Genomic DNA, 72089 nt, shown 5'->3' on the forward strand with positions numbered 1-72089 from the left:
CGTTTCTTCCGGGTGCTTCAATCGTTTTGTCAAGCAATGTAGGCCTATATATATAAATGTCGAATGTGTGTGTGTGTGTGTGTGTGTGTGTGTGTGCTTGTATATATTTTGCTTATGATTGCAAAGAGTTTGTAAATAGTATCTGAAAGAGAAGTCCAATGAAGTCGTCGTGTACATTTATTATTTTAGGACTTCCTTATCAAAACTCATTAACATATATAATGGCGTTTATGGCAGCTAAAAGTCTACACATTGTTTACCACTAAACACTCAATAATATACCACTATACGTACTTCACAAATGTCGCTCGTGACACTTATCTCATATAAGGTGGTGGTGATGGTGGTTCGTTCGTTCGTAATCAGTTTACACTCCAGGGTCGGTTTCTCCCTCGGACTCAGCGATTATAAGATAAAGTTACCACCTCTACCGCCTCAAGGGCAGTGTCCTGGAGCTTCAGACTCTGGGTCGGGGATACAACTGGGGAGGATGATCAGTACCTCTCCCAGGCGACCTCACCTGCTATGCTGAACAGGGGCCTTGAGGGGGGATGGGAAGTTAGGAAGGGATAGACAAGGAAGAGGGAAGGAAGCGGCCGTGGCCTTAAGTTAGGTACCATCCCGGCATTTGCCTGGAGGAGAAGTGGGAAACCATGGAAAACCACTTCCAGGATGGCTGAGGAGGGAATCGAACCCTCCTCTACTCAGTGACCTCCCGAGGCTGAGTGGACCCCGTTACAGCCCTCGTACCACTTTTCAAATTTTGTGGCAGAGCCGGGAATCGACCCCGGGCCTCCGGGGGTGGCAGCTAATCACACTAACCACTACAGCACAGAGGTGGGGTGATGGTGGTGATTTTTTTTTGTTTGCAAGTTGCTTTACGTCCCACCGACACAGCCAAGTCTTATGGGGACGATGATTATTGTTGAGGAAATTAACTTGCCAACCATCCTCTACTAACGCTAATCAGAGGGATAAATGGAAGAGCTCCCACGCTCCGAAAAATGAAGGTATCGGCAAAAGAAAAAGAAGGGCCTTGCAAATCTAGGAACGCCCGGATCGGAAGTAAACAAGATTAGACCAAGGAAGGTCGGATAGAAAAGATGGATGTGAGGGCACAAGTAAGTGGAAGTAATAACAGACTCAGCTAGGTAATCCGTGGTCACTCTCCCTTTTAGTCGCCTCTTACGACATGCCCCGTTATACTTCCTCTTAAAACAATTATCTCCACCATCATATTACGACAGGCAGGGGATACCGTGGATATATTATACGGCCCCAACCAATAGGGGCTACATCTTATGCTTCTATGATCCATTCAAAGCCGATTCACACTTATCAAGAAGTACATTCTGCGCTGTAAGAACTTGGCAGAATATTTTGCCCAATTACCTTCTATGCGCCTGTGCATTAGTATGGCCTTCACTGACTGAGCATTTGAACTAAGAACCGGGTCTGCAGTGTTCTTCCTGCTGGCGACACGACAGTCAATGCAGCGTGTCTGGAGAGCTCAGCGGTGCTGATGTAACATTTTAAAAAGTAGCATGTCCAACCCTTGTCCCGTTTCTCTACGGGGTCCGGTATGAAGTGAGATGAATCTTCGTAGCCATGTTTTCCGACTGGACGGCCTTCCTGACGTCAACATAATCAGATGAGTTAATGAAATGAAATTATAGTAAGAAGGGGGAGGGGTGAATGTCGGTGCCAGCACATAGCCTACTCCTGTCGAATAGCACCAAGGGGTAAGGCTCAAGACTTTACGTCACCATCCGATGGACGAATCACCATCAACGACGTCATTATGCCGTCACTCCATACCGCGGAGAGGTTTGGAATTTAATCCACCGGGCGAGTTGGCCTTGCGATTAGGGGCGAGCAGCCATAAGCTCGCATCCGGGATATAGTGGATTCGAAACCCACTGTAGGCATCCCTGAAGGTGATTTTCCGCGGATTCTCATTTTTCACCAGGTAAATGCTGGGGCTGTACCTTAATTAAGGAGGTATATTCTGCGCCGTAAGAACTTGGTAGAATATTTTGCCCAATTACCTTCTGTGCGCCTGTGCATTAGTATGGCCTTCCCTATCCCATCGTTGCCATGAGATCTATCTGTGTCGGTGCGACGTAAAACAAATTGCAATATTATTATTATTATTATTATTATTATTATTATTATTATTATTATTGTACCGGGCGGTACACCTCCACGCCGCTTATTTAAACTTTGCGCCAGTTGAAACTCCCCTACTGGGAGAAGTCTGAACTTTGTCTTATGTATTAATTTTCAAGTTACCCTGAAGATGCCACTACTTGGAAATTTTGAAGTTTCTGAACTGTGTTGTTTTCGATGTATTTTTGTTTTGCTTGTAGTAAGAAGTGTGAACATTCTCTTCTAGAGGACACTACTGAAGAACTACAACGGTGCACCCTAGTGCGAAGTGAAAGAACTGTTTTTGTTGAGAAAATTTAATTTCAAAAGTTTGTTCTTTGCATAATTTCTTTCAGTCATTGTTTAAGTTGGCAATATTAACCCTTTCTTTCCCCTTGTTTTGAATTTAGCCAATCCCGAATTTCTCGAATTAATTTTCAACCAATAATATGTTTCTTCTTCGTATTGTGTAGGGGGTTTCTTGATGAACCAATAAAATCCTTGTGGGAGGGTGTTCTCATTCCAAAAACGCCTCGAACTTTCCGCGAGAGTATATAAACTGCTGATTTTCGGGTCTCGGTGCCACTTCTGTTCCATCTTTTAGTGTGTAAAGTACATAGCAGGGGGCGGGAAGCGCCTCTTTCTTCGGCAGCGGTCAACAACAAGGTAATGGACGATTAATAACTTCTTTCTTTGCTAGCTCAGCAGTTTAACTCTCGGGGCGGGTCCGAAGTTTTTTCATAATGTAACCTTCCTTAAAATGTAAAGACCCTTGGTATCTATTCTATCTTTAAACTGCATATCGGGATAGAGAGTGCTTAACCCTCTCGAGCTCCCACTCATATTGTTTTGAGGTGAACTTATTTTTTCTCAACCTATTCTTCTTTAACGTTATGTAAATTGTTCCTTTCTAAAGTCACCTCTTTAGTATGGGATTAGCCCCTGCATTAATGGCCTAGTGCCAAGTAGGTTTTAAACAACTGTATTAGGAGTGCAGGTCGCCTCCTCTCAAGTGGTTATTTTAGAGGTCATGTAATTAACCTTTTTTTCTTACTTAATAGACCTCAGTAGGTTGGGTATTTTACCCCTGTATCTATGTCCTTAGAGGACAACTTGAAGGTGGAGTTTGGTATGGCCTTTAATAGGCTTAATGTTGAGAGCGAGTGGCTCTTTCTCGAAAATTGAGTGTTGTATGCCTCGAGGAGGCCTTTCTGTGTAATTTAGAGCAAGTGCTCCTGGGCATGAATGGGGTTTTCTGCCCCTCTGTTGAAACTTGTTTCGGGGTAAAGTTGGGCTAATTGCCCAAGAATTGTGAGTTAGGGGCTCGAAGCCCAAATCTTGTGAATACTGTAATCGTAATTTGTTACCTTGCTACTCTGTACCTGCCATTCGTGTTATTTCTGAATTTTGAAAAGAGAATATAACCTTGTTAAATTTTACACCAACTTTAATTTCGTAGTTTGAGACCCGTTCACCCCCGCACCTTCTTTCACGTCTACCTACCGCAAAAACTTGGTAACAAGTGGTAACAGAGCGTGGTTGAATGGGTCTCAATTTAGCCCCTTTTGACGGCTAAATATTGCTTTGATTCAAACTCTAACAATTTTCTCAGTTGCTGGAATTTTTGATCTTTCCTGTTTCAAAATTGTTCTGTCATCATGCCCGGCCCTCGCGATGTTCTCCATCTTAACTATTTGCGCAAGGAGGAGTTGATCTATGAGTTAACTATCAGAAATGTGCAATCTGGAGGCACGGTTGCGATAGACACCAACAAGCTTAGAGAGTCCCTTGATTTGCCCATTTCCATCCCCAATTTGGGAGAGAAAGAAATTGACGACTCTCTTTCCACGATCACCGAGAATACTACTGGGCTAGCATCGGTAGTTAGTTTTTTTGACGAAAATGATCCTTCTCCTAATCAAATTAAGCGTGTGCAAGCCAGGCTATATCATTTTTCAAATAGAGTTAACGATCTGTTGTCTCTGAAGTTGAATGACGTTCAGAGGAAGGAAGCTAGTACGTTGCTTGAAAGTATTTCTGAATTATCTAGCAAGGTCACTCAATTGTTAACTGGGGAAGTTCCTCCCAAAATTGATCAACCCACCACGATGAATGTAGGTAGCGAGGAAGAGCCTCGTAAGGGAGAAGTCAATAGGATAACCGTTGCTGCTCAAACTATCTCTGCCCCATTGGACAACGAGTCTGAACGCCGTGCATCGTTGAATAATATACGTTCTGAATTAACTTCCTTGCCACTGAAACCTTTACCTACTATGTCACCCGGGTTTAGCAGCTTGCCTCATCCATTGGCAATGTTGCTCAGAGGTATCTCTAAGTTTTCCGTTAATACCACCAGTGACGTAATTTCATTTTTAAGATTTTTAGTTGAATTTCAGGATCATGCCCTTGTGTTTTCTCTTTCCCCATGTCAGATTTTGCAAATCATCTACCCCTACGCAATTGGTATTCTCTCAGACAAAATAGTAAGAGCCATTGCCGAGCAATCATCTATTGAGGATTTCCACGCCCACTTGCTAGCTAAATTCATCCCGGCTAGGGCCAGGTCCTCCCTTATTCAGAAGTACTATTATCGTGTACAGCGTTTGGATGAAAACTTAGCAGACTTCATCCAAGATATTAAATTCTATACTAGGGTGTTTGCCCTTCATTTTCCTGAAGATCAGATTGTACAGGCTATTGTAGAAGGAATTTCACCATCCTATAGGTCATATTTGTGTTTCGCGGCGTGTCCGCAAACCTTCTCTGAACTTGAAGCATTGGCCGTCTCAGCGGAAGGAGTTAGATACGCCGATTCTTTGCGTGTCGCGAAAGAACCCCCTCCTTCGTTTAGTAATTCTCGGCCTCTACCTCGCCGACCAGTCACACCCCGTAAATGTTATGCTTGCGGGTCGCCTGACCATCTTCGCAACAAGTGTCCATTGATCAAATCTAGTAGGGCAAATAATGGAGCTGGCCCATCACAAGGCTGTTTTAAATGTGGGGCTTTCTCACATATTGCCAAGAACTGCCCAATTTCAAATAGCACCCCCTCCTGCTCAACTTCTGGTGCAACTTCCACCAATGTCACTAATAATAAGTGACTAGCGGCTTCGGCTGAGTCGACTAATCCATCTTTCCGAGGCTCAGCCCCTGGTAAACAGATCGAAACTTCAGGGAACGTTCCATTTGCAAATCCATCTTTTGAATGCCCCAAAGAGTGTCTTAGGATTGCGGCGGATACCCCCGCACCTGTTCCTTTTCTTAAAATTGAGTTAAATAATGAGCCTATAACAGCCCTATTAGATTCAGGCAGTGTTTGTTCTATTATTTCGGACCAATGGTATTCAAAATTGAAATCTGTTTGTAAACTACCTGACTATGGCTCATCTACTGTTCAATATGTTTCGGCTAATTCATCTCCATTAGAAATTCTAGGTTCTTTACAGGTCAAAATTCGTATTTTTAAATTTACATGGAAAATCAAATTGTTTGTGGCTAAGCACTTGTCTTGTCCCATCATATTGGGAGCGGACTTCATTTCTCACACTGGTCTTGTGCTCGATCTTCAGTGTAAGTCGTGCACGTTCAAATTTGCTTCCAATTGTAAAATCCCCTTATTAAAATGTAATTCTGCGTCATGTTCATCTATTTCGCCTACCCAGGGTGAGATGTTGTCAGACCTTAGACATCTACCTGAGGAGCAGGCTGATAGTATTCGTAAATTATGTCAGTCATTTCCAGAGGTGTTCTCTGATACTCTTGGTGTTACTGACCTTATTGAATACAAAATTGAGGTCACGGATTCAATTCCTGTCCGTTTTCCACCTTATAGGCTATCTCCACCAAAAATGAAGGCTCTGAAAGAAATCATCGACCAGATGTTGAAGGATGGTATTATTAGGCCCTCTAAGTCGGCGTATTCGTCACCTATTTTTCTAGTCCCGAAACCCCAAGGGGGCTTCAGGCCTGTCATTGATTATATGGCTCTCAATCGGAAGGTGGTGTTACAATCTGTGCCCCTTCCCGACCTTCATTCTTGGTTTTCATGGTTCCGTAAGGCCAAGTTCTTCACCATCTTGGATCTGAATCAAGCCTACAAATTCCCCTTGCGGAAGAGTCTAAACATCTTACAGCGTTTGCCACGGACTGGAATTTATACGAATAAAACCGCGTGCCTTTCAGGCTCCCCACGGGAGCAGCTGTACTCACTAGGCTGCTAGATAGGGTCTTCTCCGACATCAAATTTGAGTACTAGTATCACTACTTGGATGATGTCGTCGTATTTCCGGAGACCTTTGAAGAACATTTAGATCATCTTCGAAAAGTTCTCAATCGCCTTCGTAAGGCTGGGTTAACTGTCAAGTTGTCCAAGGTGGCCTTTGCTAAGCCCTCTATGTCATTCCTAGGGCATATTGTGTCACCGATGGTGTTGCAGTCGATCATTCGAGAACACAGGCCATCCGTGATTTTAAACCCCCTAAGGACATCAAAGGTATCGCCAGGTTCATTGGTATGGTGAATTTCTTCAGGAAGTTTATTCCTAACTTCGCTAATAGAGCGGCGCCCTTGAACCTTCTTCGTAGGAAAGGCATCAAATTCGAGTGGGGACCTTCTCAACAAGCCGCTTTTGAAGATCTTAAATTAGCTCTCTGTAATGCCCCTGTCCTTGCTATGCCTGATTTCTCAAAGAAATTTATCGTCCAAACTGACGCGTCGTCGTCAGCAGTAGCGGCAGTCCTTCTTCAAGAAACTGAACTAGGGAGGCGACCCATCGCCTATGCATCTAGGACTCTATCGGCTCAAGAAGCCAAGTATTCCATCTATGAGCTCGAAGGTTTGGCAGTCTTATTTGCCTTAGAAAAGTTCCGTCTCTATCTGGAACATGTCAAATTCGACCTGGAGACAGATAATCAAGCCTTAAGCTGGGTCTTAGGTAGGCCGCGTCGTACTGGTCGTATAGCCCGTTGGGCCATCCGTATTTCTGCCTTCCAATTCGATGTCAGGCATATCCGAGGTACCGAAAATGTTGTCGCTGATGGACTCAGCCGTATGTTTTCCAACGACGTCGAGACCCATGAACGGGTCGACAGTTCATCACCTCCCGAGTCCATACTATCTGATGTTAATGCCATCTTAACAGATGCTCCCATGCTCTTTAGGGATATCGAGAAATACCAACGTGAAGATCCGACGCTGGCTCCGATAATGGAAACCCTTTCTTCTGGGGAACATGTCGTCCCTTACGTTCTGAGGAATGGTGTTTTATGTTGCCCTTCAAGGCATGATAAGATGATGAAAGTTGTCGTTCCAGCTGTTCTTGTACCTATGATCTTCAAGTATTATCATGAGACCCCATTAGGAGGGCATCTAGGCATCTTTAAAACTCGTGAGAAGATTCGTGAAATGTTCATCTGGAAGGGTATGGACGGTGAAATCCGTGAACTAGTAAAGGCTTGTAAATCCTGTTTGCGTAGTAAACCTACCATGTCCACCAAGGTAGGCCTTTTGTCTTCTCATCAAGCGTCGCGCCCCATGGAACGCCTGTATATTGATTATGTAGGACCCTTCCCCCAGTCGAAGGGAAATGCTAACAAGTTCATCTTTGTATGCGTAGATGGTTTTACAAGATTTTCCTGGTTATTTCCGACTAAGCTGGCTACCGCTCAGTCCACCATTACTTGCCTAAATTCTATTTTTGCTTCTTTTGGTCCGTGCCAATATATTGTGTCTGATAATGCTAAGGCGTTCACATCAAATCTTTTTCGTAAATTCTGTTTTGACTTGTCCATCTCTCATGTAACTACTTCTGCTTATTATCCTCAACCATCTCTGGCTGAACGGGTTAACCGTAATCTCAGGTCCGCGCTTATTGCCTATCATCATGAAGATCATTCCAGATGGGATACGTCCCTGCATTGGTTAGCTTTTGCTTTGAATTCGGCGGTTCATGAATCACATAAATTTACTCCAGCCTCTTTGATGTTCAAGTTTGTTCCCAACACGCCGCTCTCTAACCTCTGGTCTCTGAGTGACATTCTACCTGAGACAATAGATCCGGATAATATCAAAGATCTTTGGAAGAAAGCTAAAGCCAATCTTAAGGTGTCTCATGAAAAGGTTAGGGAAAGATATGATCGTGGACGGAGACCCACCAATTTGAAGGTAGGCGACCAAGTGATGGTCAAGAATTTTGTTCCCGCCGGCAAGCTTGCTCCCAGATTTCATGGGCCGTGTGTCATTCTTGATTTCCTTACGCCGGTTACGTTGTTATTAAGCAATCCAGCCACCGAGAGGATATTTAGGGTTCACCTGTCCCTGGTGAAACCGGTGTAATTTCTGTGTTAACTTGCTTCATATTATTTTGAAAGGAATATGAAGGTTATATTTTTTTTTTGAGTTTTCACTTTTAAGGCATTCTGCCCCTTCTATAATATTTTGTTTTATATGTAAGCATTTTTGTAAAACCTGTCCCGAACCGTTAAACTGCCATTCTGTCCTTACCACGGCCATTACCACGCTCCCGTCTCCTGCTCCACACACACTGTGGCTTGCTTATATAAAATGCCATGGATATCTGCACGCCGCTGGCCCCTCAACCTCTCCACAAAGCCTGTGCCCTCAAAAAAGATGATGGTCCAACAAAATTCTGCCGCCTACCTTTAATGTTTCAGTGCCCCCGCAGCCGCGCGGCGCCGTACCGCTGCTGGAATAGAGGAAGGGCCCCCTCTCCTCCAGCGAGGTCGACTAGTGTACGGCGAACCGGAGCCCTCCTCCCGGCCAAGGCTGATGTGCGGCGCACGACCTGCTACTTGCCCGCAGCCTGTATATGTTCACCGCGGGCGCGGCGTGCTTCAACACCACTGCTCCCCTCATAGTGCGGGCGAGCGGTATCTCAGGGTACTTGAGGGGTCCGAGCGGCCGCCTTTGGACGCAAGCCGCAACGGCCGGTCTGGCCATCCAACTTAATCAACATCGAAATATTTAATCAACTACATGGACCTTTACTATCAGCAATTACTACACTTGGGAATTCAACAGCAATATTTGGTGGACTTTGAAAATTTTTCTTCACTTTCAAGTATTAAAAGTTTTTCTTCTGAATTCAACTTCTACAAACATAAAGACATTACTTCAGTAGTTACTACGAGAATTTTTGAAACTGGATCAAATCAAATTTTTACTATTTTGATAAATGCTTCTGCAATTAATCTCCATAGCAACATCATAACTTGGACCTTGTTTTCAAACAAAAGTGTATGTTCTTCCGTGTTACCCCCTTGGAGGAACTTTGGGGGGGGGTAGGTCTGTACCGGGCGGTACACCTCCACGCCGCTTATTTAAACTTTGCGCCAGTTGAAACTCCCCTACTGGGAGAAGTCTGAACTTTGTCTTATGTATTAATTTTCAAGTTACCCTGAAGATGCCACTACTTGGAAATTTTGAAGTTTCTGAACTGTGTTGTTTTCGATGTATTTTTGTTTTGCTTGTAGTAAGAAGTGTGAACATTCTCTTCTAGAGGACACTACTGAAGAACTACAACGGTGCACCCTAGTGCGAAGTGAAAGAACTGTTTTTGTTGAGAAAATTTAATTTCAAAAGTTTGTTCTTTGCATAATTTCTTTCAGTCATTGTTTAAGTTGGCAATATTAACCCTTTCTTTCCCCTTGTTTTGAATTTAGCCAATCCCGAATTTCTCGAATTAATTTTCAACCAATAATATGTTTCTTCTTCGTATTGTGTAGGGGGTTTCTTGATGAACCAATAAAATCCTTGTGGGAGGGTGTTCTCATTCCAAAAACGCCTCGAACTTTCCGCGAGAGTATATAAACTGCTGATTTTCGGGTCTCGGTGCCACTTCTGTTCCATCTTTTAGTGTGTAAAGTACATAGCAGGGGGCGGGAAGCGCCTCTTTCTTCGGCAGCGGTCAACAACAAGGTAATGGACGATTAATAACTTCTTTCTTTGCTAGCTCAGCAGTTTAACTCTCGGGGCGGGTCCGAAGTTTTTTCATAATGTAACCTTCCTTAAAATGTAAAGACCCTTGGTATCTATTCTATCTTTAAACTGCATATCGGGATAGAGAGTGCTTAACCCTCTCGAGCTCCCACTCATATTGTTTTGAGGTGAACTTATTTTTTCTCAACCTATTCTTCTTTAACGTTATGTAAATTGTTCCTTTCTAAAGTCACCTCTTTAGTATGGGATTAGCCCCTGCATTAATGGCCTAGTGTCAAGTAGGTTTTAAACAAATGTATTAGGAGTGCAGGTCGCCTCCTCTCAAGTGGTTATTTTAGAGGTCATGTAATTAACCTTTTTTTCTTACTTAATAGACCTCAGTAGGTTGGGTATTTTACCCCTGTATCTATGTCCTTAGAGGACAACTTGAAGGTGGAGTTTGGCATGGCCTTTAATAGGCTTAATGTTGAGAGCGAGTGGCTCTTTCTCGAAAATTGAGTGTTGTATGCCTCGAGGAGGCCTTTCTGTGTAATTTAGAGCAAGTGCTCCTGGGCATGAATGGGGTTTTCTGCCCCTCTGTTGAAACTTGTTTCGGGGTAAAGTTGGGCTAATTGCCCAAGAATTGTGAGTTAGGGGCTCGAAGCCCAAATCTTGTGAATACTGTAATCGTAATTTGTTACCTTGCTACTCTGTACCTGCCATTCGTGTTATTTCTGAATTTTGAAAAGAGAATATAACCTTGTTAAATTTTACATCAACTTTAATTTCGTAGTTTGAGACCCGTTCACCCCCGCACCTTCTTTCACCTCTACCTACCGCAAAAACTTGGTAACAATTATTATTATTATTATTATTATTATTATTATTATTATTATTATTATTATTATTATTATTATTATTATTATTATTATTGTACCTGAGGTACACCTTCTCCGTGCATTTGAACTGAGCTCCTTTTAGAAGGTCACCTGTGTTATCAATCTGAAACTATGTATTAGAAGAAGTTTGGTCCTTTAATCTTCAGATGTCTCTACTAACGACTTTTGTGTCCCCTCTGGCGGGAGGACGGACAATTAATTTTTTCAGGGAATTTAATATTGTAATAATTTGTGAACCTGAAGTGTTTGTAGATTCTTTTTGTGTGTTAAGGTTGCTAGGACTTGTATCACTTCCTTCTTCCTTAAATTATTATTCAATCAGAATTTTTTATGAATATATTGTAGCCAAATAGAATTGCAGGTGTGTACAGGTATTCTGCCTAGATAGTTCTGGAACTTTCCCCTCTGCTATTAAGCTGGGCGCTTTTGGGGCATTACATCTTCTTCATCGCTCCAGTCTGGAGTGCCCGTCGTCGGTAGGCCCACCAGCTCAAGGTAATGGCAGACATCTTTTAAATATGTGATAGCTCCAGAATATTTAACTTGAGGGGAAAAGGTTTCAAAATTCTTTCTTAATGTAAGTTTCTAAAGTTTAATGCCACCGTTTAAATGTAAATTTTCAGGCAAGTCTAAGGACTCTATTCAAATCCCTGCTGGGAAATATGTAACTTAGGGAATAAGGAGTTTTCACCCCCTATTAATTCCCATTCAACTTGGTATGGGGGTGACTATGATTTTCAAAAACTCTAAATGTCTTCAAAAAAATTTCGGAACTTAATATTTTTCGCCATCTAGTCACCCTCTGTAGCACAGGCTTAGCCTCTGTAACTTAGGGCCATAAGCGCATATAGGATTTTAGGGATTTTTCAAAGTGTATGTTTAAAGGAGTGCAAGTGCTTCGCCTCCTAACATTTGGTCATGGGCGATTTTCTTAAACCTTTTCCTTTCTGTACATGTAGGCCATTTAGTATGGGCACTTATTGCCCCTGTTTAATTTCTAAGTATTTATAGACAATTGTGGATCAGACTGTCAAGCAGAAATGACAGTAGATACCGTTTTTTTTTTTTTTTTTTTGCTAGTTGTTTTACGTCGCACCGACACAGATAGGTCTTACGGCGACGATGGGAGAGGAAAGGGTTAGGAGTGGGAAGTAAGTGGCCGTGGCCTTAATTAAGGTACAGCCCCAGCATTTGCCTGGTGTGAAAATGGGAAACCACGGAAAACCATTTGCAGGGCTGCCAACAGTGGGGTTCGAACTTACTATCTCCCGAATACTGGATACTGGCCGCACTTAAACGACTGCAGCTATCGAGCTCGGTGATACTGTTTTCAAAGTGACCTAATGTAAAATTTGGATAAATAATTTGTGTCTTTGAGAGGCCGGACTGTAGTAGAGTTTGGAACTCAGTCTCCTAAGGTGTAACTGAGCTGAGCAATTATGCTGTTCGAAATAATGTACATAGTGGCCACAAAGTACCGTTACCCCACTCTTATAACCAATAGAAACCCCTAAACCTAGTTAAATAAGTTGTACACCATTTCTAAGGGAGGTTTTCTTGGGAATATGCGGCATCATGATTCTAAAGCATCAGTCTGTGCACCATCATTTTCATGGCAAAGGATAATACGGCGCCAAGTTCTGTGCGACATTCTTCGGAGCATTGCTGGTGTGACTTTAGTGAAAGCTTGTCCTACAGCATCTTTCAGTTCATCCGTGGTATTGTATCGGTTTTGTGAAACGGTACCTTTTATGAACCCCCATGGCACATTTTCACACTTGGTAAGGTCTGGCCAGACAAGAGGAGCCGGCAGCACAGGAGAACCACGACCTGTCCATCGCCCTGGAAGAACTTCATTAAGATATTCGCGCACTGCGATGGCAAAATGGACAGGTGCCCCATCATGCTGGAACTAATATGTCTCTTTAATTCCGTGCTAATCCAAGAGAGGAACAAACCAGTTCTGCGACATGTTCATGTAACTGTGCGGATTCACAGCACCGTCGAAAAAGAACGGCCCAGACAAGCGTCTGCTGTCCATGGCTGCCCATATCATGACATGCGTCGGGTTATTTTCCAAATCTTCATAAAAGTGTGGATTTGTCTTGCTCCAGAAGACCACATTTCGTGCGCGAGAGCTCTTGTAAATCGCACGCTCATCGGAAAAGAGCACTTTGCCTCGTTTTGGTATTGTGTCGAACATCTGAAGAAGTGCCGCACATGCCTCAATTCTCCGGTCCATGTCAGCATCCGATAATTCCTGGACGGGCGTAGGCCGATATGGGCGCAAGCCTAAGTCTTTCTTCATGTGCTACTGCATTGTCGACCGGGGTATTTGCAATTCCGACGATCTTTTAAGCATCGACTTCTTCGGCGATCTCTCCACGGACACCTCGACAAACTGACATGTTTCTCTTCTTGCGGAGGATCTCCCACTTCTGTCCTTATCTTTCACACTTCCTGTGGCGAAGAGTTTCTTTCCCCATCGGAGAAGTGTTTGTTTTGGAGGAGGCTCTCGTTGAAATCGTGCCCGAAAGTCAGTACGAACGTGTGCTATTGTCTTCCCTGTTTGCACTCTTTCATGCAACCAACAACTTCCAATAAGACGTTGTTCAATACTGTAACTGGACGTATCAGCCATCGTTTAGTTCACACAGTCTGTCAACAAAACGAACGTACATTAACATTTATAAGGGGGTAACAGGACTTTGTGGCCACCCTGTACCTTTACAGCTACCATGCTCGTTCCATTGTAAGCTATTGTATCGAAAACCTTCTAAATTGTAACTAAATTTTGACTTTAAGTCAATGTTGTGATCAGAGCTGATGAGCTCATCGTTTTTCCATTTAACTGTTATTTGTTGTTGTTCATTCAGATTATTTATCAAACTTTAAAGTCAGAAAAAAGAAAGGAAACAAAAAAATTTCAAATTTTAGTGTTTTAAATTATGCTCTCAACTTTTCCCTCTCCACCCATTCAAGCCCGCAACTCTTACACCTCTGTAACTCACGATAATTCCCGTAGTAATAATAAATAATAATAATAATAATAATAATAATAATAATAATAATAATAATAATAATAATCCAGTCTTTGGCGCGCAGTGTAGTTCCGACCAACACTCTGATGGTGATTTTTTTTTTCAACAAATGGGACTCGAACCGGCTAGCCACGGTTCGGAACATATAGACATCAAAAACCTTAGCGACTATGGCTACCAAGCGGGCAAAAGTATCACGTATTATTTTAAAATATTTGTTACTTTCCAATGTTGTGGCGTTTCAGCTTTCAGAAACCTAGCAGCCTTCCGCGCAGTCGCAAAACATTCCTACCTGTGAAAAATGCCTAAGGAATTTTTAGAACATTTTCTAAACATTGATCAATGTCATATTTTTTTCAGCGAGAACTCTAGGTTGTTAGTTTGGTTCCTTAGGCTGAACACTTCCCTTTGCCTGAAATTTATTATAAAGAGAATGGATTGGTGTTTGACCTGGAACGTTTTACCCGGAAATCTTTCTTGAAATCCTGTTGATGGGCTGAGTGAGTTAACACATATGAATAATAAACACGCGTTGTGCAGTAGTACGCATATACTGAGCCATAATGCAACACACAAAGCAGAGCAGCACTCAACTTGCCAAGGCCAGGGCAGATACTGACACCTCCCGTAGTTTGAACTCAGCAGACGTTTGTCACATCTTCACAAGTAAAAAACCTTTAGGACAGGGATGGCAAACCTTTGTCGACTAGCGTGTCAATTAAGGTCTTGGCTATTACTTTTTACTGTCCAGGGTGCCACCAGTTATTTTCCTTTAAAATCATCATGAAATCCATCATCTGACTTAATATGGGTATTATATTGCATTACGAACAAAATCCATTCATGATTTTGTGCAAACATCACTTCTTCTTCTTCTTCTTCTTCTTCTTCTTCTTCTTCTTCTTCTTCTTCTTCTTCTTCTTCTTCTTTTGCTACCGCTTTTTCCCACACCTGTGGGGTCGCGGGTGCGAACTGCGTCGCACATGTGGATTTGGTCCTATTTTACGGCCGGATGCCCTTCCTGGCGCCAACTCTATATGGAGGGATGTAATCACCATTGCGTGTTTGGTTGGTAGTGTATTGTGTTGTCTGAATATGATGAGAAGAGTGTTTGGACGGAAACATGCATCCAGTCCCCGAGTCAGAAGAATTAATCAGAAGCGATTAAAACCCCCAATCCGGCCGGGAATCGAACTCGGGACCTTCTGAACCGAAGGCCAGTACGCTGACCATTCAGCCAACGAGTCGAACTTGTGTAAACATCACTGAAAATTACATTTTTTAACCGATAAATTTTAAGAAAAAAGTATATTTTTATTGCTTTAACCTAATAAAATGTGTACAAAGTATGGCCATAAAATTAATTGTGACATACTTCTTTATTAAAGCGTTATGCTCTGTTGGTAGATTTTAGACCTATTTATTGCATGTTAAAAACATTAAAACATGTTAGTATGTTGTCTGACGTGCCACTGAAGTCGTGTTCGCGTGTCATCTAGTGGCACGCGTGTCATAGGTTCGCCATCCCTGCTTTAGGAGGTGGGGAAGAAAATCACATATCTCAGAGATTACTTGAATGTATTAACATTTATTTATACATTGCACGTTCAGTCATGGTCGATGGTCTCTCTCGTTCGCACTCAGGAGTCAACGCCCAGGCAGATCTGCACTGTAAACAAACAAATCAGAGTGAGGAATTAGAAAATGTCCCTATATGTCACTCAACATCGAAATACTATGTAATTTTTAGAAACATTCGGGGAAATAAGATTTTAGTCCATAGTCGTATTATAAGCTTATAATGTTGCTGGAGAGTTTATCAAAATATCCAAGTTTGAACACAAGGAACAGTCCACGTTGAAGTGAACTTGATTTGTTAAATTTCAAATATTTTAAAATACAGGAAAAAGGTGCCAATCAAGACTTTGTAAAAAATATGTTTTTCAGTTTTTTAATGATAGATTAATCATGTGGAATGTTCACAATATATTGAGTTAATCATCAGTGTTAGTTTGATTTATTCGAAAAGAAAAAGTAATACATCAATGCTTTTAATTTTGGGTTGAATAAATGTGAGTTTTCTTTTTTTCTTTGGAGCAGTGAATTGCGTGCTAATTGAACAAATAAATTTACCTGCGTGGAATTATCCTACAGAAAGAAACGCAGTGACTTTAAGATTTACATATTTACTGTGAGGAAGAATGTGATAATTAATAAATGTGTTCCCAAATCATGTTGATAAGTAAATTTGTAAGACGGTTATTATTGTATTCTATACAGTAAAAGAATGTAGGTAATCAATGTCCTATCTCTAATAGTTCATTCATAATATTTTGTAAATAGTTGACTGTCGGAAGAACATTTAATATAAGGTGTATGTCCAAGGACGAAGCCAAGCGGGGTTTACTGGAGGTTAGAATCCACCTTCATGGAATATTTACAAAAAGAAAATAAACATAAACTGGCAATAAACTAAATAAACATTCAGGGATATAATTAAAAACCAACAGATCTGTTGAATCTTAAGATGCGTGGAAAATTGGCTTTTACTCGTAGATTGTAAACTGAAGATACCACTAGCTGCACCTTCATCGTATTGTTCTTGTTCTACTAGAACTACCAAAATTACACGGTGAAGGAAATGCGCCGAGAAGCTGAGGGAGTTGGCGGCCGTGGCCTATACTACGTGCCCCGGCATTCGCCTTAGTGCGAGAGAATGGAAAAGCACGGAAGGAAAACCATTCTCAAGACAGCCAACGGTTGGGGCCACCCGTGAGGTCCAGCCCTATCCCGTCTCCCGAATGCAGAGGCACGGTAGAGTAGTGGCCACCCCGCCTCTGCTCGGTTGGTCGGTCAGAGTGCAGAGCTGTTGGACCATGGACCAGCCGTAACCACTTATGGGCCGAAGCCCACTCTGCCTCTACCGACCTTGTTCTATATCCATACCTGAGAGCCAAATCAACGTAAGTCATATTTTGTGAAACTTGTGAAACTGACATTTTATTTTTATGGCAATAAAATAATAATTAAGAATTGTAAATGTAAATTATATTAGTGAATGTGTTCAGTGATCAAACTGCACAAAATATATCAAGAACAATGTTGAACATTTATTGCATAAGTCGCAATGCAGCAAAAATGCTCTTCAACTGACGTTTTTCCTCTCCTTGTAAAATGACTAAAATGTGACGTTCGTTGGTTTGGCTCTCAGGTACAGATATTTTAATGTATGATTTTGTACTGCAATCCGAATATCGACATAACTCACTTGAGTCGCGCACCACACACGCACACGCACCTTCACTGCGTTCTATCATCATTTTGTAGCCCCCCTCCCACTATTGGCCAATCCTGGCTACGCTACTGAGTATGTCCAGCCCTTACCCCGTTTTCTCCACGCACTCGATATGAAGTAAGGTGAATCTTCATAGTGAGATGTTACGACCGGACGCCCTTCCTGACGTCAACTTCGTCCGAGGAGTTATAAAACGAAATGAATGACCCTGTGTATGATAGTTGGAAGGGAAAGTACGAAACCCGGTGCCGACATATTGACTACTCCTGTTGAATAGCATCAAGGGGTCTGTTCAAGGCTTAACAGCCCCATCCGACGACGGACGGACACCAGGGACGTTGTCTGGCTGTCGTCATTAATTTATATACCGATAAATAGTATAGTGGAGGGGGGAGGGAGGTGACGTGTTTGAGCAAAAATACCTGCAGTACCTTTTTATTTTTAAAGAAACCTGAGGAAACCGGAAATTACCCTTTATGCACAATAAATAATTAGATATTTTGTTTTGTGAACTGAAATAACATCAGTATTGATGTAAATGGCGACCATTTTAAATAAATAAATAAATGAATATGACCACAGTTTTGAAGCAGATAATTGTGTAAATTTTCAAATAGCTGATTTAATTATTATTATTATTTTTGTGAAGAACTATTCTTGCGAGTAATAAACAAGTTAAATAAATATTTAATTGTTATACCAACGGAATTGTCTTATAGTTCTGCGGTTGTAAGTATGAACAATGTGAACTAATCAGAACAAGATACATTCTGTATGTTGAATAGAATGAAATTAGAGAAATGAAAGGGTGAATTTTAATAATATTCAGGTGCACAGTATCCGCTCTGCAGATGACATTGCAATCTTAGCTAATTCGGAAAAGGATAGGAGTGAGATGCTAAGAACATTCAACAAGTCCTTAGAAAAATGTAATATAAAGGAAACAAAATTCCTGATAATAGACGAAAAGAAACCTACAGGTAGAAAACACTTAAAATGAAATAACGCACCGATAGAACAAGTCACAGCATTTATCTATCTGCGTAGTGCAATTACCTCTGATAACAGGTTTCTTTCGCAATACAAGAAAAGACTATTGGTGGCCTAACAAGCCTTCCGAAATAAGAAAACCTTATTACTAGAGAATCACCTTACGAGGGAACGGTACGAAGTCGGACGGCGAATTTCGATTTGATTTTTACATATTCATGAAGTTCTTTTTAAGCTGAAACAGGTAGTGAAAGTCTAATTTTTCGCTGGTCCTTTTTAAGGGGCCATTTGGGAGCTGAAAGTTGGCGGTGCGCGCAATGAATTGTAGAGTACATGCCGGCACACGTCAGCGCTTACAGCCAGCGGCTGTCTTGCCCCGTCTTCCCTCTCCGCTCCTTCGGTTCTCCTCTGTCCCTCACCACACACGGCTGACAACAGTTGTGTACAGGGGATTGTGGGTGAAGACCGACGTTAGTTGGGACATTTTATTTACAAAGATGAATTCATTATGGAATAAATAAACAATAAAAATTGTTTACAAATCACTACTTAACATACAAATAATACGCAATCAAATATCATCTGCATCATCATGACATTCAAAGTGTTCAAGAAATGACTTTATTCTAACACAGTCTGGCATTGGTTCATTGTTCATGGCATGATAGTGAAAATCTAACACAAAATGTGAATAACAAAACACAAGATAGCAATGTGCGCACCTTATAAATGAAAAATTGGTACAATAATTTCCAGCACATCTTTTATGAGTTAAATCATAAAAATTCGTTTGTGAGACAGTATGAAATTGTGGTATATTGTCAGTAATGAAATAACTACCCGCTTTCCAAGCATATTGCAGCATTGGTACAAAACAATAAGCTTGTAATTGGTTATGCGCTAGTATTTGACTAGTTATAATGAAAAGTCTGTTTTAGGGTTTTAATTTTGACCTGCCGTGTAAATTCCTTACTCGGCAAATGTTTTCCATTTGACGGACTAAACATTTTAGTTGTCGGAAGAGTCCAAGATCACACGGCTGGCAAAGATACGTAGTTCCTTTCGGTATGTATTCAATTTGTACATGTTTGTTCGTCAGGGATTCAAGTTGTGCATTTTTGCCCTGGCCACTGAATGAATATATGAGAAGAAGATTTCTTCCATCTTCCTGTAATTGCGGATGGAAAACGTTTTGAAACCAGTCACGTACATGCCCTTTCCCCATTTTACCGGAAGATGAACAATCAATTACGACATATTTAAAGGCATCCATGTAGGTTTTGATACTTTCTTGTACTCTAGGTCCAAACTTTCCATTAATTTCTTGGAAAACGATCAAGAACAAATGTCCCATTTCTCCAGCTTTAGAAATGTGATATTGCACTGTGTGGGAGTGCGTACAACTATTTTGGCAAACAAGCGTATCAAGAACGTCGTTCACACCACGAAGGTCATAACTCCTCTTTGTTGCCATTTCGTACTCAAATCGGGACTGGTCCGAATTCCAGATATTGGCATCCGGGATCTCTTTCTTTTCTTGCAATTCATTAATGAATGTTAGAAACGTTTTAGCCACTTCGTGTCGTACTTCTTCGTCTGTTTTAAATGTTTTACTGACTAGTTTGGTTACTTTTCGGAACCGAATTTTCAAACGCCCTTTAAGGTTTGTCAAGTATGACTCGCTTTGGAGAGAATGTTTGGGGCAATACAACTCTCTACCCTCACCAATCCAACGCTCAATGTCCGATTTTGTGAAATATAAATAACGCATCCTTGTCTTGGTGCACTTTCTTTCACATAAGCTCGAACCATCGCACATTTCCTAATTTCTCCATTGTGTTCAACGTGGTTGACGATTCCATAAATTTGTGTCCGAGTCTTCTTATACATCCGTACAGCGTACATAGGTCCTCCTTCCTTTATTTTTTGATACATGTCCAACAATGTTTCGGAATCATAATCTTCCACTGACTTACAGGGTCTTCCTCGGCCATCACAGGACTTGTTATCTTCATTAAACTCACCTCCGTGTTTGCGTTTTTTCAGTGTTGTTGTCCCCTCCTCAACGCCATCTTCCTCTTCTGAATCAACCTAAACGGCTTCTTCCTCCTGAATAAATTCCCATTTTCCCTCCAAAATTGCATCAAACGTTGTCTTTATTTGTATATACATGATTTGCTCTTCATCACAAAGCTCTGCAGCTTCCTGAATATTAACACCGTAGGCATTAATAAGAGCTGCTATAATGTTGCAAGCGGCCATAACAAAGTAAAGAATCCAATGCGATATCCTGGAGAACTTGAGCGAATAGAATAGGACTCGCCGTCTCATATACGGAACTGTTGTCAGCCGTATGTGGCGGGGGACAGAGGAGAACCGAAGGAGTGGAGAGGGAAGGCGAGGCAGAGCAGCCGCTGGCCGTGAGCGCTGACGTGTGCCAGCATGTACTGTACAATTCACTGCGCGCACCGCCAAATTTGAGCCCCCAAATGGCCCCTTAAAAAAGACCAGCGAAAAATTAGACTTCCACTACCTGTTTCAGCTTAAAAAGACCTTCACGAATATGTAAAAATCAAATCGAAATTCGCCGTCCGACTTCGTACCGTTCCCTCGTTAGTTTGGAGACCAGAAAATCATTTCTCAAGAAATTTGCTGGAGTATGCTACTGCATGGATGCGAAACCTGCAGAGGGAAACAGGGTTAAAATAAACTTGAGGCTACAGAAATGTGATTTTAGATAAGAATTACAAAAGCAAGTTGGATGGATAAAGAAATAAATGACCTTGTTTTAAAGAACGTAAAAGGGGATCGAAGTTCATTCAATACGATAAAGAACAGGAAAACAAAGTTCTTGGACACGTACTGAGACATGACTCTCTTCTGCAAACCATCATTGAAGGCAAAGTACTGGGAAAGAGACCCAGCGGACGACCGAAGATGTCATACATCAAGAACTCCGTCGGTAAACTGGTATGTGGTTCATATAGCAACATAAAGAGGCTAACAGAAGATCGTCAGAGGTGGCTATAAAGACAAAGCCTTGCTTTAGTAGATGATGATGATGATGAATAGTTTGACGATGGTAAGAATGAATTTGATAACTTTATATCAGCAATGGTAATAAAAATGCATCAATGTCACGTAGTATTTTGTAATTGAAGTTACATGCAAAGGGCCTCAAAACTCGCCAACTTTTTCTCGATTATGAGGAGTTTTCCAGGGGAGGAACGAGGACCCTTGGTTTCCTGGCTATTCTGAGGGCTATTACGCAACTCCCGGTGTACACCGTTCACCCACAGCTAGATTGACGACTACACTAGCGGTACCGATACATTTTAATATACATGTTGCTTCTTGTCCCTCCTCCCCTAACTTCCAATCGCCTTCTGTAGGATCACACAGGAAAATGCACCTTTATTTTTCGGAGTTGAAAACGAAGTTTGTAGGAGCAACATTTATTCAGCTACTTACAGTCCGTCCTGGTGATGTTTCCCAGCAGCGTCTCTATTAGCGGAATGCCCAGGATACATTGCAGCAGATGGTCCACCGCTGCTATTGTCTGACTATTGACTGCCACAGCCAGGGCCACCACCAACAAGCAGACGTAGTAGTAGCAGTAGGAGGCCATGGTAGCAGTGAGTGACTCCGAGACGGAAATTGCGCTCTTTTATAGCGACAAGTTATCACCTCTAAGCCATTAGGACTGCACGCGGAGAAGAATAAGCATTGTACTACAGTATCATTTCATTCCGAAAACCCTGGCATGATATCACTGCTGGGAATGTGCTAGGTTGTTCTTGCTCGAGTCAGTAAAACGTACTTGATATTCTGCTTTTCCTGATGATGTCACTCGAACCATTCTCTGGTAAAACACTCGTGGCAAATTGTGAATTCCATCACCTCCCTGCCACGTAATGAACGAAATATATTTACAGTGCAACTAGAGGACCCGTACTTCTCCGCAGCATTCGTTATAAACAGGTCAGATAACTCGTCTATGTCGTAGTCATATTGTTTTACCTGCCCTTTTCAATGGAAAATGGTTTATGAACATTTAATAAGAAGCGCGTTATGGTTTGCCACAAATCGTATTCCTAATTCATCCATTGTGATGTCATCATGCCGCCTGTTTGATAAAAATATATCTATATAATCGCCTTTTCATCCTGTAGTTCTTGATGTAAAGATTGGTATTGTACCGTAGAAGGGAATGGTAGGAGCCTCCGTGGCTCAGACGGCAGCGCGTCGGCCTCTCACCGCTGGATACCGTGGTTCAGATCCCGGTCACTCCATGTGAGATTTGTGCTGGACAAAGCGGAGGCGGGACAGGTTTTTCTCCGGGTACTCCGGTTTTCCCTGTCATCTTTCATTCCAGCAACACTCTCCATTATCATTTCATAGTATTTATCAGTCATTAAAATCACCTTGGGATTGGCGACCCCACTGTAATAACAGCCTACATCCCTGACCCGGTCAAAGACTGGAAAACAGGTTGTAGGTTTTCATTTTCATTTTTCAAGGCAATGGTATTTTTAATCGCAGTTCTTCTACATAGAACGGTTCTCTTGTGAGCTCATAGGAGCTCTCGAAGGAGCGTTTTAGCCAGACAGAGAACATTTTAAAGATAGATGAACTTCACTCTTTCTAGTGTACCTAGCTTATCCTTCGATATGTGTTCCCGATAATATGTAAGGCGTATGACATGATGGGGTCTGTTTGTACGTAGATATTTTTCTCTAAATAGATGGCAAGTTATTAGGAACGCTCTGCCATCTGTTGAATATATTTGGAAGCTGGGAAAGGTTAGAGAATCAAAGAGTATATACCAGGGAATAGTATTCTTCCGTGATCACAGGAAGAGTACACTTTCTGACTTGACAGGTAGTAATCAACCATGCCTGCATGCAATCTATATATACATGAATGTTTGCATGTATGTATGTATGTATGTATGTAAATGACATATCTCCTAAACCACAGGAGCAAAATCTACGAAACTTGGTACACTCATAACTTACTATCTGGAGACGAGCACTGTGGTGGTAAGCCATCCCTAGCACCCTAAGGAGTGGAGGGTCAGGGGGTTATATGTAAAATGAATCAAAAATAGTGTCGAATCCATTGATTTCGGGGTCACTGAGATGAATAGTAACACTGCGGATTTTTTCAACTCCTGCTTCAGCCCCCTTTGGAGTCGGGAAGGCGCGAGTGGGGACTGATATATAAAAAGAATCGAAAATAGTATCGAATCCATATATTTCGGAATCGCTGAGATGAATAGTGACTCTCCGGATATTTTTAAAGTAGAAGTTCGGCCAGCTTTGAGGTGAGAGGCGTACAAATATAAAACCCCTAGGGAAGGGGGTTAAATATGATCCATACTAATAAATGGAACGTATAAACATTAAAATAGAAGTGAATTAATGAGGCACTTACAGGCATCTTATAAACTTAAAACTTGGTACCAGAGAAGGTGGTGACTTAAGGATCCCTAGAAGAATCGAACATTTTCGAAATACCCAGAGGGGGCCTCGCTGGCAGTCTCAAATTTGGGGCTCAGCATAAGAACGCTGTCGGATATATTTATCCAAAACGATAACCTATAGATTTCATGGGCTTAAAAGTTTCCCTAAAGTCCTCATTTTTAACCTCCTCCCCCAAGGTGGCGGCACAATCTGCCAGACGAGCTAGAAAATTGAAATTCGGCAAAATTATAGCTTTTAGCCTGCAGCCGACTGAAACATTACGAGGTGTTTGAATTTATCATTTTTACCCCCGAAAAATATTAAAATATCGAGGCAATCTTAATGACGGTTCAGACCTTCCTTTCGAGGTATTTGGTGGTTAAACGGTAAGTCGTCTCACTGAACGGATGGCACAATCTGCGTTCAATTTGGAGTGATCTACAAATTTAGTCCTATGACATTTTGTCGTACCTCTATCCCTTATACGTTAAAGTTGGCTCTATTTCTGGATTGTACGAAAATGTTGCACTTTTTACACGTGTAATTGGTAGTTTGATTCACTTGTCCGCGAGACAGGATCATAAAATTCCACGCGAACATTTGCCCACTCAGTAGCTATATGTGAGCCAAATTCTATGTTTGTAGCTGTCACATATATATCCGAAAAATAATGCAATGTGAGAAAACCTTACCAAAATTTCACCCTATTCAACGTTTCTAACTCAATCTTACCTATTTTATGGATACGATAACGTATCAGATGAGCAGCCATTTAGACCGTTATATGTGGCGTCTCATCGTACAATCCGTTTGTTGATACAACGCACCGTTTAGAGCAGTTAATCTTTAAATTAAGGTAAAAATGCATATACTTTTATATATGTCGATCTGTATTTATTCACTGAAGTCGATTTGTAGCGATCTAGAAAGGGTGTATGTGCCTTTGTAATTATTACATTACAAATGGATAATGACTCTCAGCAGGAGGGCGTCTGCAATTGTAATCAGTACTCCCCACACCGACTTTAATTGATGGTATGAATGGGGTCCTTCTCCAACTCCTGTGTACCATTGTTATGAATAATTTCCTTCTCGATTTGACTGGCAGAAGGCTAGGGAGCATGCAGCTTTTTTTAAGACTCCTTTACCCGATTGTGCTTGGCAGTAGGCAATGGTGCCCGCCATTATAAACAAATTTATCCATCTAAAAAGTGAATGACGTTAGGCCTGCTATTATAATGGAAACTCACCAACTCTGTGAAACTGGCAGTAAGCTGACTGGCATTAGGAGAAGGGACCTGTCATTATATTGATAACAGCACAACTCAATTTTGATTGGCAGTAAGGAAGGTTCCTGCCATTATTATAAAAATTCTTCAATTGTTATCTCTCTGGAAGAAGGAAATGGGGCCTCCCATTGCAACGAAAACTCCCCCCAAATCGATTGTGACCGCGCATCAGACAATGGGGCCCGCCATTATAATGAAAATTCCCAACTCGATTGCCAATGGCAGTAGGCAAGTGCACCTGCCGTTATTGTCACAACTCCGCAACTCGCACTTTACATTGAAAACAACGTATGTGGACCTCCCTATGTTGTTTCTCGGATAACGCTAAGAGACATGGAATTTTAAACAATCTTATTCACTGCATGTACAGTAATTTACTTCGATATCCGAATACAATGTAGAATACCGCAGCGAAGCACGGGTACATTTGCTAGTGACATTACTAAAGATAATAATAATTTCGTGTGGCTATTTCTAACCGAGTGCAGCCCTTGTAAGGCAGACCCTCCGATAAGGGTGGGCGGCATCTTCCATGTGTTATTGTGGTGGAGGATAGTGTTATGTGTGGTGTGTGAGTTGCAGGGATGTTGGGGACAGCACAAACACCCAGTCCCCGGGCCAATGGAATTAACCATTGAAGGTTAAAATTCCCGACCCGGCCGGCAATCGAACCCGGGACCCTCTGGACAGAAGGCCAGTACGCTGACCATTCAGCCAACGAGTCGGACATTACTAAAGATGAAAATCATGTATCAGAATTTTAATGAAAGTGTTAGTCGCTTAGCAAACTGATAAGTACAGAATGTATTGCGGGTTAGGGTAAGCCTTCGCCTGCAATTATCACACATTTAATGATTTGAATTTAGATATCTATCAATGACTCATGATTCATCGGCAGGTAATTGAATAAAACAAAAATCGATCCAGTAGAACGGAGGGACGGATTTGTCAAATCTGTTTTTTGGCAAACACTTTTAATATATATATTAACACAGCTCAGCATTAGGGTTGCCAGATATCTGACATGCCAATAAGGACAGGTCATGTCGACAAGGCATAACGATATTTGCTCTAGAAAACAGTGAGATATAAATTACTGTACTATAATGACATTGCAGGCCCAAACTTTATTACAGTATTTTGCTGTATCATTTTCTATACACTAAGTGTAAAACCCATATTATTCTTCACTTTTAGCCTTCTTCAATAATGCTGAATCCCCTTTAAACAAGTGATGAAATTTCTGACGACTCTGAACAAAATGAAGTAAGACTTGAATTTCTGACTTTATATTCCTTTCATTATTACATTTTATTTTAAGAATTGAGAAAACTCTTTCAGCATATACAATCGAACCAGGTATACTCTGAACTTTTAGTATATTAATATATGAGTTTGGAGTAGAATCTAAATTAACTTTAGAGAAAAAAATCACCCATTTTGAGTTCATGCTACAACACAGACTGCCAGTTTTAATAATTTCTGTTCAAAACATTTGAAAAGGAAAGAACGCAGGGTTTCGTTAATTGTTTCGTTGACATAAACCAGATGTCTCTGTACCTCGCTCCCGCGAGTCCCAGCCTTGGGTTCGGCGTCAGCGGCTCGCTCGCCGACAACGCGTTTCGATCATGGCGCAGAACCGCTAGATGCAGAATAAAGCACTGAAATACAGGACCGGTAAATGGTACTGTAAAGAGATCATTTTAGCCATAGCACAAGTGAAGTGGTTAAATATGGGGAAAAAGGGCGTCCCGTATGCTGTTAAAACGGAATACTACTTTAGACCTTCAAAAACGGGAAATCCCGTATAACACGGAACCCTTGGCAACCCTACTCAGCATACAAAAATTCGTAACTTTTGGGAGGAATTTTGACACTTATACCAATAATATTATCAATTGCAAAGGCTCGTTTATTTCATTAAATAGAAGCACACATCAATAAAGTCTCAGACTCCAGATTAGTCTTTAATCTTAATCTTAAGGGCGGCTCCCACCTAGTGGAATGGAAGTGAAAGAATTTGCTCTTACCGTGTGTTTAAATGTGAGATAAAGGCAGCAATCGTCACTAGTCGAATCATCTCGAAACGAAACAAACCGAACCGGATTCTCTTCCCAGAACATTTTTTTCGATTAGCAGAGTGGAATCGAACAGAATTATCAACACCCGTGCAACTTTGTTGACCAGCGGTGTCGTTCGTAGTGCCGTCTGGCAAGAAATGTCATTATCAAGTGAAGAAGTCAACTGCTTCTTCCATACAGCCGGGAAGATTTTGTTCCGTGGTAGTTATTCACCTACGGAAAAACGTATTAATTTATTTCAGAAATAGAATTTCTTATATGATAGAACCCGCAGAGCACATCCTCATCCGCACCCTTACATGGTGTATAGACTGACGTGGGAAGGAAGCGGCCGTGGTCTTAATTAAGTTATACTATCAGTAGCCCAGAAGATGGTTTTCTGTGGTTTCCCATTTTCACACCAGGCAAATGCTGGGGTTATACCTTAATTAAGGCAACGGTCACTTCCCTCCTACTCGTAGTCCTCTCTTATCCATCGTCACCATAAGAAGTATCTGTGTTGGTGTGACGTAAAGCAAGCTGTAAAAAAGTCAGAAATACCACTCCACGCAGCCTAGTTTCTGGCAGGTACGTAAATGAGCGAATGATGTGGGTAGATTTAATACTTGTAAGAATAAGGACGATGAGCGAATGATGTGGGTACATTTAATAGTTAGAGGAATAAGGACGAGAATTACCTCAGTCCGTTCACCATGTGAGGATGAAGTTGACAAGTTTTTGAAGCACCGAGTGACTTAAGTTCAACATCAAGGATATAACAGTGCTAACGGGCACTTTCAATGTGAGAGACGGAAATAGAACGGAAGGATATCACAAGGTATGCATAAAGGTGGGGAAGATATGGAAGATAATAGGAATGGAAGGCATTCACTGGACCTTTGTGCTTGTATGGAATTAGCAGCATACGGCTATTCACTGTTACGCATGGGAGGTTAGAGACAACAGATCTATAATAAACTATATCTTGACTGACTTTGAATTCAGGAAATCTGTTAGGAATGTGCTGGTTTTCCGGGGATTGTTCGATGGTACGGACCATTATCTGATCTGCAGTGAACTAAGCATCTCTAGGCCTAGGATAGAGAAAGTGAAATCTGTCTGCAGACGAATAAGGGTAGATAATCTCCAGGACGAAGAAATTAGACAGAAGTACATGGATATAATTAGTGAAAATTTCCAAACAATGGTTCAGGATATAGAAAGAGAATGGGAGGTATAGAGGGATGCTACATTAGATACACAGGGAATGTCTAGGAGCAACTGCGTGTAAAGAAGTGGAAAAGCGAACATCTTGATGGAATGATGAACGTAAAAATATGACGTATCAGAAATAGCTCCAATTTGGACTGACGCAGAGAGATAAATGTACGTACATGAAAGAAACAGAGTGAAACAAATAATTGTTAATTGTAACAAGAAGTCGTGGGAAGAATTTTTTAGAAATTAGAACATCTTTTGTGCAACCGTCACTTCCGACTGGTTGGCGTGCCGTGAGGTGTTATGAGTTACCGGTGCTGTTTGTTTATGTCGAGGATAAAGTCTTCACTGATGAACCGTCTGGCGGTCTGTGAAATGTGCATGTATCGCAAAATGTTGTTTAAGATCGCTTCAACAATAAGGTTTAAACATATCCTTCAGCAGCAACAAGACATTACACGAGCACATTACCGAACGTAAACAATTATAGTAATGTTATTGCTTTTACATTCCATTGACTTCGTTTACCGGTTTTCGGAGACGCCAGGGTGCCGAAATTTGGTACCGCAGACATTTTCTACGAGCCCGTAAATCTACCGACATGAGGGTGACGTATCTGAGCACCTTCAAATACCACCGGACTGAGCCAGGATCGAACCTGCCAAGTTGTGGTCAGAAGGCCAGCGCCTCAACCGTCTAAGCCACTACGTCCAGCAAATAAATAAATAAATAAATAAATAAATAAATAAATAAATAAATAAATAAATAAATAAATAAATAAATAAATAAATAAATAAATGAATAAATCGTTGCTGCGGAAACGTGGGCAGCAGGTGAACAACAATTTTAGTATCATTTGTTTCGTTGTATACTTATTTCAAATTAAATATTTTATTATAAATTATTTTGAATCATCAGCACCCAAATGATGCGTGATCGAGGTGGCCGTGACCTACACAGTCGATGAAGTAATACGTGAACAAATGATAAACATGGAGCGAATTTCAGAAAAATAATACTCGAGGGGAAATTTGAACCAATCAGAGACACTTTTAAAATAAAAGTGTATGCAAACTGGAAAGTGAAGCGTTAAGTTTCATTTTCGTACATTTCCGAGTGTGGAAAGAAGGCATATTCGTCATAGTATGGAAAAAAAGGAAGTCCCTTAGCTTCTTTCTATTTTCCAGAATTTTGTACTAATCCCTAAAACACTATTTTAAAAGAAACAATCCAACCAAAATTGTTCAGGTGGGAAAGGGTTATATATTATTGTATACTTCGCCGCAATTCGAATTCCATTTATTAATAAAGATCAATATTAATTTTTATTGAAGGCTTCAGTGAGTTAGCCGGTCCCGTGGTGTTGGGGTAGCGTGCGTGCCTCTTACCCGGAGGCCCCGGGTTCAATTCCCGACCAGGTCAGGGAATTTTACCTGGACCTGAGGGCTGGTTCGAGGTCGACTCAGCCTACGTGATTAGAATTGAGGAGCTATCTGACGGCGAGATAGCGGCTCCGGTCTAGAAAGCCAAGAATAACGGCCGAGAGGATTCGTCGTGCTGACTACACGACACCTCTTAATCTGCAGGCCTTCGGACTGAACAGCGGTCGCTTGGTAGGCCAAGGCCTTTCACGGGCTGTAGTGCTATGTGGTTTGGGGGTTTTAGTGAGTTAATGTTACTTGAAACATCACTAGTGCATGCGGGACACTTATAAGCACGCCGCTGACGAACCGCCTGAACTAGTGTATTCAATAGGCCGAAAAGCTTTTACATTATATTATTTAAGTCGACACTGGAACATATGGCTTTCTTCTTAGCGAATTCTTTAAAAAGCCATCAATTAAGGCACAACCCAACAGGACACGTAGCCAAGATACCAAGAACTCACCTTGGTTATGAGTAAGCCTCATGTGAGCCACTTCCGCAAGGGACTTTTATCACAACAGCCCCCCGCTGTACAGGTACACTGTATATATTCCACTGTAACACGATCACAGCACATCACACCGCTCACCATGGCCAGTCTAGTAACCATCGTCCTAACACTGCTCGTGCTGCAGGCTGCAGTGGAGGCGCAGATCTTGAGCATCGTACCTTGTATCGTGACGGCCATCCAGGAACTTCTGGTGCTCAATGTGACGGTGGACACTTCACCTCTGGACGGTAAGTTTGGTAGCCTTCTAATGTTGGGGAAGATTCACAGTCAACAGCAGAGATGCGCCGACAGTAAATACGTCCATTATTATGGGTTGTTTCCTTCTGTTCCGTCTATTATAATTTACAATATTCAGATCAGATACTTCCGTCAACAAGAATAAACAAATATAGATATAGGCTATGTCAACTATGGACACTTCTTTCTTATAAGTCTTAGACTTGTTTAGCGGTAGTGATGATTATTGTTTCAACTGGAAGTCGTTCGGCTGTTGATGATAGGATGAGCACGTTAAGCCTCTAGCAGACCCGTTAGTAGGCTACGTGCCGACACCAGTTTTCATCCTCTCTCTGCATCAGCATAATGATCTGGACAGCCAGACGCGCAGGTCGCCCATGGGAGTCGAATAGAAAGACTTGTACCAGGCGAGCGGAACATGTCCTCGAACACTTCCGGTACTAAAAGCCAGACTCTAATTAAATACTGTATTATTATAGGTGGACTCAAACGGGGCAACCATACTCTCTTAATCCTAAGGAATCACGGAAAAAAATAGAAGAAGTCCTTCGGAGAATGAGGGTGTCGGTAAGAGAAAGCGAAGGGCTGCCAAGGACGTGGAAAACGAAAGACTGCGTAAGGCTCGTGAAAATACAGCCGGGATCGGAAGGAAACCACAGTTGCCAAAGACTTCGTAAGGCTCGCGAAGTTAATACAGCCGGGATCGGAAGGGAACCGGAGTTGACAAAGTAAGATTGGATAGGAGGGATGGAAACGAGGAGCCTGGCACAAGGACGTGGTAGAATTGCGAGACTCAGCTACAGACCCAGTGATCCCCACATGAGAGCCCCTGGAGCTTCTTATTCCAATCTTACGACTAGCAGAGGACACCGTGAATATTCTAGCACCCACAACCACAGAGGTATTGGCCTGTTTATCCCAAAGACTTTACACATTGTCCTCGGTCTTCTTCCTCATCGTTCGTCCTGCAGTGTGCGGCTCCATGACTAAATGGTTAGCGTGCTGGCCTTTGGTCACAGGGGTCCCGGGTTCGATTCCCGGCAGGGTCGTGAATTTTAACCATTATTGGTTAATTTCTCTGGCATAGGGGTTGGGTGTATGTGTTGTCTTCATCATCATTTCATCCTCATCGCGACGCGTAAGTAGGCTACGGACGTCAAATCGAAAAACGTGCACCTGGCGAGCCGAAAATGTCCTCGAACACTCCCGGCACTAAAAGCCATACGCCATTTCATTTCATTTCATCATCATCATCATCATATGTTTACTCTCCAGGTTCGGTTTTTCCCTCGGACTTAGCGAGGGATCCCACCTCTACCACCTCAAGGGCAGTGTCCTGGAGCTTCAGACTCTTGGTCGGGGGATACAACTGGGGAGTATGACCAGTACCTCGCCCAGGCGGCCTCACCTGCTATGCTGAACAGGGGCCTTGTGGAGGGATGGGAAGATTGGAAGGGATAGGCAAGGAAGGGGGAAGGAGGCGGCCGTGGCCTTAAGGTCGGTACCATCCCAGCATTCGCCTGGAGGAGAAGTGGGAAACCACGGAAAACCACTTCCAGGATGGCTGAGGTGGGAATCGAACCCACCTCTAATCAGTTGACCTCCCGAGGCTGAGTGGACCCCGTTCCAGCCCTCGTACCACTTTTCAAATTTCGTGGCAGAGCCGGGAATCGAACCCGGGCCTCCGGGGGTGGCAGCTAATCACGCTAACCACTACACCACAGAGGCGGACATTTCATTTCATTTCATGTTTTTTTTTTCCCCCCCGCAGTGTGGCAGGTTCCACTTTCTTGGCACGATCATATGTAGACCTACGATCTTCAGGTGTCGAGCTATCGCTGCTCATCGTTTTCCTGCAACTTCCATCATCAACCCTATTTCTGCGACAGATGTACCATGGTAGCCGACTTTCCCTCATCTTGTCTGTGATCGGTAAAATTCCACATCTACGACGGATGTCAACGTGGAGTGTCAGGCCCGATGTCCAAGCATTCTGGTTTCCATAAGGGCAAGTCCATGTTCTACAACACTCTGCACCATACAGGGCAACTGAACGGATGACAGTCCCATATATATTTAACTTTAACAGCTCAGCAGAGCGCACCAGTTATAGACCACTACTTCAGCCACGCATTACTGACGCGTTTTAGTTTTTCATCTCTTGCTATTCTTCCACTTCCCTCCTTGTTCATTCTCGTAACACTCTCTCTTGACAAGCTTCTATAACGCCGTCATTTCCTTTCTTGTCCAGTATTGTTTGATTTGAGATTCTCCTAAGGACTTTCATAGCCACATCTCCCGGCTGTTATTGGGTGTGTGTTGCTTCACTTCTCAAAGCACTTTCTATTTATTTATTTATGTATTTATTTATTTATTTATTTATTTATTTATTTATCTACTAGCTGATCTACCCGTTTTTCGCTACGGAATTTTACACTGTATACAGAATTCGAGGTTAGGTAGTGTACACGTTGTGAGCAAGATTGTATTAACTTGCATAGCTATTGACGTTACCCTAGAAACGCGACGGGGAAGTCACCAAACGTCTTTTCTCATATGTAATGGTAGACCCGCTTGCCTACCATCAGTCACAATCAGGTTGGGGAGTTTTCATTATAATGCCAGACACTCACTCTCCACCTGCTTTTTCTGTATTCTCAGAAAGACTGTCTTAGTGGTTTTTCCAACTGAAATGAACATAGGTAATTACAATGACGTCAGTAGGAATGGCACGAATGCTTTCATATGAAATATTCGATAAAATGATAAACCACACATTTTCTCACTTTTAACGAACAGCATTACGCTGCCGAACTAACAATCCAAGGTTCCAGAGCTGGAATGACCAAGCCGCAGATAGCCGTGATCCGTGAACACTCTTCGTCTTTTTTCGACGGGGTTCGAATAGTGGAGAGTCCCAGGGCAAGGACTATACCCGTTTACTAATCTGTTTCCTAGAAGTACCCGATGAGTCGGAAAATCTCAATTCATTACACTGGCGGCGGAAAATTCTGCTAATTTGGAATCAAATGAATGTAGATTTTAATAAAAGTGAAGAGGAAGAAGCTTTTCTCAAGAAACGGTTTTTTTTCTGGGTTGAATTTTGGGTTACGGGTATTTAGTGAACTGTGGTGCTATAATTTGGAATAGCCCTAATTGTAATTCTAGACCAGATCATACTACTACTACTACTACTACTACCACTACTATTACTAAGTGAGCTTCTGCCTTAAGTATGCACACTGTTCATTCAAAACAGCGCGTCAGAGTAGGATCGAATAGCTAGAATAATATGAAGAACCAGTGTGTTACGTACCAGCAGTATCAGAAAATGTATGAACCAGAGGAATGGCATGCTAAAGAAGAAAGTTGTCTAACTCCTCAGCTATTTTCCGCCAATATTCAGTCAGACTGTTATACTCGGTACGCAGCAGTAATCCCAACTATCGGAGTTGAGTGGCAGCATAAGAGACAAAGAACAACAAACAATGGTCAATGTAATGTTATTGTTGATCAATGTTAAGCGCTTTCGATATTGTAGACCTTCACATTTAGTTTTCTTCCGATTCTGAAATACCACTCAAATCATAGTCGGTGCGGTAAAACTGAATAAAACATAAATGATCGAAAATTGTATTCTCTATAACTTTCATGTTGCAATTTTCGATAGGACCAATAACATAGGTATTTAAAAATTAAATTTTAGGTGCCTTCCCCTAAACTAAAATTTCATTCAGGGTGAATAAAATTGTTCATAGCTTATACTGTAGTTCCTTATTCCCCGACTTTATACATACTCTATACACCGATTTTCATTAAATTCTATTTACCCACTTTATAGTGGCTCGGCGTTTATATGGACATGGCAACAAAAATACAAACTCATGAATATCTCTCTTATCACAGCTGGTATGGTAAAAATGTATAAGACATAAATGATCGGAAATTTAAAGTATTTATCGATAGGACCACTAATAATATAAATATTTGAGAATCAAATTGTAGGCCTTCCCCTGAACTACCATTTTACTCAATGTGAATAAAATGGTGTATAGCCTAGATTGTAGTGGCTCATTCCCTGACTTTACATAACGATTTTCATTAAATTCTCTTCAGCCGTTTTCTCATGATGCGTGTACACACATACATACATACAGACAGACAGAAATTAAGGAAAAGTAAAAAGTGCATTTCCTGGTTACTGTGGACATGACTGATACAGAAATACCATTATTTTCAAATTCTGAGCAATGTACAGACAAAACTCTTATTTTATATATTTATTTATTTATTTATTTATTTATTTATTTATTTATTTATTTATTTATTTATTTATTTATTTATTTATTTATTTATTTATTTATTTATTTATTTTTGTTTGTAACAGAGCACAGCTCTAATTACAACAGAATTCAAAATTACAATGAATTGTTTACACAAAGGATTTAAGAAGTAAAACATAAAATTAGAAAAAGAAAATAAATACATCGAAATAAACTATAGAATATCTTCTTCTTCTTCTTCTTCTTCTTCTTCTACCGCTTTTTCCACACCTTTGGGGTCGCGAGTGCGAACAGTATCTCATGTATGGATTTGGACCTGTTTTACGACTGGATGCCCTTCCTTATACCAACCCTATGAAGAGGGATGTAATCACTATTGCTTGTGTAAGTCTCATATATTCTGATAAAGGGCGAGTTCTTATGTGCGCGAGTGTGTACAATAAAATGGTTGACGCACACCCACACTGAAGAATTTGACTTTGAAATGCATGCTTCTCAGAAGTTCTGCATTCTCGGCCACACAAAAACCCTCTCCAGCCTAATTATTCGAATTGGAATAACTAAATTTCATGTTTTTGTGAGGTGGTGAGAAAGTATTACTATTTGCTTTACGTAGGTCTTATGGCGACGATGGGAAGGAAGCGGTCGTTGCCTTAATTAACGTACAGCCCCAGCATTTACCTGATGTGAAAATGGTAAACCGCGGACAACCATCATCAGGGATGCCGACAGTGGGGTTCAAACCCACTATCTCGCGAATGCAAGCCCACAGCCGCGCGGCCCTAATCGCACGGCCAACTCGCTCGGTTTCTGTGAGTTTGTTAAGTAACTCTTTAATATTCACCAACGATCCCTTTGGAATCGCTGTTCCATTTTCCTTATTTTTCCCTAAAATTGTAAGGATTTTTGCATAGAAAATTTAATTCATACATATATGAAGGTGATTTTCAAGAATATTGTTTTTCATGTGTCAAATTTTGGATGGAGAGGGTTCGCATTTATGATGTTATTAAACAACTGTATATTTTTTCCGTCTGCGTACATAAGGACTCGCATTTACATTCTTCCAGTAACTACTTATATGAAGAACGCTGGTAGTTTTTAAAACACTAATAACATAGAAAGTCTTTCAAGTTTACTTACATGCGACTGATAATAAGGTGTCCTAATTAAATAGGCACACCCAAGTTTACTTCTAACCAGCGAATTGAACAATGTAATTAATTTATTAGCGTCATTCAATTCTTCGGAATGTATAATATAAATTCTAATGTCCTATACCGAACGAGTTGGCCGTGCGGTTACGTACACGCAGCTGTGAGCTTACATTCGGGAGATAGTGGGCTCGAACTCCACTGTCGGCAGCCCTGAAGATGATATTCCGTCGTTCCCCCTGTTGATACCAGACAAATTCTGGGGCTGTATCTTAATTTAAGGTCGCTTCTTTCCCACTCCTAGCACTTTCCCATCCCATCGTCACCGTAAGACCTATCTGCGACGTGACTAATGTTTAATAGTCTTCGTTCGTCATTTTTCAGTAGGAGTATTAACAGAGGGGCCATCACTGATTAAATTAACCAAATATTATACCCAATGTACTCCCTGAGTTGGCTGTGTATTTATTAAATAATTAAGCAAATAGGGTCCCTTTATCTAGAAAATGTTAAAAGAAAATACTTCTTATAGCTGAAATGCAGGTTGTTTTTAATGTTCCATTGTTAGTAGTTATTTATATTTAGCTGTAATTCAAGTAAATAATTATTTAGTATATCTTCAAACAATTTAATATAATCGGCAATTATAAGACATCAAGAATGATTAACTATGGTTGCAAATCATTAATGAACAATAAAAAACAAAGGGTCCAGACTTGACCCTTGAGAGACGCCTGAACAAATATGGTAGTGGAATGATTTGGTCTGGTTAATGGCTCCATACTGTGTCCATTTTGATAAATAAGAAATCGACTTTAATAACTACGAAGAGAGGCCAAACTTCGGTGATTTCACCAGAAGTTCATTATCAAGCTTATTACATGATTTTGTGAATTCCATTATCACATTACCAGATAAATCATAGAGTCTGAAATGAATTCAACAAAATTAATAAAATTGGTTGAAATATAATTTACATGCATATAGACCTATAGGCTATACATTTTCGTGTGATTAACCATTATAAAAGAAAGTATATGTCTGGTGTGATTGTAGGAAAGCCTTCTGCAGGGCTGCTGACAGTGGGGTTTGAACCCACTATTCCCGAGTGCAAGTTGATTGCTACGTAACCCAAGTTACGCTGTCATCTGCTCAGTAAGGGGCTATTAGAACAGTATCCACGTACGTGTCTGATTCAACTGCGTATCCCAAAACATATAGGTCCTATGATTCGTTCACCGATCATGGCACACAGTACATGTAATGTTCCATCATGGTGGGGCATTTCATGTACGAAATCAGTTTCTCAGTGCTCCAATATTGACTATTTTGAGTGTTCACAAAAAAATTGAACTAAACCAGGCCTCATCCGAGTAAAATATTGGCTCTGGGTGTATTTTAATACTGTATACATTACTGATAAAATGAGTGCCTACGTACAGGATCACCCGATTGAAGAGCATGTGTCACAGTTATTTTGTACAGTTTTAACTCAAGCAATTTAGTAGCCTACCGCGCAGAGCCATAAAAAGTTCCTACTAAGATGCCTAACGGATGCTTTTGGAGAATTTTGTAAACGATGACCAATGTTATCTAATGTTATGTTTCTTCTGGGTTTCTATGACTGAACACTCCTATAGCCTAAAATTTATTATAAACAGTGTGAACTGCGACTTTTACACTGAGGATGTTCAATAAATTTCCAATTTCTTTGCAATCATTTAAGAAAAGGCTAGGAAAACAACAGATAGGGAATCTGGTACCTGGGCGACTGTCCTAAATGCAGATCAGTATTGATTGATTGATTGATTGATTGATTGATTGATTGATTGATTGATTGATTGATTGATTGATTGATTGATTGATTGATTGATTGATTGATTGATTGATTGAAATCAGGTTTGGACTTGACGGACTGACTGGGCAAATGCGGAACCTCACGGTGTGAGGTAATAAACATATACCGTAACATTGTACTTTCCATTGTACTTTTGAGGACGAAAGATGGAAAAGGTTGAAAATGCCAGAAATATGTTTTCGAGTAAACACCAATAACAGAGCTCCCGAGCACAATGGCACTTTCATTCTTCTCTACCAACGGAGACCAGGAATTAATTAATTATTACCTACGGCCTTTGAAGTGCAAGTATACTACATACAATACATTTTGTATAATTACATAACAATATTTAGCTTCTATAAATTTCATTTATTTAATTAATTGGCTCAGAAATTATAAAATACATGAGTGATAGCACTGTGACACAATGGACAGCACAGAAGAATTGCAGCACGAGACGCTGGTTCACTCACCTTTACTCACCAAACTCAGCTGGGCACATTGGACTCTGGCTCTACCTGTCGAACTTCCTACCAACTAAACTAATGACCTCGGGCACATGCACAAGTTACCACCATACGCGGCACGGCTACTACATCCCCTTATTACATAAATAAATAAATAAATAAATAAATAAATAAATAAATAAATAAATAAATAAATAAATAAATAAATAAATAAATAAGGAACAATTTTTCATATTTCGGCACTTTCACCCTTTTCCAACCTTGGTCCTCATTTCGAGATTCAATTACACAAAACAGAACACACACAACTCACAAACGTGTCCATCGATAGCGACTCCCTCATTAACAAGTTTGTCTTTCTTTCAAGAGGGGATGAGACACACCTCTCACGGGAGATCCTCAAGCCCACTGCGGGGGACACACGCACAGGCTTTTCTTCTCCAAATTGGACTATACTTACGTCTACGCATCCCTTCGTCTTTTTTTGCGGCCGGGTGGTCATCATCTATAGTTGCTACCCAGCCGACCCCCAGAAACAAAGGTTGACGCCTCGTTGGCTGTCACCATGTACACCTGCGCCATCCTAGACATTGCTCCAGCCACCTCCGAAGATGATATCTACACCGCCATCCGCTCCGCTGGCTTCCGCATACATGACGCCTACCGGCTATTGGACGGCACCAGCTCATTGCCATCTCCACTGATTCTTCTCTACATATCAACGTTGGACGACCAGCAGCGCCTCATCGACGCCGGCGTATCCGTGCATAACCGCTTCTACCCCGTGGAATCTACTCCGCGATCTATACTTGCCCAACTCTTCGCCGACCCTACCACCCTTCCCGTCGTCCACATGCCGTCAATCTTAACCTTGCAACAACCCACATCGACTTCCTCTTCCCTTTCCCCTACAACAACTATCACCAGCACGACTTCTGCCACGACGCATTTGTCCTCCTCTCACATCCCGCCTACATTTGTCACGACTAGCCACCCATCGCCCATTATGACCTCCTGCCTTCCACTTTCTACATCTTCTACATCGGTAAACCCCCTCCACCTCATAACAACACCGTGGCATCCTCCGACTCAATGCCGCCATCGCCTCAATCATCGCTTCAAGACAACGTCGCCGCAGCACCACCGTCATCAACGCCCACACAGCAATCCACATCTCATCATAGTCTCCCCAGCTGTGTGATCCGTGGACTCGACCCTTCCATCCCCAGCCAGGATATCCTACAAGAACTTCACGCCGCGGAATCCCCGCCTGTCGTGCGTTTCGCATTCAGACCAGTTCAGGACCAACATATATGGTACGTCTCCTCCTCCCGACTATCGTCGACGTCCAGCGCCTCATTGCCTCATTGCCACCGGAGCCCCCATCTATGGTCATCGATAGAGAGTGCAGCCTTCTCGTTCACAACCAGCACGCTCTCAAACCTACACCATCCGTCGTCGACCCCGGCCGACCCCTCCTCCTGTTCCACCTCCTCAACCCGTTAGTCCACCCCCTCCTCCAGGTAATTTCTTCTTTTCGCCACCACCGTCCCCCGCTGACCTTTTCCGACTCTTACGCACTTCTCTTGTAACCTTCTCATCGGTGTTTCATCTCCTTGCTCTTCAACTCCCTCATCACCCCCTTGCTTAAAACTTTTCTTCCTTTAGTTCCGTCATGTCTTTCTTAAGTCATACATTAAAACCGTCCACATGCACCTCCCTATTCCACAATTCTACTTCCCATCAATCTAACTTTTCCTCTTCGAACACATACCCTATGATTTCTCACTTCGTTTACCCACCTTCCCTTTTCCACACATCTCCTTGAACCGCCCGCACCTCTTGGCCAGAGCGAGGGCGTCACCCTCTAGATGGCCCGCCCCACCCCTTCAGTGTGGGAATGAAAACGAGAATAGTAGTAGTAGTAGTCTTTCAAGACGCGCACCTCCTGTGAATTGAACTCGGCAGACGGCTGTCGTGTCGCCGACTGGAGAAACGCTGCACACTTGGTTCTTAGTTCAAATATCCTCACTGTATTATTGAACTTATTTTCAGTTTGTCATGTAATCTGCTGAAGCGGAACGAAATTAATCTTTGCATATTAATGTTTAGCATGTTTACAAAATATCTGTAAACTTCAGTGAATTTTACAATTAAACGAAGTTTGTTTCCTCTTTCTGTTGCAGTTGCTCTCTGTATTGGACGTCGAGGAAGGCACTGATCCTGTACTATTGATTTTATAAATATTATGAAAATATAATAAATAAAAGAATTAAAAATTAGTGCAAGTGTTTGATTTTAAGAAAGGTAAACAGTTTTCTGGGATCTGTATCTGAATGTTTGTCCAACCCTCGTCCCGTTTCCCTACGGGGTCGGGTATGAGGTGAGATGAATCTGTCGTGGCGGGTTTTTATGATCGGATGCCCTTCCTGACGTCATCCTCATCAGAGGAGTTAATGAGATGAAATTAATGACATGATATACGATAGTAGGGAGAGGGTGAAACCCGGTGCCGGCACATAGCCTACTACTGTCGAATAGCACCTAGGGGTCTGCTCAAAGCTTAATGTCCCCATACGACGGACGAATCACCATCAACAGCGTCATATGCCCTCACTCCATACGAGCACTGCAGAGAGGTTTGCAATTTAATCCAGGCTTTTGGCACGCAATCTAGTGATAAGAAATTGTATACCACCGCCTCTCCTACCCTGCCGGCCAACATTCTGATGAAGATTTTTTTGACCAACGGGACTCGAATCGGCTAACCTCGGTGTCAGACCGTTTAGACTTCAGCGCCTTAACGATCATGGCCTCCAGGCGGGCTTCGGGATCTGTATCTGAAGAAGACAAAGAACCCCGTAGAATCCCTGCCGCCAAAATTCTTGAAACTTAAATAAGTGATAGTCCTCAATGTGTAGATCAAAAGTATAATAGGTATAGAATACAACAAAATAGTACAGGTAAACCCCGTTGTACACGGATTCGTTATCCGCGATTTCACATATACGCGATTTTGGTTTTAAGTCTACTGCTGCCATCTGTTAACAGTACGTGCAAGCTGTAATGCCTTAAGCACCGCTGTCTCAATCCTATATACTGCCTGCTCTACGCTATGCGGTTTACATGCTGCTCAGCGTGAGCTCTTAGTGTCACAAACCTACGCTAGGGGCGCCAGCTAACGCACCCAGTTTATCTCCGTACCCAAGTTGTTGTGTTCCTGTGCGTTTATATCGAGTATCTTATGCGTGTGACTCACCGCCGTCTCAATCCTATATAGAGATCGAGACGGCGATGGTCTTAAGGCGGGTACAGACATGCGTGCCGAACTCTGTAACGTACACTACGTCGCGCGCCAAGGTTCGACTGGGCAAGCTCATCTCTACTGTACGCGTATCTTCTGTCGTGTTTGTCGACACGTGAATCGTCAGTTGCGGTCAGTAGAGCTGTAAAGTTGCACTTGACAGGTTTTGTATTTAGAACGTCGGGTAAAAGGAAAGAAAATTGTCTGTCGAAGGAAAGAAGCGTGTACCAAATTCGTATTCGTTAGAAACAAAGTAGAAGTTTTGGATCGCTCTGAGAAAGGTGAGCGTATTATTGACATTCTGCGTGCTTTGGAACTTGGTGAATCCACTGTGAGAAATATTTGTGACTATGCGGAATCAATTCGAAACACTGTTCAAACTTCCAACTTCTACTAACTTAAGTCTGACTAGAGTGAACAAATCTCGCTCGGAAGCGATGGAAAGAATGGATTGGACTGAGCATTACAACCAACAACACATGCTGGAGCTGCTCTTAAAGCTAAAGCCAAGAGCTTGTATGCAGAGTTAATTTATTGTTGTGTGTTTCAGTGTTAAATTTTTATGTCTATACATTTTATATTAAAATGGGTTTCAGAAACATGGTAATGACTTCTTTTTAACAAAAATACTAAGAATCATTGCTATTTTAAACGTAATATGTGAGTAAACGGACATTTAGTACGCCTCTATGGTTTAGTGATAAGCTGCCACCCCCGGAGGTACGGGTTCGATTCCCGGCTCTGCCACGAGATTTGAAAAGTGGTAGGAGGGCTGGAATGGGGTCCACTAAGCCTCGGGAGGTCAACTGAGTAGAGGTGGGCTAGATTCTCACCTCATCCATCCTCGAAATGGCTTTCCGTGGTCTTCCACTTCTCCTCCAGGGAAATGCCGGAATGGTACCTAATTTAAGGCCACGGTCGCTTCCTTCCCTCTTCCTTATCTATCCCTTCCATTCTTCTCATCCCCAACAAGGCCCCTGTTCAACATACCAGGTGAGGCCGTCTGCGCGAGGTACTGGTCCTCCTTCCCGGTTGTATCTCCCGGCCCGAAGTCTCACGTTCCAGCACACTGCCCTTGAGGCGGTAGAGGTGGGATCCCTCACTAAGTCCGAGGAAGAAACCAACCCTGGAGGGTAAACAGAAGCGGAAACTTAACCCTATATTTTACATATTTAATTTTTTAATTTCGTGTGGCTATTTCTAGCCGAGTGCAGCCCTTGTAAGGCAGACCCTCCGATGAGCGTGGGCGGCATCTGCCATTTGTAGGTAACTGCGTGTTAGTGTGGTGGAGGATAGTATGTGTGGTGTGTGAGTTGCAGGGATGTTGGGGACAGCACAAACACCCAGCTCCCGGGCCATTGGAATTAACCAATGAAGGTTAAAATCCCCGACTCGGCCGGGAATCGAACCCGGGACCTTCTGAACCGAAGGCCAGTACGCTGACCATTCAGCCAACGAGTCGGACATTTTACATATAAAATAACTCGATTTACGCGAATTCGGTATGCGGCAATTCCCTTTGAACTTGACAGTTATGTGGTAAGTCTGTATATTAAAAGAGCTTTGCCCGGTCCGTCCAAGCGTTCTTCTGAACCGACTTACTTCATTTTTGTATTTTTCTCTCTCTAAGGTCAGTGAACTTTGAGTATTCCTAAAATCAAGTCATTAAGTGATCACTCCAATAATTTCAGGCGAAGGCTTACCCTAACCCGCAGCACATTCTCTACCTAGCGGGTTGCACTCGGTTGAGAAGATAAGATATCGGCAAAGCTAAACGATTCGAAATGACCTGTTTATAACAAATGCTGCGGAGTAGCGCGGGTCCTCTATAGTTCATTCCAAGTTAAGGAAACACTATTGCACTTATGACAACAGTGTTCCCATATATGAACGGCTCTGTTCAAAACCATCACGAATAAACGGCGACACATACATTTGTGAAATTCAGTATTTAAATTCAAGATAAAAGTGCAAGAAACTAAGCTGCAAATTATTGTTATGAACTGAAGAAGGCGGGGGTTTACAGGGGCTATTTTTGGTTTGTACAGAATCAGAGATAAACTAAGGCACATAAAACCTCAGCATTGAAGTGTAAGGCAAATAGGGGAGAAAATAGAAAAATAATGTTATTTATGGGCTCGAGGGGCGAGAAATGCATTTAATTGCAATTAATTTATTTCCCCAGGCAACGCGGGGTACTACTGTGCTGTCGTATCACTCACAAAAACAATAGCAAAAATTAAATGCGGTCGTGAAAAAGGTAGTAAAATTAAAAGCTAAATAACAAGACCAAACACAAATAAAACACACACCATTTTTTATCAGTACAAGTTATGCCATGACGTATCTCTGCACACCACAACACCAAAATCTTCAGTAACAACTTCTGTACAGTACGAAAATAATAGGACGAACACAAACTCCCACTCAACACAAGATAAGTACGCACTGATTTAAAGCCTAAAAAACACACATGCAACAAATAAACACTGTAAATGACTTCACTACAGAAGTGAGCTGCCGGCGGTTCACAGAGTGAGGGACTACACGATGCTTTTACCAGAGCAACACACAAGAAGGAAAATGAAGGACGGCAACGAAGCGATGGCTGTTCTTGACATTGTGCTTCCTCCCTGCGAATATATTTATGAAAAAGATAATGTTGTGTATTTATTTTAATAACTCAGGGCAAAAATGCCTCATCCTTTTTATCTATCTTTCATAATACATTAGAAAGTACAGTATAATATCCCTCAGTCACGAGAAATTATGGATGTCTTGGAGGGGGTGTGTTCACTCCTTGTAGGTCCATAAGAGCAATAACGTTTTCTTAACGTGGAAAGAACTATATATATTATTACTATTTATATTACCAAAATCAATTGTGCGTAGTTAGTCTCTCAGGATTTCAATCATGTTATTTTAATAACTGGTTATGAGTAATAAAGGGCCCAGAGCCGCCAAACAGATGATATCTAAATCTAAATGGCTCTCAATAAAAATTCTTGAAATTTTAGTAATCAATAATGCTTTAGTGTGTAGATCAAAAGTGCTGATGTGCACTAAATCCAAAATATCATAGTTTTCCAATTAAAGACGTTTGAAGTTTACATATTTTGCATTTGTCAGAAGAATGAGTTTCGAGTGCTTATCGTTTTAACAGAAATTTTATAAACCTACATAATTTAACACTTGAAAGCGCGAGTGTGCGCAGACAACGTGAAGGATGGTCGGACGACGAGACAACTGTCTGCTGTAGAGGGCGGGGTTGCAGTAAACAGCATGTCTTCCACGTTCTGCGGTGCACAAGTTATCCCATAACTAACATGGCAGTTATCTTTACTGTGGCTGAAGTAATATTCTTATTATTTGATTCATATAAAACACATGATTTCCATTTTATGTTTATTTTGACAAGAAGGCCACAAGTAACGTGCTATTGTGTCTTACATGTACATAATACATTATTATTATTATTATTATTATTCCGGGGTTTCCCGTGGACGCAGAGGTGAAAGAAGGTGCTGGGGTGAATGGGTCTAACTACAATGTCAAGAATTGAATTTAAAACTTTAAAAGGTTATATTTCTTTTCCAAAACAAACTTAACAACATATCAGGTACAAAATCAATCTTGAAACAAGAGTAGGAAGGTCCAAGATTAGTGGTTTTTACACATTCTGGGCTTCAAGCCCCTAGTTTTACAATTTTACAAAGGAAGAGGTATTATTTGGTGAGGGGCAGAAATCCCCTAATTCAAAGAGCACTTGCTCCCCAAAGTACAACATCTAGCCTTCAGGAGGCATTCATTAATCTTACAAAAACTTTCAAAAAGAGGAAACAGGCTCTCAGTTTTCCACGCCTACTCAAGGCGACATAGCATGAAACTCAAATACGCTCTGGCCTTACCAGGCACTATTTACACATAGAAATCTAATTACACAGAGGTATCTAGTACCCAACCTACAGGGCCTTAGTGAAAAAGAACAGGTTAAATAAACGGCCCGAGTACAACTTGAATGGAGTCGAAGACTGCGCCCGAAAAGGAAATTTAAAACCTATAGGGCGCTGGGTCGACAAAACAGGGGCTATTCCTAAACTACTGAGGTAGTACGACTGGAAATAACTTTAATACATCGCAGAAACGAAAGGTTACAAAAACGTGGCACCTCAAACCAAGATGAAGGGGAGCTTGAGAGGGCACATCACTCTCTATCTCCGATTTACAGTTAAAGTTTTTAGGACGTTTTTACATTAGCAGAAATAAGATTTACATTTTAGAAAAGTTGATTACATAGTTAACGTTTCGGACCTTTTACTCGGGTTAAACTGCAGAGTTAGCAAGAAAGAAATATGTTATGTGGCCATTACCTTGTTGAAGTACTACTGCATGATGAAAGAGGCCGTCCGTTTCCTGTTTTGACACACACACTAGGTCAGATGACGATCAATTGGCCAAGAGACGTGAAAATCCGCAGTTTATAAACCCTCGGGCAAAGTTCGAGACCTTTCACGAATAAACCAGCCACAGCCTCTCAATTCATTGGTTAATTTAAAAGTTACACTCAAAATCGAAGAAGACTGTAATTCGTAGAAAATTAATTACAGAAATTAGGCATTGGCTGGATTCAAAACTGGCGGAAAATAAAGATAAATATTGCCAACCCAAAAATAAATGAACATCAATTAGTAAAGAAAACTTATGAATACAAAACTTTAAATTAAAAGTTCTTTCACTTCACACCAGGGTGCACGATCATAGTTTTTTGTAGTGACATCTATGGAAGAATATCTAAACTTCTTGATGAATGGAGAACAAAACGAGTAGGAGTACAGTCAGTTCAGAAAACTTCACAATAACAAAATTATATCATATTTTAGTGGTGACATCTTCCGAGTAAAGTTTTAAGTAGGTATGGTTTCAGTTTCACTGTTTCACCAGTAATAAAATGAAATGTCGTATGGCTTTTAGTGCCGGGATATCCCAGAACGGGTTTGGCTCGCCAGATGCAGGTCTTTCTAGTTGACTCCCGTAGGCGACCTGCGCGTCGTGATGAGGATAAAATGATGATGAAGACAACACATACACCCAGCCCCCGTGCCATTGGAATTAACCAATTAAGGTTAAAATCCCCGACCCGGCCGGGAATCGAACCCGGGACCCTCTGAACCGAAGGCCAGTACGCTGACCGTTCAGCCAACGAGTCGGACGTTTCACCAGTAGAGGAGTTCTTTTAGGCGCTAGATTTAAATGCGCGGCGTTGGGGTGTACCTTCCGGTACAATTATTATTATTATTATTATTATTATTATTATTATTATTATTATTATTATTATTATTATTATTATTATTATTATTATTATTGCACCAGAGCAACACACAAGAAGGAAAATGAAGGAAGACAACGAAGCGATGGCTGTTCTTGACATTGTGCTTCCTCCCTACGAATATATTTATGAAAAAGAAAATGTTATGAAGTTATTTTAATAACTCAGGGCAAAAAATGCCTCATCCTTTTTATCTATTATTATTATTATTATTATTATTATTATTATTATTATTATTATTATTATTATTATTATATTTGCGTGCAGATTGGGTCTCGGCCCACAAGTGGCCACGAGCCTACAGAGGCTCTACGTCTCTGCATTCGGGAGACGGATAGCGGCTGGTCCTACCGTCGGCTGTCCTGAGAATGGTTTCCCGCTGTTTTCCATTCTCCTGCACAAAGGCGAATGCCAGAACAGTTCCTAGTATAGTCCACGGTCGCCAACCCTCACACCTTCTCAGATACAAATCTCCTGGTCTGAGAGACGGCGTAACCGTCTAGGAGGCCCCCTCCCGCTTCAGGGGAGGAATTAAAACATTCAGTAGTAGTTATTGTTTCTACGTCACACTAACTACTTTCACGGTTTTTGGAGACACCGAGGTGTCGGGATTTAGTCCCGCAGGAGTTCTTTTACGTGCCAGTAAATCTGCCGACACGGGGCTGACGTATTTGAGCACCTACAAATACCACCGGACTGAGCCAGGAAAGAACCTCCCAAGTTGCGGTCAGGAGGCCAGCGCCACAACCGTCTGAGTCACTCAGCCCGGCCAGAGAATATCTGGTTAAAGGTTAGTCTATAAATGTCCCCGGTCCGCCTATGGGCACAGATAAACACGTCGTTCAAATTTTCTGGCAGTTCGCTGGAGCGTTGCGTTGTCAATCCCGTTGATTTCGATTGTAATATTCTCCTTCACATCGTCCGAAGTCCGAGGGCGCGTAGCGTAGACTCTTCCCTTTAGATAACCCCACAAGAAAAAGTCTGGTGAGGTCAAGTCCGGAGATCCTGGCGACCACAAGTTCCTGGAGGTTATGAGGTCTTTAGAGTAACTTTGGATCAGCGCCATAGACTCACGTGTCATATGACATGTGGCACCGTTCTGTTAAAAGCACCTTTGAGACGCAGCTCAGTATCATCCAAATTCTCAACGAATTCTCTGGAAATACGTCGGTACTCTCGCCTTTGCTGGCTAGACCTAGTGTTGACAGTGCACTATGTATTCTGGTATGGGATAGCGTCAGAGCAATTCATCTGTCACGGCCTTATCCTTGGCTTTGACAATATGAAAGTGACTGAGGTATGAGTGATGCTAGTAATACCATTACATATGCAGCCGGTTCCTGTTATGAACGGTGTGAAAATGTTGCTCCTAGGGTCGGTTGGTGTGTATATTTCAGTGGGCTTGGCAGACTGATATGTAATAGCAACTTATGGCTCAGTGAGGAAAGCAACGGGAAACTACCTCACTGTTCTTTTCCCTAATACGCTTATTCAGTGATGCCTTGGCTGTCTATGACAGCTAAAGGTTGAGCTGTTGAGGATCCAGCCAGCCTTCGGGCTGAGGACTGATCAAACATACATACGTATATGCGGAGGTAAAGTTATAAGTCATGGCAACTACTTTTTTTCTCGCGAATAGGAGACAACACGGAAAATCTAAGATATGCATTTGGAAACGTACGGTACGTACTTGCGTATGATGCCACTACATGGTGTATGTAAACAACAGTGTGGGTCTAAGCATGCCCCCCAAATTCAGTGTGTGAGCGAGAGCGTCACGAAATGGAAGTCAACAAGCAGGAGCAACGATCGTATATTAAAATAGCAGTTCTAAAACCCCCAAAAACCCACGGCACTTAACGCCCTTCAAAGGGCTTTGGCGCTGCTCAGCACGAATGCCTGCAGATTACGAGGGGCCGTGTGGTCAGCACGACGCATCCTGTCGGCCGTTATTCTGGGCTTTCGAGATCAGGGCCGCCATCTCACCGTCAGGTAGCTCCTCAATTCTAATCACGTAGGCTGAGTAGATCTCGAACCAGACCTCAGGTCGAGAGAAAATCCCTGACTTGGTCGGGAATCGAACCCGGGGCCTCCGGGCGAGAGGCAGGCACGTTACCCCTACACTACGGGGCCGGCAAAATAGCAGTTCTCCGGGGCAGAAATGCACGCCACACCTGCCTTATTTGCCTGATCTGAGCCCATGTGACTATGATCTAATCCCCAAAGTCAAGAAGCGATTACGTGGACAACAGTTTTGCTAATAAAGACGACATCGTAACAGCATTGCGGAGAGAGGTGTCACGCGTTAGCGATACACATGCAGCGAATGGTATTCAGCGCCTGCCCCATCGCTGGCAACGCACAATGGAAACCTTGGGTGATTATTTCGAAGGTCTGAAACCAGTGGATACCTGTCCTTTGTACGCAGTCTTGTGTATTTGCTGTCTATATCATAACAAAACAATGTTTACCAATGGCATGGGTTCTGTCACTTTCCTACGAGAATCTCCGAATTCAGAATTTGTCTTCAGGCACTGTGCATAAGTACATGCCCTATATTTCCAAATGCATATCTTAGATTTCCCGTCTTGTCTCCTGTTCGCGAGAGAAAAAATAGTTGCCATGACATGACTCGACCTTCGTACATACACGCTTATACTCTTTGGTGTTCACTGTATCAAGAATAAAAATGGACTCCGGATTCTCTCTGTTGATATTGCGCATCAAACTCCGACATCCAAGGTATGCATAGGCGTTTCTTGAATGCCCTGTGCATTTTGTGCTGACCAAATGCGTGTGTTATATGAGTTTTCGTAACCACTTTGGCGAAACGATGCCTCTTCTGTGAACCGTGTTGTACAATATACCGGGATTTGGAACATTGGTCACCTGGAACCAACAATATTATTCGGCCCTTTTGGACTTATTTGGCTCAAGCAGCTAATGAACAGACATTTAACCTACACGGATTTAAGCCGGTCTTCTTCGCAGCTCTCTGACACATCGCGTATGAGTTCATGGTCTCCTGTGACAGACACCTTAAAGACTTCCCGGCCGACCACTGTAGTCGCTTCTGAACGTCCACAGAAACTGTCGGAAGTCGAAACGAACGATGGTTGCCGGTTTCACTCACAAGATCTCCAGTTGTTTCCAACTTGTGCACCAACGCCATGTGGACCATTGCAAACAATTTCCTCTGGTAATCCCTTTGTGCGGCTATGACCGATTTCGTTACCCACTAGTTTTTAAGAAGAAATACCTGTGGCTGTAACTTGTACTGCATCTTGACTGGCAATGACAAAACAATAATGAGCAATAAACAACTGCAAATTGCAACTCCAACTACGCCATCTGTTGATAGATGCTGAAAGCCCCCGCGTGACATGCAGTCAGAACTCCAAAACCTCCCGCGTCATTTGGTAAGCGAATGAAACATTTCGGCGTATTCCTATTCAAATAATGGACGAAAGATAATCATGAGTTTTATATTAACCACCTTGTATTTGAAAAACTAAGAGCAACAGTTTTCTGGGGCTGCACCTTAATCAACCCCATGGCGTTTCCTTCCCCATCATAGCAATTTCCAACCTATAGTCGCCATAAGACCTATCTGTGTCGGTGTGACGTAAAGCAAATTGTACAATTAAAAAAAACCTCGCGTAATTCTTGGAAGTACTTTTCATTCATTCACCATGTTCCATCTATTCAATGGCTCGGGGTACGAAGCTACTCCACCAATTTTTATCCGTTTGTCTTTCTTCAGTTTCGATAGTGAGCCAGTCTTCGTCTTCTTCTTCTCCTTCTTTATCTGTTTACCCCCCACCAGGGTCGATTTTTCCCTTGAACTCAGCGAGAGATCCCACCTCTACCGCCTCAAGGGCAGTGTCCTGGAGCTTCAGACTCTGGGTCGAGGGATACAAATGGAGAATATGACCAGTACCCCGCCCAGGCGGCCTCAGCTGCTACGCTGAACATGGGCCTTGCGGGGGGGGGGATGAGATTGGAAGGGATAGATAAGGAAGAGGGAAGGAAGCGGCCGCGACCTTACGTTAGGTAGCATCCCGGCATTGCCTGGAAGAGAAGTGGGAAACCATGGAAAACCACTTCCAGGATGGCTGAGGTGGGAATCGAACCCACCTCTACTCAGTTGACCTCCCGAGGCTGAGTCGACCCCGTTCCAGCCCTCATACCACTGTTCAAATTTCGTGGCAGAGTTGGGAATCGAACCCGGGCCTCCGGGGGTGCCAGCTAATCACACTAACCACTACATCACAGAGGCGGGCGCCAGTCTCCGCCTCTTATCTGGAAGTCGAATATTTTCCTTGATAATCTGTTCGCGTGTGTACATAGACAGTACTTGAGCCTGTATTCTACCAACTAGAGCTATGTTTCTAACATCTGTATTTCTTATTCTATCGCGTCTGGTTTTTCTGACGTTACTGCTAACAAATCTCATCTCTTTCGGTGAATCAGCGGTAGTCTGTCCGGCTCCATAGCTAAATTTTAGCTTGTTGGCCTTTGGTCCAGCAGGTCCCGGGTTCGATTCCCCGCCGTGTCGAGTTTTAATCTTCATTGGTTAATTCCAATGGCTCGAGGGCTGGGTGTCTATGTCGTCTTCATCATTGGAATAATCATGGGTAGGGCCCAACCCTCATAGACGCGCAGGTCACCCATACGGCGTCGACTTGAAAGACCTGCGCCAGTCTTGTTCGGAGGTCACACGCCATTTCATTTTTAGTGGTAGAGTGTCCGACTTATGATCTCACGGTTTCGGGTTCGATCCCGGCTGAGGTAGTCTGTATTGAAGGACGGACAAATATCTTGGCACTCCATGTAGTTGGTAAGTAGTGTTCTCGGTGTCACCTGACAAAATTAAATTAACTCAGCCACGGCCGACTTGATGCGTCGCTGTAGCTAGCTCCTTACCGGCCTTGACAATCGAGTCCACTCACTGTAATCACGGTCGACTGGATCCCTCGCTGCACTCTAAGGAGCTAGCTAGAGGGACGCATCAAGTCGGCCAGCTGTAATCGGAGTAGTTTCATAGTTCGCCACGTGGCGCTGGCGTCTACGTTTTTGCGGTAGAAATACATATCCCTTTATGGGGAACAGATATTGACTTTGACTGCCAATTTATCGTAATTTAGAGGTACGGAGAATGTTACATAGATTAATACTGTTAAAATGATTAATTCTAAAGGTTACTTTCGTTGATATTTGCCAAAATAATTTCGTGAAATGACACTGCGGAGAGGTGGTGTAGTCCAGCCGATGTTCTGATACTGACTTTGCCGATTTATTTTAATTTAGGAAAAGAAGGAGTATGTTACGTCGACTAATACTGTAAAAATTATTTATTTTAAAGGCTACTTTCGTTGATATTTGCCAAAATAACGTCGTGAAATGAAACTGCGGAGAGATAGAGTAGTCCAACTGACGTTTTTTAACTGTGAGGAATAAGAGTAATCACTTTTATTATCATAGCATTTAGATACATGATGTTAACCTTGAGATTAGGAGTCGTTGTTCAATTACAGTTTTAATATTTTTCAAGTGCTGCTGTCAGGAAGGGGACTGGACAAAACATAAAAGTCTTACTTTTCTATATTCGGTGTATGGATAACATACATATTTTGACTCAAACATGTTAAATTTTAATTTCAATATATATAGTTTCAGATTATATTTCATTCATACCTTGTACTAGAATTTTAAATACCGGGCGAGTTGGCCGTGCGGTTAGGGGCGCGCAGCTGTGAGCTTGCATCCGGGAGGAAGTGGGTTCGAACCGAACTGCCTATAGCCCTGAAGTTTGCTTTCCGTGGTTTCCCATTTTCACACGAGGCTGTACCTTAATTAAGGCCACGGTCGATCCTTTCCACTCCTAGTCCTTTACTACCCCACCGTCGCCATAAGACCTATCTGTGTACAGCCCTGAAAATGGTTTCCCGTGGTTTCCCATTTTCACACCAGGCAAATGCTGGGGCTGTACCTTAAATACGGCCACGGCCGCTTCCTTCCCACTCCTAGCCCTTTCCTGTCCCATCTGTGTCGGTGCGACGTAAAGCAACTAGCAAAAAAAAAGACTCATCTGTGTCGGTGCGACGTAAAACAAATAGCAAAAAAAAAAAGTAGAATTTTAAATAAAAATTCGGTGAGAGAAAAGTATTTTGAGTAAATACAGTACATTGTAAACTGTTCATTGCACACATAACACTTTATACGTTCGCCTTACCGTCATAACAGTAAGGGCTCCTACTTCTCAGTGTTTAAATGTTAAAGTTCAGATTATGTTGGATAAAAATACTTTGTGTTGCTGTCATGCGGCAAATATGACTCCGCCTAAAGGATTATTCAATGAAGGAAAATTTAGGGAAAAAGTACCCGATTAGTGTGATTAGCTGCCAGCCCCGGAGGCCCGGTGCCAATTCCCGGCCCTGCCACGAAATTTTAAAATTGGTACGAAGGCTGGAACGGGGTCCACTCAGCCTCTGGAGGTCAACTGAATAGAAGGGAGATCAATTCCCACCTCAGCCATCCTCGAAGTGGTTTTCCATAGTTTCCCACTTCTCCTCCAGGCAAATGCGGGAATGGTACCTAACTTAAGACCAAGGCCGCTTCCTTCCCTCTTCCTTGTCTATCCCTTCCAATCCCCAACACAAGACCCCTGTTCAGCATAGCAGTTGCCGCCGCCTGGGCGAGGTACTGGCCATCTTTCCCAGTTATGTCCCCCGACCCGAAGTTTCATACTCCTGGACACTGCCCTTGAGGTGGTCGAGGTGGGATTCCTCGCTGAGTCCGAGGGAAAAACCAACCCTGGAGGGGTAAACAGATTAAGAAAGAGAGAAAAAAAGAAGGTAAATACCTGAAATAGAAACGGAAAACTAAGATGACAGTGCTAACTGCTTTGATCCACTCCGTACTTTTGTCCTGGTCTACAGAGAATTTGTGAAACGAGTGTCCCTTTACTCTTTTTTCCTGTTCGAAGTATAAAAAGGCACGCAGCAATACATATTCGAGTATTTTCAAACAGAGTTAAAGAAAAGCAAATCACTACACAATTTAAAACAACGAATTAGTGCATAAATTAAAGTTCTTGTTCAGGACGAAGTTACGGCGAGAAATGACTTTGAGTCATTCATTACATTTGTTCTTGTTTGAAGAAAATTTCTGTTCGCAGTACAAAGGGCGCACAATAATATCACATATTCCAAGATTTGTAAACACAATTTAAAAAATCAAATCACCGCACTACACAATAAATAAATAAACTGATTAGGGGATGACTATCAACTCTCAATATCAAGCCAACAAACACCTCATTGTGAACACATTTCCAACATTTACGACAGCAAAACAATATAAATAAAACTGGAAATGCGGTTATTTGCGGTATACAGCTTCCTGTCAGTGACTTACGAGGCCAGCGCTCCAGCGACATTATGGTGAAACTTTCCAATTACAGCTTCATTCTGGGTTTCACAAGCGATTGTCAAGGCCCGTATAAGGAGCGCAGCGAGGGATCCAATCGGCCGTGACTCAGCCATAGAAACCATTCAGTAAAATCCCGCTTTCTGGTTAGTAGCACAACCGAAATGTCAAAATCGCCAAGAATATGAGGTTTGCGGTGAAAGTGCAATGACGCACTGAAGTGTGAGGTATCGCCCGACCGTCTGTCGTCATAGATGATTTGGAGTGTGAAGTTCGTGATAACAGACGGTGCACAATTTTGTCAAAGGCGTACAAAAATTGGACACAAGTATCCACGTCACACATCGCACAAGCCGAGATCAACCTCACTGTATTGGACGTCTCCGAACTCCATACTCTCCTCGTATTTTTGATCGGCTGGACGGCACATCAGCTTTACAACCAGCTCCAGCTGATACTAATAAAGCAAGCGGCCGACATTAGCACTTGGAAGTCAGCCTCCCCGATATACCCTCCACTTCCATCATGACCACCTTCACCACCACTACTGCCACCACGACCTCCACCCTCACCCTCCCCTACAATTCTTTCACTACGCTCGTATACTACCATCCTTCACCAGTAATGTCCTCATCCCTCCCTACGCAACCCACCTCTGAACGCCCCAGTCTTCTACATATTCCACCCCGCTACTTCAATCGCCGGCAAATCGACGACGCACCTGCTCCAACTACAGAAGCCGTCGCACCGCCACCATCGTCTCAACCCTCAATGTTTAGTTGCGTCATTCGCGGCATTGCCACCACCATCACTGAACATGAACTTCACTCAGAAAGCGTCCCAGCAGGGCGGACTTTGCGGATTATGAACTCCTCTGGTGCGACCTCATTAGTACGCCTCCATTTACCGATGGAAGACGCAGTACATCGCCTCATCTCCAGTGGAGCGCACATCTACAGACGCCATCACAAAGTGGAACATACTCGCTCCCCTCCTCAACCTTTCCCTAGACATCACCCCGTCGCTACACGTCGTCGCACCCGGCCAACTCAACATCCCTATCAACATCGTTACCACGTTCGTCTACCCCATAACCCAATTCGTTCTTCTTCCACACAGCTCCACATACAGATTTCTACAGACTCCTTACAACTTCACTATGTCATATTGTCGCCGCCCTACAACTCCTCAAGCCTCAGCTTTACCCTGGCACTCTTGTCTAAACTACACACCCTCCCTCACATCTCCCTTAATTTATTTTCTTCGTTTTTCCTATCTTTCTCCTCCATCACACCTCACTCTTTTCTTCACGTCTCCCGGCCCTAGAGAGCGCGTTACGCCCTCCGGGCGGGGAATGAAGACATTTAAAAAAATTGGAGCCAAGTGGTTAATGGTGGGCACTGCATGGAGAAGTAGTTTAAGGTGTGTAGAAAGAAAATGTTTTAAAACTTGTACCAGGAGGTACACCTCAACAAAGCACTTTCAAAATAAGCGCCTTAATGAACTCATCTATCGACCAAAATGTGAAATTGCTACTACATAAAGTTGAGACTTTAATCAGAAGATGTCACTACTGAAACATTAAGTAATTGTGTTATTGTGAAGTTTTCTAAACTGATTGGATTTCTCTTGGTTTTGTTTTTGCTGTACATCGAGAAGTTTGAAGGTTTTTCAACAGATGTCACTAATAAAAAAACTGTAGTCATGCACCCTGGTGCAAGGTAGAGGAAGTTGTTATTGAAAGAAATTTTGTGTTTATAGGTTTTCTCAACTTTCATTCGTTTTTTTTATGTCATTCTAGATTTGCAACACCTCTGTCTCATTCCGCCAGTTTTGAATCTGGCCAATGAACATTTTCTGTAATTAATTTTCAGCCTATCACAGGCTTCTTGTTCGTTTTTGAGTGTAACTTTTGAATTCAGCCAATAAAAGTGAGAGGGTGTGCCCAAATTAGCCCTGAATCCTCTCGAACCTTCTCCGAGGGTATATAAGTTGCAGCTTTTCAAGTTTCCTTGTCTCTTGATTGTCGTCTTTCTGAGTGTGTGTGTGTTAAAGCAGGAGGCGGGACGCCTCATTCTTCGGCAGGCAGTACATCAGCCAGGTAAAGGCCACCTAAATTCTCTTTTCTGTAGCTACCTCCGCAGACTTATCCGAGGGGAAAGTCCGAATTTTTTAACTATGTAACAATGCTAAAATGTAAATTTTCTTTCAGGTAATGTAAAATTTCATAAAGACTTTAACTGTAAATCGGGGATAGAGAGTCAGTTACCCTCTCGAGCTCCCCCTTCATCTTGGTTTGAGGTGACTACGACTTCGTAACTGTTTCCTTGCTGTAATGTATTAAGCCGGGCTGAGTGGCTCAGACGGTTGAGGCGCTGGCCTTCTGACCCCAACGTGGCAGGGTCGATCCTGGCTCAGTACGATGGTATTTGAAGGTGCTCAAATACGTCAGTCTCGTGTCGGTAGATTTACTGGCACGTAAAAGAACTCCCGCGGGACTAAATTCCGGCACTTCGGCGTCTCCGAAAACCGAAAAAGTAGTTAGTGGGACGTAAAGGAAATAACATTATTATTGTAATGTATTAAATTTATTTCCATGCAAGTCGCCTCAGTAGCTTGGGACTAGCCCCTGTTTCATCGGGCCCAGAGCCCTGTTAGGGTTTTAATATTTCATTATCTGGGAGCGCAAGTGTACGCCTCCATTCAGTTTGTATTCGGGCCAGTCATTTAACCTGTTCTTTTTCCGCAAAGGCCCAGTTGGGTACTAGATACCCCTGTGTAAAACTATTTCCATTGGTAATCCGTGCCTAGTGAGGCCATAGAGTGTAAGATTTTGATGTAATGTTGCCTTGAGTGGGCTGTAAGAAACAGTGGCGGCTCGTGGCTGTAAAGTATGGTGAAGAGCTATTACCCGTTCGGTTTCGAGCGACAGATTTAGGAACTTCTTTCTTTCTTTCTTTCTTTCTTTCTTTGTTTCTTTCTTGATCTGCTTACCCTCCAGGGTTGGTTTTTCCCTCGGACTCAGCGAGGGATTCCCCCTCTACCGCCTCAAGGACAGTGTCCTGGAGCTTCAGACTCTGGGTCGGGGGATACAACTGGGGAGGATGACCAGTACCTCACCTAGGCGGCCTCACCTGCTATGCTGAACAGGGGCCTTGGTAGGGGATGGGAAGATTGAAAGGGATAGACAAGGAAGAGGGAAGGAAGCTGCCGTGGCCTTAAGTTACTGTAGGTACCATCCCGGCATTTGCCTGGAGGAGAAGTGGGAAACCACTGTAAACCACTTCCAGGATGGCTGAGGTGGGAATCGAGCCCACCTCTACTCAGTTGATCTCCCGAGGCTGAGTGGACCCCGTTCCAGCCCTCGTACCACTTTTCAAATTTCGTGACAGAGCCGGGAATCGAAACCGGGCCTCCGGGGTGGCAACTAATCACACTAACCACTACATCACAGAGGAAAACAAAATTTAGGAACTACGTGTTGTTTTTGGTTGTTTTGTACTCGTACCTTGTACCTGTGACTGGCGGAGTGTCCAGCTCGTGACCACGATTTCTTGAATTTAATGTTTCGTCATGACCACGAAAAGCTAGTTCTTGCTTACTTAAATAGAGCACTGCATCAATTACCAACTGAAGGAAAAACCTATTTAAATGTGCATTTTCACTGCACTGTAAAATTACAATATACAGTCTGGCATTTTCCCTCAGGACACCAGAGATCGTATTTTGGTTTGTTTCTAATGTCTTGAAATCTAGCTGCCGTATTTTATGTTCTGCAGAGTCTGAGTGCTTATGTAAAGAACGTGTTATGTTCAAAAGGGCTGAAAATCCTTCTTTATTCCAAACGTTATTTTTATTGATAAAAGGCAAGCAGGCCCAACAAAACAACTTCTGTAGAGCTGGAGAGGAGCACAACCATGGAAATTCCTTAAACCACGATCGTTTGAAACTAAGATTGTAAGATTTACTGGAATGTTTCACTTCTTGTGTATCACAAATTTGCAGTGATTCAGTAGGGCGATCAAAACGTAGAACTTCATTCTGATCTTCGTTTCTCCAACGTGAAAATGGTGTTTATAATAAAATGCACACTATGTCATAAATAGGATACATATTTAAATAAAACAGCACAACACTACGAATGAACCACGATGCGTAAGTACTCGTACTTCACAAAGGATGACGCAGGGAAGACGAAACATTCCGCTCTTCCGACAACTTCACTATAACAGTTAAGCTGTGAGCTTGGGAAGCAAACAGTACAGTGCGTGAGCGAGTGAGTGAGTGAGTGAGTGAGACATTACTTGTTCTTGTGCAATGTGGATCACCGAGTTGAGTTCGTTAAGCATCGCAAAGGGAAATCTTTGAAAAGTGGTGAGAAGGCAATTGCATTGAATGTGTTTCATAAATTTTGTAAGAAATACCCGACTTTAAAGGATTTGCGAAACTGACATCCGATTTCACTTGTGCTTCGGAGTGGAGCATTAATACCGCACGCAGCGAACGACTGCACTAAGGATTGGTAAGAACACCTGGGAAATCGAAGAAGCGCTTACTTGGAAGGCGTTCGTCCTTTATCATATTCTGATTAGGTAAAGTACCTGTACTGTACATTTTATTGTTTTAATGTTGCCTCTTCTATGTTCCTCGCTAGAATTTTACTTGATTAGAATATTAAATGTGTGAAGTTTTACTTATATGCGCTGTTATGATTGATTTATTACGTATTTACGTTTCGGCCATAAATTCAAATCTATCTTTCTTTTCTGATATGTTAAATATCGAGATGCCATTTATCATTCATTGTTGTTTATTTTTCGCGGACAGTGAGTATAATTTGTGCCGTAATCCGCAACACAATTGCCTGTCAACTACTGTACATGTTGACGTCAGTGGTATCCGGCAACAGTCAATGTAGAGCTAATCCTGATGTATTAGCCGCAGTCAAGCGAAGTAACGACAGTTTCAAGACTGCCCACGTGGTTCCTGCCATGTGTTCGGAACTAGCCCAGTGATTCTCCAATCAGCGTTTAGACCGCGGATGGATACATACGGATACACATTTTTATTTGTTTACATCAGGTTCGGTTCTCTCGGTGACACATTCCGCTATGTGGAAAGTACGCGGGTGACGTTACGGTTGTCATGGCAACCGCCAAGACCAAGCGCTAGCAGGGAGCACTTGGAAGGTAGAGGGAGCTGCGGAATCTCTCGTCTTCACTCAGTCTCACGCGCCGTACTGTGGCCGACAGCCGGCGCTTTCGTGAGTTCCCCTGGTTCTCATCAGGTGATGAGGTGCTCCAAACGCCGTACAATAAAACATTTTCTTTCCGTAAAACCAACAAATGTCATAAGAAAAATAAATTTAAGTAATTCATTATGGTAAAAATAAGTGGTGAAGTGGTACTTCACCTGAAAAGCCGCCCCTGGTAAGAAATCGAGAGCATGTAAGCTCTTTTCAAAGTTTTGTAATAGGGGTGCCTCTGGAAGGCTAAATATTGCAACTACTGGAGCAAGTGCTCTTAAATCGGGATATTTCCGTCCCTGTCTAAACCTTTGAGATTTCGTAAGTTCTATAAACTGGATCCGGTATCTCAGAATTTGTAAACTAAGGACTTGAAGCCCCAAATCTGTAAAAGTTCACTAATCTGGGATTTTTCAAGTCTTGTTTCAAGGTTGCTAATTGTACCTGTCATGTTGTTATGTTCACTCAGTGAAGAAATTTGTTAAGTTTGATATTATAAAAGAAATATAACCTTTTAAAGTTTTAATTCCAGTTTGATATTGTATTTAGACCCATTCAAGCCCACACCTTTTTTCACCTCTCTGGGTTCCACAGATACCCCAGGACAAAAATAAAGTTGTATTTCTTTGGAAAGATGTCGGTACTTGCTTAGAAGCGCGCCTCATGCTATGTCGCTGAAGTAAATGCTCCTACATATAGCAGCGGTAATCGGTGATTAAAAATGTTACCCAGCCTACAGTCAAATATGTATTATTTCCAATGAAACGACTAATTTTTTGGTGCAACACTTCGAAAAATGAAGGCATCGACCAAAGGAAGGCAAGGGCAACGAAGGGCATGAAAATCCCTAGGATTGGCAAAACTAATACCGCCGGCTTCGGAAAAGAACAAAGGTTGACCAAAGAACGCACGCTAGGATAGAAGAAAGTGAGGAGCCTGGCACAAGTAAATCGAAGCATTGCAGAGACTTGGCTTAGGGTCCTGTGATTGCCAACCCACGCTCCCAATTAAGAGTCCCTAAGGCCCTTTTATTCGCCCCTTAACAGAGGCAGGGGATATTGTGGTTGTATTCCACCGCCCCCATCCACAAGGGGAATGGGTGCAGAAAGATAAGTTTAACGAGAGAAGTCGTGGTGTAGCAGAGAAATAATATTGCGGAGGGAAAGGCAATCCAATGCAGTATATTGATATCACCACTATTTTCTCGAAAAACCATTTTTAAAGAAAAGGGATGTGTATTTTTTAACATATTGTAATATTTATTTCATGTGTTCCGCGAAATATTATCTGAGTGTTAAATGACTAAATTTAACTGTGGAGCTTAGTGACTCCATGACCATATGTTTTCCATTGTCCGGATAGTTCGGGTTTCTGTTACCTAGCGAGTATTACCTGGTTTGCATAGCAAATGGAAGATAAGAAATGACTAGCCTCAGCTGATACCAAGCCAGGCAGTGGTTATGTCACATTGTCGAAACAAAGGCATTCATTGTGAGGGACAAAGTTTCAACCCGTAACCGCTCCTAGACACGTGCCATTGAGTCCAAGTGTTGAATCTCGATTCAATGCCATGCAACTCTCATTGGTCATTCTAAATATTTTTCGTCTCTCGTATCATTTTATAAATAGTATAGCGTATTGTTGTAATATCTCCTGTACTTGTAGGAGCTAATGGGTTTGAACATCAATGCTGGCAGACCAGAGATGGCTTTCCGTGGTTTCCTATTTCCAAACCAGGAGAATGCTGTGACTGTGTCTTAATTATCGCCACAGTAATTTATTTCCTAGACCTAGCTCTGTCCTATCCCATTGTCGCCATAACAACTGTTTGAGTCCGTGCAACGTATAACAAATAGGGCTGTTCTTATGTATTAATAAAATATATTTAAAAGTATGGCTTTATTTAAATAAAATAGTAATGACCGTGTGCCTGCACATTGACTATTTTGGCGAAATTTTCGTAGTTATCCGTTTTAGGTCTAATAATGACCATCTACATAAATTTTAATTTTGGTGACAGTTTGTCGGATGGTCTATTTGTCTGAGTTCTTGTAAGTAGGAAACTACTGGATATATTTCTACCAAACTTCATATCTAGAATCTACATAACCTTGAGAATGGTTTAGGACCAAAATTATTTATAAATCCTTGAATAGATGTGGGGGTTTATAGGAGGATCTAAACAGTGATTTTACACTGCCACAAAATGTACTTGATCAAAATCTACCAGCCTTAATGGAAATCAATTTGTAAAACGTTATCCTCATGTGCACCTTTTCGATAGGAGGATTAATAAGGGGGACATCATACCCGGTTTTGTAGCCTAAGTCCCAGGGGACAGGTGCATTGTTTCCGTGGCTTCCCATTTTCACACCAGGCAAATGCCGGGGCTGTACCTTAATTAAGGCCACGGCCGCTTCCTTCCACTTCCTAGGTCTTTCCTATCCCGTCGTCACCATAAGACATATCTGTGTCGGTGCGACGTAAAGCAAATAGCAAAAAAAAAAAGAAAAAGGAAAAAAACACAGATGCATGGACAGCGTATTTCTTATAACTGGAAAACTACTGGAAATATTTTAAAATTAGGATTTATAGGAAACGGAAACAGTGATTTCACTCTCCCAAAAACTATACAAGACCAACCTGAAAGGACATCTACCAACCTAATAGAAATCTATTTCTAAACCTTTTTTCTCATGCGCACCCTTTTTTGATGGGAAGATTAATAGACTAAGGCTAAGTCCGATGGGACATTGCCCAAAATGTGTTGCACGTGGAGCAGATTTCTTATCTATATAAATAAACTCGTAACGACCGTGTATCTGTACACTGAATATTTTGGCAACAGTTTCGTACAATTATCCGTTTCAGGTTTAATAATGACCATATGCATATGTTTTACCTTTAATGTCTGTTTGTCTGTTTATCTAAGTTCTTATACTTGGAAAACTGCTGGATATATTTCTACCAAACTTCATATTTAGAACTAACTAATGTACCCGTGCTTCCTACGGAGTTCTCAGAAGGACTGTCTTTGGGGTTTTCCGAACTGAAGTCAACATAGGTCATTACAATGACATCAGTAGGAATGTAGCAATTAAAAGCAATGTTATCATACTCGATCAAATGAAAAAACTCACATTTTCTCACTTTTAATGGACATACGCTGCCGATCTAACAGCCCAAAGTTCCAGTGTTGGAATGATCAGGTCATACACAGCTGCGAACACTCCTCTGCCATTATTCTGGTAAATGTGCACAATGATCATTCTAATCAGCGCCTCAGAGTAGGGACTGAATAGCTGAAATGCTATGATGAACCAGTGCGTTACGTACCAGTAGTATTAGAATATTACGTTTATGAAACAGAGGAATGTCATGCTAAAGAAGAGAGAGATCTAACTCCCCAGCTACTTCCCGCCATTATTCAGGCAGGCTGTTGTACTCGGTATGCAGCAGTAATCCCATCTATCGGAGATCAGTGGCAGCAAAAGACACAAAGGACATCACAACAAACAACGGTCAATGTAATGTTATTGTTGATCAATTTTATGAGCTGTCTATATTGTAGGCATTCACATTTAGTTTTCTTCCCACTTTGTGATAATAGGGCATATTATAAAATTATATATAGCGTAGACTGTAGTTTCTTATTCACCGACTTTACATACTGATTTTCACTAAAATATGTTTACCCATTTTATCGTGACTCTGCGCTGATATGGACTTAGCAACAAAAATTTAAATTCATGAATATCTCTGTTATCATAGCCGGCGCAGTAAAAATGTACAAGACATAAATGATCGGAAATTTAATACTATACAACTTTAGTTCTGTAGTATTTATCGTTAGGACCACTAATAACATAAATATTTGAGAATTAAATGTTAGGCCTTCCCCTAAACTACCATTTAATTCAGCGTGAATAAAATTATTTATGGCCTAGATTGTAGCAACTTATTCCTCGACTTTACATGCCGATTTTCATTGAATTCTCTTCAGCCGTTTTCTCGTGATGCGCGTACATACGTACAGACAGACAGAAATTACAGAAAAATTTTAAAAAAAGTGAATTGATTTGTTACTATGGACTCGACCGATACACAAATACAACTTAAATTCTGAGCAATGTAAGACAAAATTCTTATTTATATATATAGATCTACCTGTCCTTGGGTAGGTTTTAGGACCAAGTTCATTTCTAAGTACCTGAATAGAATGTGGGTTTATAGGAGGATCGAAACAGTGATTTTACACTCCCGCAAAACATACATTACCATCCTTAATATGTATTTGTTAAATTAATTCTGTCAGGAGATTGTATGTAACAAAGGTTTAAGTATATGTTATTTCTGTTATTTTATGTCATATATTGAGCCCTTAAACTTACCGTTCCATTGTTGGTCGTCTGTCTCGGCTGCTTCAGTAGAGCAGTATCGTACTATTAGATCTTGAGGTCGTTGCAGTTGTTATTTTTTCTGTCACTTCATCAACCAAACATAGGGTTCAGAGGAGAGTGCAACTACTTTAAATAAGGAGCAAGAAATGTGCTTAATAAAATATTTATTCAAATTAAATCACAATAAAAATATTTATTAAATTAGCCAGAAAAATTACTTAAAATTTTAACAACATGTTTTAACGCAGTCACAATACATAACGTGAGTGACATCTTTTATTATTGCTTAACATTACCGTATATTTCAAAGAATGAAAACGTAGTGTAAAATTCGTGGACAGCAAAAAGACCAGAAATGGAAAACAAAACCTGAAAATCGGGCACAATTGATCCAAACGATAACTGAGAGTTAATCCGCACGATCCGTGGAAAATCTGACCTTAAACAAGTAGAATTCCAGATTTACATTTAATTAAGGTTATCCACCAGTCTTCTATCCTATCGGACATTTTAGCATCTCCCGAATGAACCCTTAATCGAACCAAATCGACTATCAGTTGCTTTGGATAGGTTGCATAATGTTACTAGAAAGTATGGTGTTCATTACAAGTTAACAGCAATTGTCACAATCAAAAATAAAATTCTACCATCTATTGTCATCTCGTGACACACTTATGTTACAGACGAATCCTAATGCTGAAACCTGCATCACCCCAAACGGATGTTCAGAAGGAACCAACAACACTTGATCCGATGGGATCTTATGTTACACAGTCCTGGAGGAACAAAACTGAGAAATGCAGGAAAAGCAATAATTCATTACGCATTTAGAGGAAATGATGACGATGATGATTCTTGTTGTTTAAAGGGGCCTAACATCGAAGGTCATCGGGCCTTTAGAAGAAATGCCAAACACTGAAGTTAAAGAAAAGTGATAAATCACTTGAAAATGTTCTAACTAAACCAGCTTTCAGGTTATAAAACAATTACGTCGTTAGGTTTGTTAAATTACAAGTCCGCAATATAATAAAAATAAAAGGAAATTTTTCCAATATTCTATAACTACGATTACCATTACAAATATGCCTACCTACACTTGTCCCATTAATCTAAACTACAAGTGATGGATAGATCAACGCCTCACATAAAAAGTGAATAACAAAAAATGATAATAAAATATATATTAAAGGCTGACGAATCGAAACCGCATTATTAGTGTAAATCCTACATAAATCAACTAAGTGTCAACACACGCCGCTATCATAATATATCGGACACTCGAACAATAAATCTTAAAGTAAGAAAAAGTAAACAAATATGAATGAAAGTTCATTGAACTTGAACACGCGCAGTCTGCATTAGCTAGGTTTCCACGTGGGACAACCCTTACATTCATGCCACTACTGATGCAACGGTATTATGGAAGCACCTTTTGGCTAGTAAGAATTATGCCGAAACATGGCCTGATAGTACCTGCTACCCACCTTTCACATTCGTATCCATTACTGCAAACACTAACATCTTTCAAGTCGATTCGCAAAACTGACTAACCTATGACTTGACTATGTGCAGACGACGCCCTAATCCTGTCGTTAAGCCAACGTTACAGTGTCTACGCATCCTTAAGATCTATGATACGCGCGGCATCCTAAATCTATTGTTGAGCCAACGTTATGGTATCTACACATCATTTATACTGTCAGGCGAAAATGAAACTTTGAACATAATCCCGGATATTTAAATCTCATCCAAGAAACTTTAACACATGGAGTGAAATTCACTACAAAATGAACTCGAACCTGGAAATATAACTGCGTCCATTTCTTACAAAGCGTGAAATCGAGATTAAACAACATGTCCGAATAGTTTAACCTATTCCCTAATACAATCTCAACACATGCAGTGAAGTTCGCTTAATAAGAACAAACTCAGCTCTCCTTTAATATTACGTAATATCACTGAAAAAAGTAATCAATACCATCACGATATCACGGCATAACCCGAGTGTGAGGCTCCAACTGGCCTTTCATGTTAACATTCCAAACATGCATCACCGTAAACTGTCCAGTGAAGTAACTTTTTGTCAATCTACTCAAGCTAAACTATCATTCTAAAAAAACAATCACTTTTCATACCCGCAATGTTTCTAGTCAGTGATAATTTCGTCTCGTAAAGATACAGAATAGAATTCAGTTTACAATAATCAAGTATCATCTTGTCCGGTACCATGGTTAGCGTGCTGACCTTTGGTCACAGGAGTCCCGGGTTCGATTCCCGGCCGGGTCGGGAATTTTACCCATAATTGGTTAATTTCGCTGACACGGAGGCTGGGTGTATGTGCCGTCTTCATCATCATTTCATTCTCATCACGACGCGCAGGTCGCCTACGGGAGTCAAGTCAAAAGACCTGCATCTGGCGAGCCGAACTTGTCCTCGGACACTCTCGGCACTAAAACCATACACCATTTCATTTCATTTCAAGTATTATCTGGACCGTGTGTTAGAATGTATTTCGTTCGTGAGGTCGGCCATCCCAAAATGCAAGGTGCTGGTATCAAATAGAACTGTCACTTAGACTTAATTGTAGAGACCTAAAGTCTTACATAAAATAGTAATCATGGGGAAACATCACTGATCTCAGTGGGGAACATAAATTGTACTTAAAATAGCCGTTACAACGCACTCACTTGGTTTTGATCACCTTCAAATTCATCAACCGTTCGGAATTGCTGCAGGACATCGTTCATCCCACACAGCCTGCCTCAGAAATATTACATCTCAACCTATACACCATGTCACGAAAAGTCCTCTCCGTCGAAAAACAGGGCCTCTTATTCTCAGCCTCCTGCTCATTATACATCAATCATAAAATACAGGCTTACACCGCCTTTAACATCCTCCTAACTATTCACGTGATATTTCATTTCCATTACAATCCGTTTCTTCTTGTTTGAAACTTTTCCATATACAAGCAATCCCTTGACCAAACAACTTTATAATGATCTCACAATTAACTTCTCTAAATTTTCCTCACCTCAAGAGCAAAATAGCATACCGTGGTTCTCCGTATCACAAATACACCGTGTCACAAAATTGAAGTTTCCAAAAATAAATGCTTACTTTATCAGACGTCACTGTATTTCAATATAAACCGCAGATCTCGCTTGACATTACTACTGAACACATAATTTATCATCTCAAATTTATCAGTCAATCAATCAGTCAAAACTGATCTGTATTTAGGGCAGTCACCCAGGTGGCAGATTCCCTATCTGTTGTTTTCCTAGTTTTTTCTTACGTGATTGCAAAGAAATTGGAAATTTACTGAACATCTCCCTTGGTAAGTTATTCCAATCCCTAACTACCCTTCCTATAAATGAATATTTGACCCAATTTGTCCTCTTGAATTCCAACTTTATCTTCATATTGTGATCTTTTCTACTTTTAAAGACGCTACTCAAACTTATTCGTCTACTAATGTCACCCAAAACAAATCGAGCTGTTTTTCTTGGAATTTTTTCCAGTTCTTGAATCAAGTAATCCTGGTGAGAGCCCCATACACTGGAACCATACTCTAGTTGGGATCTTACCAGAGACTTACATGCCCTCTCCTTTAAATCCTTACTACAACCCTTAAATACCCTCATAACCATGTGCAGAGATCTGTACCCTTTATTTACAATCCCATTTATGTGATTACCCCAATGAAGATCTTTCCTTATATTAACACCTAGATACTTACAATGATCCCCAAAAGGAACTTTCACCCCCATCAACGCAGTAATTAAAACTGAGAGGACTTTTCCTATTTCTGAAACTCACAACTTGACTTTTAACCCCGTTTATCAACATACCATTGCCTGCTGTCCATCTCACAACATTATCGAGGTCACGTTGCAGTTGCTCACAATCTTGTAACTTATTTGTTACTGTACACAGAATAAAATCACCCGCAGAAAGCCTTACTTCTGATTCCACTTGTTTACTCATATCAGTTATATATATAAGAAAATATAAAGGCCCAATAATACTGCCTTGAGGAATTCCCCTCTTAATTATTACAGAGTCAGATAAAGCTTCGCCTACTCTAATTCTCTGAGATCTATTTATCCTCTCGTGAATATTATTATAATCATTATTATCATCATTATTAAATAATTTGATATTCGACTTCATCACACTCCTAACGGTTATTTTATCGTTATCATTACCCATTGTCACTTTTATCGTCCTAGAACATTATTTCACTGATTTTCATTACAATATTTAAAACTTCACCTTTTACATTTTCTAAAGAAATTTAAACACACGTTAAAGTCTCGCGCACTGACATAAATAATAGACAATTCGCCTCAACATTGCAATACACTTAATTTTTACACACGCCACATATTAATTTAACGGGACAGGCATGTAGATTACGAACTACAAAACATGATTTTTAAATTAGACAGACCTGTAACTTCGTCGTGGGCATGGCGTAATCTTGATATCATTTTTACGACAGCTATCTCGTATTTAACACCTCATAAGTGCACAGCACATTCTTCTTTCAAGCATTACGTATACTTACATAGATTCAAAACTTCACTTGATCCAACACACGTAAATAATAAATTATTCTAGACACATATAACATTGACAACCGCTTCGCTTCTTGCCGAGAACTCAACTCTCACAGTTTGTGGAATCTTCAACCCCCCCTCTGCCAGGTGTTTTTAAAGATATGACAGACCGTGAAACCCGAACCTTATCTCTGCCAGCCTACAGTTTCCCTTTACCGATTACAAGAATACACCGTCCGCGGAAAATCACGAAAGCTATCTATGAATTCGCTGTTTCCATTTGAGAAGTTCAGGAACCCTATAATAATTCAACTAATGATTTTCTTTACTGATTATGATAGATGTCGTAACTTCACTGTATCAAGAGCTAATTTAGTCTTCATTCACCACCTGGTAAAAGATATTCTCCCTCGAGCCAACTAACTATAAAAATTTCACAAGTTCATTCTAGCCCGCTTGAAGCCCTCTTCTTGATTATTGCCTAACTTAGGCCCACCCACTCGAAACATGCAATAGTCAGTGAAGCTACTGTATGAGGAGGGGGTATTTAAAGCCTTTCTAGGGACGCTTTGCTTAGAGTGATGTATTGTGGTGTAATCATACTGTTTCAATCAATCAATCAACCAATCAATACCGATCTGCATTTAGGGCAGTCGCCCAGGTGGCAGATTCCCTATCTGTTGCTTTCCTAGCATTTTCCTAAATGATTTCAAAGAAATTGGAAATTTATTGAACATCTCCCTTGGTAAATGATTCCAATCCCTAACTCCCCTTCCTATAAATGAATATTTGCCCCAGTTTGTCCTCTTGAATTCCAACTTTATCTTCATATTGTGATCTTTCCTACTTTTATAAACGCCATTCAAACTTATTCGTCTACTAATGTCATTCCACGCCATCTCTCCGCTGACAGCTCGGAACATACCACTTAGTCGAGCAGCTCTTCTTCTTTCTCTCAATTCTTCCCAACCCAAACATTGCAACATTTTTGTAACGCTACTCTTTTGTCGGAAATCACCCAGAACAAATCGAGCTGCTTTTCTTTGGAATTTTTCCAGTTCTTGAATCAGGTAATCCTGGTGAGGGTCCCATACACTGGAACCATACTCTAGTTGGGGTCTTACCAGAGACTTATATGCACTCTCCTTTACATCCTTACTACAACCCCTAAACACCCTCATAACCATGTGTAGAGATCTGTACCCTTTATTTACAATCCCATTTATGTGATTACCCCAATGAAGATCTTTCCTTATATTAACACCTAGATACTTACAATGATCCCCAAAAGGAACTTTCACCCCCATCAACGCAGTAATTAAAACTGAGAGGACTTTTCCTATTTCTGAAACTCAAAACCTGACTTTTAACCCCGTTTATCAACATACCATTACCTGCTGTCCATCTCACAACATTTTCAAGGTCACGTTGCAGTTGCTCACAATCTTGTAACTTATTTATCACTCTATAGATAATAACATCATCCGCAAAAAGCCTTACCTCCGATTCCACTCCTTTACTCATATCATCTATCTATCTATATATATATAAAATAACTTGTCCTGACTGACTGATTCATCATCGCCGAGCCAAAACTACTGGACATAAAGAGATGAAATTTTGGGGATATATTCATATTAAGACGTAGGTGCTCGCTAAGAGAGGATTTTGGGATATTCCTTCGCTAAGGGGGTGAAAACGGGGGTGAAATTTTAAAATGAGTTGCTCTATATCTCAAAACTTTAAAAGTTTACAGATGTAAAAATTGGTATTTAGAATCGTCTTTAAAAATAAGGAAACACGTATTTTTTTGTTTTCAGAAAATCCCAATAGGAGGGGTGAAAAAGGGTGAAAATGGGGAAAATGGGTTGAATGCCTTTAATCAGGATACCGGTACCTATATCTCAGAAACTGAAGATATTACAGACCTGAAAATTGGTACGTTTGATCTCTTTTAAAAATAAAGAAACACGTATTTTTTTGTTTTTGGAAAATCCAATTAATGGGAGGGTGAAAAGGGGGCGAATTTTTAAAATGAGTGAATTTATATCTCCAAACTTTTAAAGTTTGCAGATGTAAAAATTGATATTTAGAATCTTCATCTATCTATATATATATAAAATAACTTGTCCTGACTGACTGATTCATCATCGCCGAGCCAAAACTACTGGACATAAAGAGATGAAATTTTGGGGATATATTCATATTAAGACGTAGGTGCTCGCTAAGAGAGGATTTTGGGATATTCCTTCGCTAAGGGGGTGAAAACGGGGGTGAAATTTTAAAATGAGTTGCTCTATATCTCAAAACTTTAAAAGTTTACAGATGTAAAAATTGGTATTTAGAATCGTCTTTAAAAATAAGGAAACACGTATTTTTTTGTTTTCAGAAAATCCCAATAGGAGGGGTGAAAAAGGGTGAAAATGGGGAAAATGGGTTGAATGCCTTTAATCAGGATACCGGTACCTATATCTCAGAAACTGAAGATATTACAGACCTGAAAATTGGTACGTTTGATCTCTTTTAAAAATAAAGAAACACGTATTTTTTTGTTTTTGGAAAATCCAATTAATGGGAGGGTGAAAAGGGGGCGAATTTTTAAAATGAGTGAATTTATATCTCCAAACTTTTAAAGTTTGCAGATGTAAAAATTGATATTTAGAATCTTCATTAAGAATAAAGAAACACGTATTTTTTGGTTTTTTGAAAATCGCAATAGGAATCGTAAAAATGGGTGAAAAAGGGGTTGAATGCCTTTAATGAGGCTACTTATATCTCAGAACCTGAAGATATTACAGACCTGAAAATTGATGTTTGGGATCTCTTTAAAAAATAAAGAATCACGTATTTTTTTGTTTTTCGAAAATCCAATTAATGGGGGGGGGGGGTGAAAAGGGGGTGATTTTTTAAAATGAGTGTATCTATATCTCAAAACTTTTAAAGTGTATGGATGTAAAAATTGGTATTTAGAATCTCCTTTAAAAATAAAGAAACGCGTAATCTTTTGTTCTCGGAAAATCCCAATAGGAAGGGTGTAAAAGGGTGAATAATGGGTTGAATGCCTTTAATGAGGCTTCTTATATTTCAGAACCTGAAGATATTACAGACCTGAAAATTGGTATGTGGTATCTACTTTAAAAGTAAAGAAACACGTATTTTTTCGTTTTTTGAAGATATAAATATTGGGGGTTGAAAGTGGGGGGTGAATTTTTAGAAATGAGTGTGTTTACATCTTAAAACTTAAAAATTTACAGATGTAAAAATTGGTAGTTAGAATCTCCTATAAAAATAAAGGAACACGTATTTTTTTGTTTCCTGTAAATCCCAATAGGAGGGGTGTAAAAGGGTGAAAAATGGGTTGAATGCCTTTAATGAGGATACTTATATTTCAGAACCTGAAGATATTACAGAACCGAAAATTTGTATATGGGACCTCCTTTAAAAATAAAGAAACACGTATTTTTTAGTTTTTGGAAATCCAATTAATGGCGGTTAAACAGGAGTGACAAATTGGGTGAATTTTTTGAAAGACTATATCTACAGAATATCTTGGAAACGTAA

The 72089-nt window shown here is 41.3% G+C and overlaps 2 long non-coding RNA genes across 2 annotated transcripts; one reads left to right on the forward strand and one right to left on the reverse strand.

Annotated features, from left to right (window-relative positions):
- Nucleotides 1-15582: 15582 nt before the first annotated feature.
- Nucleotides 15583-21919, reverse strand: LOC136876878 (uncharacterized). Its single transcript, XR_010860678.2, has 2 exons — nt 21780-21919; nt 15583-15692 (listed from the first exon to the last, which is right to left on the reverse strand). It is a non-coding gene; the product is annotated as an uncharacterized lncRNA (long non-coding RNA).
- An 8423-nt stretch (nt 21920-30342) lies between these two features.
- Nucleotides 30343-40539, forward strand: LOC136876879 (uncharacterized). The gene is made up of 2 exons (XR_010860679.2): nt 30343-30503; nt 40444-40539. It is a non-coding gene; the product is annotated as an uncharacterized lncRNA (long non-coding RNA).
- The last annotated feature ends 31550 nt before the right edge of the window (nt 40540-72089 follow it).

The sequence above is a fragment of the Anabrus simplex genome, chromosome 7 (assembly GCF_040414725.1).
Source record: "Anabrus simplex isolate iqAnaSimp1 chromosome 7, ASM4041472v1, whole genome shotgun sequence".
In the NCBI taxonomy this organism is placed as follows: domain Eukaryota; kingdom Metazoa; phylum Arthropoda; class Insecta; order Orthoptera; family Tettigoniidae; genus Anabrus; species Anabrus simplex.